This window comes from Acomys minous (genome assembly GCF_964271855.1).
Source record: "Acomys minous genome assembly, chromosome: 1".
Lineage (NCBI taxonomy): Eukaryota > Metazoa > Chordata > Mammalia > Rodentia > Muridae > Acomys > Acomys minous.
The window spans coordinates 74324015-74396103 of record NC_140483.1 but is presented as its reverse complement, the minus strand read 5'-3'; the positions used below and the strand labels follow the sequence as shown (position 1 = coordinate 74396103).

At 35.8% G+C, this 72089-nt stretch overlaps 1 pseudogene across 1 annotated transcript; it reads right to left on the bottom strand.

Moving 5' to 3' along the window:
• Nucleotides 1-64449: 64449 nt before the first annotated feature.
• On the bottom strand, nt 64450-67433 carry LOC311596905 (importin-5-like; annotated as a pseudogene). The gene is made up of 2 exons: nt 66761-67433; nt 64450-66669 (listed from the first exon to the last, which is right to left on the bottom strand). The product of its transcript is annotated as an importin-5-like (transcript).
• Nucleotides 67434-72089: the final 4656 nt, after the last annotated feature.

Below are 72089 nucleotides of genomic sequence, written 5' to 3'. Positions count from 1 at the left end.
CTCTCCACTCAAATGTGGAGAATTTTCTATCCCTTGGAAAGATTGGGGAGGGGTTTGAAGTTTACAGCCTGTATTGTCCTCGGCTGGTGCCATAGTTTAAGCAGGACCCCTGGGCTCAAATTAAGTCACATTTACAAGGACCAGTGCATTTATAGGTAACAATTTTTAAGAAATTATTCCATTATCTATTCTATGCTAATTTTGAAATTATCCTAATTTCAAAAGTTTTTTGTTTCTTTGTTTTTTTAGATAAACTTATATTAATATTGTGGCTATTTAGTCTTCAACTCCATCAGAGACTCCAGAAGGAAAAACTATCTAGTATGAAGGAAGTATATGCAAGCAATTTCCAAAAGTATTGACAGGACAGAGAGCTAACTGTCTGGCATTCACAGGTTCCTCTCCATTGTTCGAGCATCCAGTCTTTAGCTAACTGGCCCAAAACATCTGACAAGCTGCTTCTGGACTGTCATAACTTTCTGTCCCTCATAGGTGCAGCCCACCTCCAGACAGACAGCTTAAATCATCTCATAGACTTCTCTGAAGCAGAAATTCTTAAGGACAGGCCAACCTAATCTCTACAAGGCTAGACAGCCTATTTCTCAGTATGAAGCATGATCATAGTGGATGGTCATTCTATCATCAGCTGTAGAGATAGACACAGTTCCTCAGTTCAGTAATTATCTGCCTCTATTGTTTCTTGATGCCCACATAAATAAGTTGGAGCTTCTACCAGGAATAGATGTGCCTCTCTGTCATAAAAGCACTTTTTTTATTAAATGCCATTTTCTATGTATCTCTCAAGTGTTTCAAGACCGACTATCAATCTACTCCATTCATCTTCTATCTATTCCTTTGAAAACATATACAAAAAAAACTAAATAAAGCTTCTCCTATAATTAAGCTATTATCTAGTAAGATTTATAAGTGACCAACTATCAATTTCTATCTGTGATCATCCTGAACAAGTTATAACAATCATAATCTACTGTGATAGGGTCTTCTTTTGACCACCATTTGTATTGAAAGACAGGCTGAGCCCACAGTATGCCATCCATCAAATTCATATCATTTTCTGGGGTAATTAGAAATCATCAACTTTGTCTTCAACAAAGATCCCTAAGGTGCCCTTCAAATTTTGAAGATGGCTCAATCAATGTGTTCTTTTATGTAAGGAGTGTGTCAATTCCCTCTGTGTGTGCATGTAGTGGCTGTTTTCATTTTGTTAAGAATTGTTATGAAGCAGCCATGTTGGATAGTTGACATCTCAAGATAGATGTGTTTTCACAACAGCCTTAATCTTGTGCCTTCAATAACATTCAGAGTATTTTTTAAAGCCTGTACTGCGATGTTAATTTTTTACTTTCTGTGCTTAGTAATATGTAATATCACCGAATCACATTTGTTCTTAACTTCAGATCTGCTGGCGAATGATGTAGAATAAGAAGTAATTAGACCATCCTGGCTTGCTTTACCTTTTCTGTTATGCAATTGTGATAGATAAGAGTGAGTGATGATATTCCTTTTAGATAAAGCAATCTACAAAATTAAACAATTTAATTTTTCACATAGCAAGCTGGTGAAAACCATGGAATGTATGTGTAAATGATATTATGGAGTACTTTTAAAAACGTGTTTATATGTGTGTGTGAATGTGTGTGTGTGTGTGTGTGTGTGTGTGTGTGTATGTGTGTGTGTGTGTGTGTGTTTAGACACCAAAGGTTGACATCACCTTTCTTCCTCAATATTTGAGAAATAATGTCATTCTCAACATAGAGCTAACTGATCTTACAAGTGATCCCCAGGGATTCTGCCAGCACTGCTTTCCCAGTTCTGGGATTATAGGTACATGTCACAATGTGTTTCTTTCTGTGTGGGTGCTGGGAAGCTGGGGCTATTAACATATTACTTGCATTCTTTTACCTCTGAAATAATTGGTTTTAATTCTAGAAAAATCTAGGATGCCTTCATAACTTGTCCCCAAGCATTCTCCATGTATAAAATCTTATAGACAGACAGGAATAAAGGATGTGTGAGATTATTTGCTTTACATAATGCATATTAACACAAAAGTTTTTGGAGACAGAATTCCCTAATAGCTATTATTTCTCTGTTCAATGTGATTTTTCCCACTTAATGTTGATGAATGAACAAAAACAACAGAGGATATATCCAAATCCTGCTTAATCATCTAAGAAAGGGATAGAGCAGATGGCTCATATCCTCGAGAGTAGAACAGTGGATAGACTAAGGAACTTATTGAAGTTAAAATAGAATATTTGAAGCTAGCACATCATCACAGGGTCCTTACTCTCCTCTTAGTCTAAAAATGAAAATTATACTGATAATAGCCTAAAATTAATTTCATTAATATTTTTTAAAAGAGCACAGTATAAATAGAGATACCAGTTCCATTGAATTTCAGATATAAATGAATTAACTTCCTAAAATAAAGTCTATTCAGAAAAAAGTATTGATTGTCTAACACAGATTGACTGACATGGGCTTTGTGGAATTTTTTTCACAAACTTGTTCCTAGGCCAAGACATAAATGTACACATGACTCTTCCTTTCATTTATTTTCGTTTCCCTCCTTTCTCCACCCTTCTGTTCTATCCCTTGTTCTTTTCCTTCCATCCTTTGTTTTACTTTTTTATTTTTTGCATGTGCTGGATGCATATATGTGGATTTATTCAAAAGTAAGTTGACCTCTGTACATGCATATTGAGGTCAAAAATCAGCACCACATGTCCTTACAATTTGTTCGTTACCTTACTTTTTAGACATTTTCTAACTGAAGCTTTAGCTCTCTGAAATAAATGTGTGAGCCCCTAGGGCATGACTCTCTATTCCCATCCATTTCTCAGGTTAGAGGTGGGAATGTAGTACACGTACAGATCTATCTATGCCTGGCTATTCTTATGTAGGTTCTGTTGTTTTGAAACAAGATGCCCATGCAGGCAGAGCAAGCATTTTAAATCAGAGCTGTCTCCTAAGCTACTACCATAGTCTTCTAAGTCAGGAAATATAGCTGGTCAACTTGGTCATCAAGATAAGAAAAAATAAAATAAAAATAAGAACTGAATGCTTGTTTCTAAATTCAGCAAGGAGGATTATGTATGTAACCAGTCTGTGCTGTGAGGAATAAGGAAATAATGGAAAGAGAGTTAAATGCACACTCAGGTGACATTCTTGGGACATAAATTCTAAGGCTTTGAATCATAAAACTTCCATTTCACATTTTAAAAATATCTTTACATTTGGTTCAAGATGTATTTCCATGCAAGAAAGACACTGTATATATATCATCATTATATATTCATGGGTACTTGAAATATTTCTGTATTCACTTCTATATATATTCTCAGAGTTCCCAGCACTGTATAACATATATTATTTTCCTTTAAACATGAATAGCACTTTCATTATATTGCCTATTAATAAGATAGTAAATAAAATACTGTCCTAATGTGGTGCTGCATTGAACATAGTGGACTAAATAAATGATTTGAGTTCATATATATTGTTTAAATATAGAATAAGAGGAATTATTTATTCATTTATTCATTGGAAACAGCTTGATAGAATGCAGAGTGTATATCAGATTGTTTCTGTTTGTTCAGCAGAGGTTTTACCTGTTTATGGTGGAAGACTAGAGGAATCCTGTGTCTCTAAAATAGAACTGAAGGGCTATCCTGACCCAAAGACCTGACAAAGGACTAGCAAAGTAAGAGTTTTCTCCATACTGTAAAAGACAGCACCACAAAATGCTAGTAGCCTTGTGTGGATTACATCTGATTTTTATTCAATTTATTTTCTTCCCTGGCGGATAGACCAGGAACAACAAAATATGTTTTTAGTCTTGATAAAAAGCAGGTTGATATTATTTGTAAGTTTCTCTGTGTGTTTTGTGTATATGCACATATGAGAAGGTGTCTGTCTAAGGGGGTTGAAGAGGGTGTCAGATTCTTCAGAGATGAAATACTAGCAGTTGGGAGCTGCCTTCTGGGCACTGAATTAAGGTCCTTAAGGAGAGGCATTTCTCCAACTTCTTACCACATGATTTGATATATTTTACAGTAGTGTCTCTTCCTACAGAAACCAACTGTGGTGGTTGTTCTTGTTTGTCAGCTTGACTATGTCAGTAATTACCTAAAAAGTGGAGCTCTTGATAGACCTTTGAGATATTTTCAAGTTAATGTGATCCTTAGAAGTGGGAAGACTCCCCTTTAATCCAAATCACTTGAGGTTGTCAAAAGACTTACCATAAATTTAAGCTAAAACTTTCTGTCAAAGCCCATAAAAAATACATGAAAAAAATGCTTGCTCTTTAATTACATGCCCTTACTTTCTCTAGCAAGTTCATGTGTTCACTAGCATCATAGCCTACTTCTTCAGAACTATGGTATCTACTGAAATATAGGTGAAATATACGTCCTCATAGACTGAAGAACTTCTGGATCTTTTTTTAGCAGGAGATGGCTTTGCTGGCATAGCTGGAACATAGTAACCCACTCCTTTGATATTTATAATTCCTTTGATATTAGTATAGCTTCCTTCTATCAGTTCTATTCCTCTTAAGAATGTTAAATAATAAACCTTTATATCTTGAATAATAAAAAGAGATAGACTCAGTGGTATTCTATCACGTAGATATCAATAAAATAGAGTAAAGAAATCCCCAGACAACATGGGTCTTCTGTGGAGAATACTGCACACAAGAAATACATTCAAAAATTTGCATGAAAATTTATGCAAAACTGTATTCAATAAAGTAACCTAGCAAACAACTTTCAAAGAAAAAATACACCAAGTTCATATTGAATGATACCTAAGAATTCTAAAATAATAAAGAAAAAATGTAATCAGCTTTGATATTCCTTGAAAAGAAAACAAAAAGAAAAAATATTCAATAAAAATGAAATCTGAATGAAATTACTAAAAAAAGGATATGCAAATAAATAACAGGCATATATATAGCTTAAAATTTTCCCTTTCCTCCATTCTAGTTTGTCTTAATTTGTTTATATATATTTAATGGAGTTTTAAGAAATCATGCATATGGAATTTTACATGCATTTATATCTATGAAACACATATATACAGTAACTGTGGAGGAGAAAACATGGTCATCGAGGTCCTGAAACTGAGGTTATAGATGGTTGTGAGCTGCCATGTGTATGCCAGAAATCTGCCCCAGGTCCTTTGTAAGAAAGGTCAGTGCTCTTAATCCTCAGCCATTAAGGATTAGCTCCTCTATCCTCTAACACTTCTCTTAGTGTCTTCCTTCCTTCCTTCCTTCCTTTGTGGCTGCCTTTTTTTTCTTCTTTCATCCATCTCTCCTTCTCTCTTCCTTTCTTTACCTTGTTTTCTTTCTTTCTTACTTCAGTTAGTGTTGGGAGAAATTAGCACTAATTCAAAAACATGCCACATTTTTATAATCTGGTGAATAAGAATTAGAAAGAAACTTGGTGAAGGTGAAGTCACTGAAGAGATTTTTGTATTGCTGGTTGAAGAAAAATTGATTATAACCATTATACAACATATTTGGTTAAGTATGCTCATAAACTGAGACCAAAATTTTTATTTCTGAAATTCAATTTCAATTATGTGTGAGAAGTCTATAAAACACCTGAATGAATGCATTTATTAAATTATTGTCAGTGGCTATAGATGGTTAAAGAAACAACCTCCAGGCATCATAATTTGTGTGTAGCTGAAACAACAATCACTTCAGATTGTTGCGTATTGAAAGAAAGAATGATTCTAATTTATTAATATTTCCTAGATGCCTGGATGGGCAAAAATAAGAAAGAAAAGTTGCCTTTTGATCAACCTATTTCAGGTCGATTAAAGATGAGGCCAGGATATGTATCATTGATCAATGGGAAAGTGATGAATATGAACTTATAAGGATTTGACTTTGGATAAATAGCAGCGCTATACAAAATCCAAACATTTCAGTGTAGTCCTTCCATCACAGTGCTGCAAGATGTAAGGATAGCAGAATCCCTGGGACATCCTATCCATCCAGTCTCTCTTAAACAGTGTGGCCCAGGCTCAATGAATGATCATATCTTAAAAGCTAAGTTGGAGAGTTGCTTTAGAAACATCTGATATAATGCTATTAACTTCACATATACACACATATAAATAGACACACATACACACACACACACACATATACACACCACACACACACACACACACACACACACACACACACACAGAGAGAGAGAGAGAGAGAGAGAGAGAGAGAGAGAGAGAGAGAGAGAGAAATATAAACATGTAAATTCCTAAAACAAATCTCATTTTGTTTTTACAAATTATGCATGTGGCCACAGATTAAACATGCCCTCTGTTGATGAGGTAGAGAGGACTAGGAAGAGATAAAAGTAGAGGAGTGACAAATCAGGAAAAGTATAGATACAACATATAATATTATGAACCAGGACTTGGGGTATAGAAGGAATGTAAGTTCAGCATCTGAGAGAATGAAGAGGAAACATAGGTATTAAACTCACAGATACTCCAAGGTACATAAGCACACCACAATGACCATTAGGGCTTTATTATGCTTATTGTAAGCTACACAGGGGAATGAAGAATTTTATCTTTATTGCAAATACTTTATGTTAACACTCAGGCAGAGATAATTAAGCAGCACTCACAACACCCGCAATCTGTTCTCCACTTCACTGCTCTATCTACAAAGATTTCTCTTTGTTCCTGCTAAGACTCTGGATCATTGTTTTAACTTAGACACCACTGCTTTCCATATATTAGACCTGCTTCTAGGTCCTGCATTGTATGATTTTGATTCTGTCTCCCTGGGAGAGGGAATTTGTCATGTCTTATCTGACACCTTGAATTTTCTGTTGCCTGTACCACTGGTTTTTGACAAATTGTCCTTAGATCATGAAACACTCTTCAACATGTTTTCATTTTGGTATTTGATGCTTCTTGGATATATCATAACATTAATATTTCTTGTTGTTCTCAATAATGTATTCACTCCTGTGGTGGCTTTAACAGCAATGGCCCTCATATGTTCATAGATTTGATTGCTGAGGGGTTGGTAATATTTGTTGGAGTAAGTATGCCCTTGTGGGAGGAAATATGTCACTTGAGGTGGACTTTGGAGTTTAAGCTTCTCAACCTAGAGGCTTAAACTCTCCCTTTAATATACTTGTGGATCATGTGACAGACTCTCAAGACAATTTTCCAGCACTATGTCTAACTGTATGCTGCCAAGAGTCACCATGTTAAAGGAGCTCACTAGGCATGTGGGCTGTCTAGGAGGTGATCTGTTGTTTGCAAGGTCTTATACCAGGGTGCACCCAAAAACTGCTTCTATCCTCTAACAGGCTGTCAGGAGCCATTGATTTGGGAAAATCCAGGACACATGAGAAATCTCTGGAGATGATCCAGTATTTGCAAGTTCTGTATTGTGATAAATCCCAAACTTGTGTCCAACCTCTGACTACCCTGTCAATTGTTCTTTGCTTCATCTCTCTAAAATATGGCATTTGAGCTGGCCACGGTGCTGCATGTTTTTAATCACAGCACCAAGGGAGGCAGAGGCATGTGGATCACTGTGAGTCTAAGGCCAACTTGGTCTACAGTGGGAGTCTAGGACAGCCAGGACTACTTCCACGACCAGCCCACTCTACAAATCGAGTCCAGGATAGCCAAGATTGCACAGAGAAACCTTGTCTCAAAAAACCAAAAGTAAATACATATGGCATTGGGGTGAACTGTTATTTTCTGGGTACTGACCAGCTCTGATTGAGCAAACTTCCTACAGGATCTTATTAAAGATGTACTTTTTGTTATTCAGATGAATTAATGCCTGGTTATGGAATTCCTGATTTGATTCAAATAGTTTTAAACATTAAAGTTAGTTTATGACTGAAATAAAACCTTTGTGGATCTCCAGATAACCCACTAAGGATAGCCTACTAGCAGATTTGTGGTTTCAAATAAGCCTCCACTGTAGATGACACCAGAAATCCTAGTATTTTCACAATAAATATGGGCAAGTTTGTTTAAACTTCTCATGACCTAAGTGGAATGAAGCTACCTAGATATGTCTGAATTTACTCTGTTTCTTAGAATGAAAGACAGATAAAAGTTATTGTCTTGGGCTCATAATGAACTAAGACATAGCTGGATAATGTATAGTTAGGTCTGTTCTTAATTGGTAAGTTGTATACTATTGTAAGTTTCAAACATTATTAACCTTAGACTCTGTCAACCTTTGTCATTCTGAACTCACTATGAACTTATGTAGTGGATAAATAGATAAGAAATATTTAGATTTAAAACATGTAATCTGTTATATTTTAGAATTCATCTGTTTTGGGGATTAATTGTACTTTTTTGACTATGATGTAATTCCCTTTTCTCAGAAGTATAAGTACAGTCTTCTAAAATGAAGGGGGCTGAAATATTGTTAAGCTTAACTTCAGTTGAAGTTAAGATGTCTGACTTCATCTACCTATTCTCTTGATCCTTTCCTCTCTAATGTATGTGCTGAAAATTGGGAAACCTTACTTCAGTTGAAGTCAAGATGGTTAATTCCATCTACCTTTTCTATCGAATGTATGGTTGTGAGTGGTTTATTTTCTATCTCTCTCTTACTTCTAATTTCTCTGTAAATTCACAAATTAGCAAACTCAGGGCCATCAGCCTTCTATGGCTAATCAGCTTAAGTTTACACCATTTTATTAGAGATCTCCAAAAAAAGGCAAATCTACATATCAAAGAGCCTCCTTTTATGACCCCCATGCAGTTTCCAGGCAGAAGCTGCTTTTACATCTTCAGCCATAGGAAAATCGTGGTCAGTTTAAATTCTCCTCCTCAGCCGCAGCATATCCAGTCCCTAGAGATGAAACCTTGGGCTCTTTTACCCTTTCCCTCCTTTCTCTTTCAATCTTGATCAGTTGCCTGAGCCATCAGGTCTGGCCACCCAAGAGATGAAGCGAACTGGAAGGACATTCACATCCAGCACCAGAGACCCTACCCTGGACCATCCTCCAGAGCACCAGCCGGGCATTAACAGTACGCTGCTGTTCTTCCTGACATGATGAGAAGAAATTCTTCTGAAACTATAAACAATCACTAACTTATAAGAGTTGTCATCACTGACTAAGATAACTTGATCTATACAAAGATCTAGCATCATTTTACAGTTGTTGTGTAGCTGTCATTTGTGATATTTTTCACCAGACCTTAACCTTTAGGCAGTTCTATAAGATTGTGTGTGTCAATGTGGAAATTACACTTATAATTTGCATTTTTGTATGGGTGGCATCATTTTTGCTCTTGTTTAAAATAGAATTGTGTAACCAAACCAAGAAAAGTTATTAAGGTGGTAATTCATAAGGAAAGTTTCAAGGAATAAATAATTTTAGAAACCCATGTTTGTTTATGTTTCACTATGGAGTGGTACAGTCTACTTTGGAGTAGGAAAATTTTCCTCTGTCACCCTCTAGCTCATCACAACTCTTTCTCACTATCAACTTTTCTCACCACCACATTCACATTCTCTCCTAATCATTCTGTCACTATCATTCTTTCACTATCTATAACCCTCTCCCAACTTCTGTTACTATTACCCTCTCTCAACATTAACCACTATCTCCATCATATTATTCCAACATGTTGCTCTCTCCACCACCCTACTTCAATATCATGCTTTCTCAGCATCATGCTATGTCACCATTACCTTTCCTTCCATTGTCATCTCTCCATCTCTGACAGCATAACCCTCTCTCACCAACAACTTCCTTTACCATAGTTCTATCTTCTTCTTGATCTTTTCTAATCATGATCTTCTGTATCAGTCATTTTTGTAATAAACCACTATGAGCATAAACCACTCTCACCACCATCCACTCTCTGTATTATATTCTAATACCATTTTCTGTTCTCAGAATCATACTCTCTCTCCATAAAAAAATTTTTACCACCAATTTCTTATTCCATTGCACTCTCCTATCATCATTATTGGCTAAATAATCATTCTCTGATTCCATTGTCATTTTTAAAAAGATCTGTGGAAAATCACAAAACACTGCTCAGTTAGTATATTCCAGCCTGTCAGTGCTTTGCTTTGCCAATAATGCACTTCTTATATCATTGCTATGTGCAGTAGATTATCAGAGTTTGGCCTTTATCATATCTGCTATTTGGTGATTAAGAGTATACTCCAAAACACTAATTTTATTTTGGAAGAGAGCTCCATGCAATGCATATTCTTTTGTGTCATGAATCTGTTCAAAAACAAAACAAAAAACAAAAACAAAAACAAACAGAACAAAACAAAAAATCACTGAAACAAATAAAATCATAACAATGTGTGGAAAACAATGCCTACAGTTATATATTTCATAATAAGATTTGTGGAGTATTTTAATTTTAGCTGAGATGGACTAACAGACATCAAATATTAAGGGAACATTATGGACCAATATTTTTAGGACATTGTTCAACTAAAAGTCATGGTAATCATATATTCAGTTTTATCACAGTCCACGTTCAGAATATTTTAAAAGTTTGTATGATGATTTAGGGAAGTGTGATCCAGAATTTATTAAACTGGGCTTAGTGCACTCTAGTGACACTGAGTTAAGGAAACAGTGACCAGAACCCAAAGGTACCTATTGCTTGACTTCATAGAGTGGAGTTTCAATTAATATAGAAAAGATGAGAACAATATCATTCGAAATTTTCAGAGTACTTTTCAAGTAGCAGTAGAGGACTAATTAGTGCATGTGTGAGGAGACTCCCTTGGCCTCTATAAGAAAATTTTGATAGAAATAGATGTGCTGAAAAGGGGTCAGATAGAGTGCCCAATGCGTCAGATTGGAAAGGTAGGATTGAGATGTGAGGTGTTTAGAAGCAGCATTGGAAAAAATATACAGATATGTAGTTAGTTGCTTTTAGGAGGTTTCATATATAACTGTACTCTCTCCCCCCCCCTCTTCCTGCCTTCTTACTCACTTCTTGAGTTCATAAAAGTGAAGAGTCATTTAGGAGAGCTAGGAAAACTTGAGTTCTTACCTAAAAGCCCCAGTGACAGGAATGGGATCCCTGTATAGCAGCCAAGCACATTCTGTAACTATCAAATTATTGTTTGATTGGGTAAGAGCCATAGATGAACTTAGCATATGTCTGACCACAAGTCTGCCATGCCTTGTATATAACATAACACATATATAACAATTAAGAACCTCTTCAGTGTTTTAGTAAGGAGAGTCAAAAGAGTTACTACCATATGTAGACAATAATATTTTACCTAAGTCTTTGAGTGTATGGATAGGAAAATTCCAAAATTTTTTATGCAATTGGTGTCAGTTATTTTTCTCACAGCTATAACAAAATGTCTGACAAAAATAAAGACCAATTCAGTTGGTCTTCTTGTAGTGCTATTGTCCCCTCTTGGTCTACCTATTCTTCTCTCCTAAACTTCCATAGGACAATCCAATCTCTACTTGCTACTAGGCTGATAGTCTGAATAACTGATTCAATCAGCTTCTAAGGGTGCCTCTCAAGGAAAGGTTGCATTGGGCTCCTAAACCATGAAGGGGATATGATTCAGATGAAAAGAGAATATATAAATTACAAATAATTTTTTAAAAATTTAAGGAAAGAAAACTTTATTTTGACACAGTTTTAATTTTTGTTTTGTTTTGTTTGTTGTTTTTAGGTATAAAATACATCAGGGCAATAAGTCATGGCAACAGTTACTTTAGGAATTTATTGTCAGGAAGCAGTGATGAATTCTGCTGCTCAGTTAAGTTTTCTTATTTTATTTTATGAAAAAATCTATTACAAGTTATTGCTTATGAATATGAAGGCATGTATTTAAATCCCCAAGGACTCAATATTGTGGTCAGTACTTATACTCCCATCACTGAGGACATGGAAATATTAGGAACCCTGGAGCTTACAGGCCAGCTAGTAATTGCAGAATGTTTAAGCTCCAAGTTCAGTGAGAGATACATTCTCAGAATTCACAGTGGGAGATAAAGAGATGGTTTAATTATAAAGGATACGTTCTGATTTTACACAGGTTCTAAGATCAGTTCCCAATAACTACATGTCAATATAGAGATGTCTAACTATTTGATGACTTCTTTTGTCCTCCATGGATATTGGCTGTTAATGTGAAGTACAAACATACATTAAGGTCAAACAGTCAGACACATAGACTAAAATAAAAAATAAAGTTAAAAACAGCAACACTAAACAAAATCACCAATATTTAAGGTGCAGAATGGTAAAGACACTTGCCACAGACCTCTGCACTCCAAATGCAAGTACACACATATAAAAATGAACACATACTTTATACACATATGCAAATACAACAAGCATCTACATGTGTGTACACACACCCAAGAAAGCCAGTTAGAACCCCAAGTCCACTTAACTATGGAAGTTGTAGACACAAAGCTCAAAAATATCATATACTTTCTGCTTTCTTCTTTCTGAGAAACTCATCCATTAGCAAAGACTCTCATTCACAGAGGTCATATCTCATCACAGAGTCAGACTCTTAATTAAGGCCAAAATAAAACATGATTAATTTCTTTTTAAGATTTATTTATTTATTATGTTTACAGTGTTCTTCCTGCTCCTTTCCAGGATAGGACACCAGATCTCATTATAGATGGCTGTGAGCCACCATGTGGTTGCTGGTATTTGAACTTAGGACCTATGGAAGAGCAGACAGTGCTCTTGAACTCTGAGCCATCCCTAGACCATGAATGGTTAATTTTATATCCAATGTATTTGGTGTTCTGTAAGCTTGTTGTATGTTTATAGGCATTTATTTCTTTAGGTTGGAGAAGTTATCTTCTACGATTTTTTTGAAAAATTTTTCTGATCCTTGGATATGGGAGTCTTCTCCTTTTATTCCCATTATTCTTAGGTTTGGTCTTCTCACAGTGTCCCATATTTATTTGATTTTTTTGTCATTAACTTTTTAGATTTAACATTTTCTTTGGCTGATGTATAAATTTCTTCAATTGTATTTTCTACACCTGAGATACTCTTGTCAGTCTCTTATATTCTGTTGATGATGCTTGTGTCTATATTCCTGTTTCCTTTGCTGGTTTTCCATCTCCAGAATTGCTCCAGATTGTGCTTTCTTTATTGCTTCTACTTCCATTTAAAGGTTCTGATAAGTTTTGTTCATTTGCTTCTCCTGTTTGATTGTATTTTCCCATATATCTTAATGGGATTTGCTTTTCTCCTTTAAGGCCTTGTGGCTGTTATACATTCTGATACAGGCAGATTTCTGGAGAGCTGTTGGTTACTGGCCAGAATGTAAAAATGCATAAGCTGGGTTCTGATGTCAAATAAGGATAGAGGTGACAGCACCATCAGTAGTGCAGGTGAACTCACAAGTCTGAAAGAAAGGAAGTCAGGAAAAAAAAGAAAAGGTTTTTCTGCAAATCATATCTCTAGGCCACTGTCAAGTGGTATCACACACATTTAGGATGAGTGGTCCCATTTTAGTTAGGCAAGTCAAGAACATCTACAGGTGGTCAAGAGTCTTGCTGTTAATTGTTTCCAGATCCTATCAAGGTGACATATAAGATTAAATATCATAACAATGGATGGGAAATGTGTGCGTCAATAAAATCTTAGCATCTTTCTTGATGGTTCAAAAGGTCTTAATATTTCTTAATATTTGTCAGCACAGAATGAGGGATGGATATAGAACCTTCATAAAAATTGAAACACGTACATATCAGTAACAGCTCTAGGTAAAAAAGGAGAGCTTCAGGAAAAGAGCTCTATAGGAGTCTGCATATGTAAGCACTGGGCCATCTTTATCATTATCTGTATTCTCAGATACTCACTCAAATCCATAACTTGATCTTCATGGAATACTACATATCAACCTCTCTAGTCTTTTCCAATTAGTAAATATGTGTTTAATTTAGACCAAAAGAAAAAATAAAAGAAGAAATACCACCACCAGGCAATAATTTCAGAGTAGAGGAGTAGAAAGTCCTGTTTGCCATTTGAGCTTTAAATTCTTTCTCTTTTACTGTGACACAATCAGGAATTGCTTATTAGGACCACAATTATCTGAATATCCATTACTTAGCTTGCACAGATACTCAATCAGGACTACCAACACTTGGTGCCTTTACTTCCCAGCTTTGATTAGCATGAAACTCTGTTCTATTTTCCTCTACTGTGTAATGTAAGTATGAAATTATGATCTCTTAAGTGACATATAATTTTGCATATTTGGATATCTGGCTGTGCCTATGGGGGGATTTCATGTTTTTATTCATTTAGGTTGGAAAACCTACCCAGTCTGTATAGTCTGGGTTCCCTTGAGATGGAACTCTAGACTGTATAAAACTGCAAATGTGGCCTAACCTCATGCATTCATCTCTCTCTGCTTTCTAATTGTGGATGCACTGTCACTAAGTGATTCAGTTGTCCCTGCCCTGATTCATCTGCTTTAATATACTGTACCTCTAAATTGTGAACCAGAATAAACACTTTGTTACAGAACATGCTTCTTCTCGGAGTATTTTATCACAACAACAGAAGAGAAACTAAAACCTGTAGGTAAGGATGAAGCCATTGCCATATTGTAATTATGCTAAACCTGTATATTTCCTTCATAGTAATAAATATGTAGTAAGTAAAATTAACATTTAGCAATGATAATAAATATGGTCAATAAAGTGAAGTGTAAAATAATAATCTGTGAAATCTTTTAATTGCCTTATTTTCTGTGTACTTCCATTACGCATGTAAAGTTATTTTAAGTAATACATATCTTTATATAATAATTTTTATGGAATCAAGTTTATTCATTATTGTTTTTGTTATGTGTAAATTAGAACAGGATGATTCAGTTCAGCTCAATGTTTAATACAGACTAAGTTGTACTACATGACAGTCTGAGAGGAATTTGTTTGATAAATGTCTATGTTACTGACAAGAATGGAGTCAGGATGCCTTCCTATTTGCACCCATCCAAGACACTTCTCCCTTACCTTTTTAGCCTGTGCCATCTTTAATACATAGGGCAATAGCTTATTGTGACTTCCAAGATGGTGAGTTATATACTTGTAAAACATCATAATCAACTCAGGCTATTTAACATAGAATCATAGACATATAAAAACAGAAAATTGTGTTATGTTGTGTACATGAGCAAAACAAAGTCAAGGTCAAGAAAAAACAGGATCAGGATCCCTCTTAGCAGCTACATGTTGCCACTTCCTGTAGATAACAGAGAAAGAGGATGAAGTATAACTCCCTAGCCCTATTTATTTATTCTATCTCTGTGTGCATGTTAGTGTGGGAGACTGTTCTTATCTTTGTAAGTGTGCATACACATATGTGAAAGTGCATGTGGAAATCAGGTGTCAATCCTAGGTGTAATACTTCAGATAATACCTGGAATCTTGAGTATGTGCCATTATGACCATATTTTTAGGTTAGTGGAGGGGTTGAATTCAGGTGCTTATGATTTTTGTGGCCAACATTTTACTAAATTTATCTTCTCACATGCTTCGTTTAATCCTATTTTAAAAAATAGCAATCCAGTTCATAATTATCCCATTCCCATGAATGAGTTGGTTTTTTATAGGCCTTTCCTCCAAACATCACACTATGCAATAGGGATTGACTGTTATTCTGAAGGGGCTATACATTTAATAATTTCATAGAACACACAAGTTTTCTTCTGCTAGTTTGATTATTGTCTGTGTCTTAAATATTGACTATTATGGACCAACTTAAATACTATCATCTATCTCAAAATGAGCATGCGATGACACTTATGTGAGAAAGCTTAGGCAAGCAGGTCATATCTTAGGAATCAGACTGAATGTAGAGGATGCTTCCTTAGGATTCTTGCTGCCTCAATTTCTATAAGTCAGCAACCAGCGTTTTCCAAAATTAAGAGAATGTAAACTTTTATCCTTGCTTCTGGATCTACATATGTGTAAAACACATCACTTTATTTTATGTCCTTCTCTATAGAATCCAGTAAACTGCTAATTATTGTCAGAAGAATGTAGGTGCTTTGTTGTTTTTCCATATATATGCACAAGCTCCTCTGCATTGTCAGCATAGCCATCTGCTCACTATAAACGTTAGTAGACAGAGCATATTGTCTAATATACATGCATATTCACAAACCTGAACGTACCTTTGATGTTTTCATGATTAGTTTTAATTCTTTCTCTATGTCCTGATCTGTGGTTATTTTCATGTTTGTGCAGATACGTGTGTCTTTCTGTGCAAGTGTGTATGTGTGTACACATGGAGGACAAAAGTCAGCCTTGGGAGTCATTTACTATCCTGCTCCTTTTGTTTAAGGTTGATTCTTTCATTGGCTGAAAACCTGTCAAAAGAGCCAATATGTATAGTCAGGGACATCAGAGATAAGTCTCAATCCTTCCAGGATTAATATTGTATGTACTCACCTCTGAGCCTAACTTCTTTATATGTGTTCTGTTGAAAGAACTAATGTCATCATATATGCAAGGAAAATTGCATTACTAACTGAGATTTGTTCCAAGACAATTTCATGAACACTTCAATCAACCATCAATACATGGAATGCAAGCAATTGAGGTCAGACCAGACAAGTTGTCACAGAATTTCTCCATGCTCATTCCTGCTATACAGCAATAAACCCTAGTACTATCAGAAACAAATGCTAAATTGTGGAAGAATTAAAGTGTATAAGCTGGGATTCAGGAGCAGAGATAAATCACCAGCTGTATTTCACACTCTTATTGACTCCACACAAAGCATTTACTGTGCCTGACCTAGTAAATATGGTTGTGTAGGTAGGCTCCTTTCTCCTCCAACACCCTCAGATCCCTACCACTTTCAGACCTACTCTCACAGTTGCTTTGAAAGTATCAATTGAGCAATGCCAATGAGAATCATAATAGCACTCTCTTTTCTGCTCGAACTGAGATTTCCTGCCCTGCAAGTGATGGGGATCAAGGAAAACATGATACTCAGAGTAAGGCACACATTGCCTCATGTTAATGGCACAAAAGTCCTTGTGCCCTGCCCACAAAGCACCAAGAATGTTAAAAATGTAGGGAAATCTACTCAAAAGAGCAGTGCTTGTTTTCCAACTAGAATCCTAGGAATGGATATTGTTAATTACTTGATGATCTTTTTGTTATCTGTGGAGATAGACATCATCCACATTTTGTTATAGAGACAGACATCTCCCAAATTCTCTTGAATAATTATCCTATATTCTACCCCCCTAGATTATTATATTTGCTTCACAGTTAATAGGACCTATCATTCGAGCATTTGTCACTATTACTTTATGGCCTGAAGACAGCTATGGTCTCTCAGTCATGGATGACACTAGATTCTGTCTATAAGCAATGGAACCCACCCTCGGTGTCATGTGTACTTTGTAAAGGTGTTTTTAAGTAGTTACATCTTAAGGTTTACTGTACAACTGGTATTGGAATGCTTGTTATCTAAAAATTTGGAATAAGAATGATTGTTGCCTGGAAACTTTTCCACAAATTGTACTGTTGTTTAAATATATTGACAATGAACCATCTGGTATTAGGTTCCCTAAAAGTCTGATCCAAAAAAAAAAAAAAAAATCAAGTCTGAACTGATTTTTTCTTTTCATGTCTTCATTTTCCTTTTCATGTCTTCATGGGTTCACATACTAGCCTGGACACCTGAAGGTTTTTCCTTGAACAGCAAACATTCTATTTTGGGAAACATGGGAACATAATAAGGAGTGGGTATAGCTGTTATTCATGATGTTATCACATTTGTATAACACAGCAAAATAGTTGATGAACTGTGGCTGAGTTCCAGGAATACTCTTGCTTCTCCTCATGCAGAACCACAAGAAATGATGAGAGATCACAAGGCATCAAATATCTAAGCACACCACGAATTAGATAAGTGGCTTCTTAAGGGCAGACTCACATGTTGATCAAGACCATGTAACTGGATAAGAAAACAGATATAAATACTTTCCAACAGGTGGATTTGCAGAACTTAATAACACTGAGTCCTCAAAATTATTTTAATTAATTATATAATTATTTCTCCTTTTTAAATACATGCATATATACAAATGTCATGATATATCATATATCATATATCATTATAAATATAAATACAAACAACTCTTATTTGTCAGCTACATTTCAGTAATAAAAACATTAATTTAATACCATACAGGGTTTTGCAGCACAGGAGACAAGATATCCAGAGAAAGGAAAATAATTTTCTCAGTATATGAATATCCAAGAAAGTATAGCTCAGCCATGAAAAGCTAGGCTCACAACCAAAAATATAAGAGAGTCATTATTTTATGGAAAACATATTCAGCTAATTACAGTGAGATAAATAAGATGTTCATATTATTCAACATATATTTTGTAAAGAAAGACAAATGACAATACTGAAGAAAAGCAATTCAAATGGAAGTTTATTTTTCAGTATAAGGAAGGAAAAAAGTTTTTTTCTAATTGATGAAAGTAAAGATATAAACAGTTTTATTAAGTAAAAGGATTCTTCAGAACTGGAAACGAAATACAAGCACTCACCATGAAGGGCAATTTGAAGACAATGTTGAAAATATACCTTCCTTAAAGGTCATTTGTGGAAATATATTTGAAAATGAGTTAGTGTTTTCTCTATCAGTGTTTTGATTATCTAGATTCATCGGGAAAGTGAGAACCTTAGTTGAAAATATGCTAAAAATGATTGTCCTGTGGATAAGTTTGTGGACATTTTCATGATGAATGCTTAATGTGGGAAGCCTCCATCCATTTTGAATGGGGCCACCTCTAGGGAGGAAGTCCTGAGTTAAGATACAGCAATCAAATCAAATAATGAAGAGCGAGTAGGTAAACTGGATTCCTTCATGGCTTCTGTTTTAGTTTCTCCTTCTAGTACCCTACCCTGAGTTCCTACACTGCTTCCTGTCTTTGATGGAATGTTATGAGGGCTTGGGAACATGTATGACAAAGGTAAGTTGATACTGTGTAGTATGACATTTTTGGCAATTTACCCTAGTATGTATGTGTGGCACTGTTCCTAGGGAAATACAAACAAACATCTTATCAACCTATGTAGGGAGTGAATGACAGATCAAAATATGCATAGCACCAGAGTTTACCTTGATGAACCAATGAGTCTTTTTGAGGTTATTATCATATTTCTGCCTCTATCATCACATGGCATTCCCACAAATATGTCATTGGGTCCTTATCAACCTTTCCACAAAAACAACCTATTTATTAGACTTAAAGTACTAAATTTTATTATTCATTCTTGGATTCTGTATTAATTATTTGTTCATTGCTGCAATATAATAAGTGAAAAAAAATCAACTGAAGAAAGGAGTTCCTTGACTCACCATTTGGGAGTCCCCTCCATCATGGTCAGGGAGGTGTGGATGCAGATATATGAAGCAGCAAGCCACAGTGCATATGCTCTTAAGAAGTAAGGGAATGAATGCAGGTGATCAGTTCACTTTTTCCTTTTTATTCAGTCTAGGACCATATATCAAAGAAGGGTTATAAATTCTTCACATTAAGAGAGAAACTTTCCCATTTCAGTTAACCAAATCTATAAATTCCTTTGCATACATCTTAGGGTTTATTCTGATGGTAGCAAAAATTCACCAAATTCACAAACATGAGTAATCACCAATACTCTGGGTTCATAGTCATAGTTGTGGAGATATGGGCTTCAGATAATCTTGGCTGGCACAATTCCACATTCACTGAAAACATGATCAGTAGGGGCTAAGTAACTCTTTGTCAAATTTAAGGTTTTGATGATTGTTTTTAAGGTGTACCTTTGTGAACAGAAAACCAAAAAACTTGTCTATATGCAACTCAATGAATTGAGAAAGGAACATATTTTTTAAAAATATTTCACTGATATACACAGATTCTCTATAAATGAGAATTCAAACAGCTTTTCTTTATTTCAAACTAAGACCAATGCATTGATTCCTGTTAATACATAAAAGACAGCTTCCTCATTATAAAGCATTTAAGATGGAATTACCATATACTGTTCATTCAACACTAGGTATTGGAAATTATGTTAATCAGTTAAATTTATTTGCAAGGAACAGACCACCTAGAAATGATTCTAAAACTTCCTTTTCATGACTTCAGAGAGTGTTACCTAATCTAATTTTATCAGTAAAACTTTTAACCAACCAAACAAACAAATAAAACAAACAAACAAAAAACACTTTTGTGGATTTCTCACCCTGGCGTTAGAGAGTTCCAAATAGGACATCAAGCATAACAGTTCTACCTTGGTACTTCTTGGGCTCCCAGATCAGAAAATAGAAGATGAACTCTTTCTATAGAAATTAATGTTCACAATATCACAGAGAAATGGTAGAATATCACTAGTTACTTTCTTTGAGATGCATGACTGCAAGAGACTGGTAAACTGAGCCTGTACCTTTTCTCTGTCTATGTGTGTGGGGAGGCAGGCACATGAGTCATGGTTCATATGTGGAGGTCAGAGGACATTTTGGTGCTGGTCTTAGCACTCTGCCCTGCTTGAGGTAGATTCTTTATCTCTCTATCAATCTATCTATCTACTTATCTATCTATTTATCTACCTATCTACCTATCTCTCACTTATCTATCTTCTACATTTCTCTCTGCTGTGTATTGATGTAAACCTTTTTACATCTTCTGATTTTTTTCCTGTTTCTGTCTTCCACAGGATAACAAATTTCAGCTAAATTCTCTTGTTTCTTCCTATCATATGAGAACCAATCCCAGCTATTTGTCTTGCTTTCATTGTGTGCTGGGGATTCAAAATCATGTCTTCATACTTTCATAGCAAAGCTCTAATCCCACAAAGATATTTCCCCAGTCATTGTATAACTTCTTATTATATGAAATTACTTAACATATCTTAGAAAGAAACTCTATAGGTATTGGGAAAATTGATCTATCAAAAGAATTAACACCATGATTTTGCTGAGTGAGAAAGGCAATGGCCTGTGTTCTAGCATAGTACCGGTTTGGAAGAAAGTTAGTGCAAGTTCTTTTAGGCAAAAGAAAAGGGAACAGCAATATAGGAACTGCCGTAGATAGAAAAAAGAATATAAAAACCACTGAACCAACTTGTGATCAACCATATCATTAGTTATTTCCCATAAATTGTTTATTTGGCATGCATTTTACAAACATTGTATGTATAAGCAATAATGATGGAGCTGGAGAATATTTTATCTTTTCCAAACTGCACTGTGAGATACACCAGTAATGTGGTGAACTTGTAACCCTTTCCAAAGCCACACCTCTTAAAGTCCACAGATGTTCTCCTTCTGTTACCTCTCTGTGCTTTTGGACTGGTTTGGCAATCCACTAGGTATCAGGATTTCTTCTAATAGCTTTACGGGATATAGAAGTGAGATAACTTCAAATCATAAGTAGACTCTTCATCAGCTCAGTAAAAATTCAGAATTCTAAAAGCCCCATGGTGGTATCCATCTCTCTCCAACGGAAAGGAGATGTAGTCTGTACCCTTAGGAACTGGGCATCCAAGTACATCATGGTGGCACAAATGTTGACTATAGCACAGTTTGTCTTTGCATTATATCCCACCTTGTGCACTTTAATGAGCTTTGTGGAATGGGGATCCCTGTGCAGGAGAGAGATCTGGCAGTATTTCCAGCAACCAACCCTTGGAAGAGAGTGTATCAGCTCAGACTATTTCTCCTACAGTTTCTTGATATATTTGTATGTTCCCATCTTTGCTCAACTGATAGCTCATATGATCAGTTTTGAGTTGGATTTTTTTTTGTAATTTAAATGTGCTCTGTGACTTATGGAGTTAAAGTTATGTCTTTTAAACTTACAAAAAATGAATGTGTATTTATGTGTTTGTATGTCTATGTCTATGTGTGCAGTGGCTAGGAAACAGGACATGCATCCACTTTCTTGGAGACAAGTCTCATTGGTCTGGAGCTCATATATTAGGTTATATTGTCTCTCTAGGGAACCCTGTGGAGATCTTGCCTCTGCCTCCACAATTCTGTAGTACAAGCAAATACCACCACTTTTGGTTCTCCAACTTTCAAAACAAGGACTTTACTGAACTGGCTGAGTGATTTCTCCAGTTTTTACGTGTGTATCTTCCCATGACAAATCCTATGTATAAAAGACCTCCAACTCTGACAGCATAGCTGTGTATGTTAATGCCTTCCCTACTCCCATATCCAAAGACTTGGCCTGTTGTATTTTTTTCAACAAGAAAAAGTTTCAACACACAACATGTTAGACACACTTAATTCCATCCTATCATTTTATGTGGAACCTTGCAGCACCCAATAAAGGAACAACATACACTGGATCTTATTGAAGCAGTGTTTCCTAATTTGCATATATTAACTTGCCTTTTAAAATGACTACCTAGCATTTCCTCTGAAAAATGCATCTCACTGTTCTATCAGTTACCTATTCATAATCATTTATGTGATTATTTGGACATCTACTTGGGACATAGATGTATCAACCTTAAAGACATATAAATATATGCCTAAAATAAACCCAGCCTAGAAAGTCAAATATTGTTTTTTTACTCATTAGTTGTTCTTATAACGTGTGCACACTTAATGTCATGTTTGTATATATAATTACAAAGTAGACAGGTATGAAGCTGTCTAGGGACCAAGGGGGTGATGGAAAGTGGGGAATGATGAGACAGGAAGGGGAGAGAGCTATGGGATGTGTACAATGTATTAAATCTACTATGTAAAATGTCCTTATGTAGCACAGTAATATATACAATAAACAGGCACATTAAAACTTGGAAAACTATATCTGTATTTATCATTAAATACAAATGAAGGGCTATGGTATAGCTCAATAGTAGAACAACTTCCTAGCATATTCAAGCTATAAAGTTCAATAGCTACTATTATAAAAATAAATGCAAAACATCATACACATGTGTATATATGTATGCATATATTTTACAGTGTTATATTAATTTCATAAAGAGTAATCCCATAAAAAGAATATATTCAGAGTAAAAATTAATTTTAATATGGATCATTCAATCAAACTTTTTGTTGTTACTGTTTTTGTTTTTTTATCAATTTATTCTTGTTACATCTCAATGGTTATCCCATCACTTGTATCCTCTCATTCTTCCCTCCCTCCTATTTTCCCCTTATTCCCCTCCTCTATGACTGTTCCTGAGAATGATTTCCTCCCCCTGTATATACTCATAGGGTATCAAGTATCTTCTTGGTAACCTGCTATCATTCCTCTGAGTGCCACCAGGTCTCCCCCTCCAGGGGAAATAGTCAAATATGAGGTACCAGAGTACGTGAGAAAGTCATATCCCACTCTCCACTTAACTGTGGAGAATATTTTGCCCATTGGCTAGATCTATGATCATAATGAGTGAGTTAACCCAGAAGCAAAAAGACTCAAATGGTATATACTCACTTATGTCTGCATACAAGCCCAAGGGACATGCCCCATGAAAGCCTTCACTTACCAGGAAACTGGGACACAGGGGAGGACATCCTATTGGGGCTCTAGATGAGAGAAACATGGGCAAACAGCAAAGTAGAAGGATCCAGAGGGTCCTAGAAACATATAAGTAGATCATTATGATAGGCAGATTTGGGCCCTGGGGTCCCACTCAAACTAAGGCACCAGCCAAGGACAATACAGTCAATCAAACTTTTAAAGAATCATCAAGCTTAATTTTGAGTAAGAGTGCTTTAAAATTACTAATTTTTACAATTATATTTATCAATCAAATATTTCATAGATTAATAAATCATCCAATTTAATGAAACTATTAAGATTAAGATATAAAGAGATGATTTATAGTTTAATTTACAAGTATGACTGACATTGGTTATGATCACACACACACACTCACACACACACACACACACACACACACACACACACACACACAATAAAACAAAGATATGTTTCTTTTTGAGGTACCACTTATTAAATAAGCCTGGCTGGCAATGCTGTCACATTACTTTTGTCTCAGACTTCTATGTCTTCAGGTTACATGCCATAATTCAGGGATTTTTGTTTGTTTGTTTTGGAAAGTATTTCTAGAAGAATTGTGTTGTATACAAAGGTTAGATTTGAGATTGGGGAGTGAAAAAACAATAGAACAAATTGAGCAGCTTCAAACTAATGCAGTTTAAATACAAATGATTGCACAGCTGGAATATAGATAGTGTTTATACACCAAAAATTAATGGAGGAATGAGAACCAGTTAATAATTTTTAGATTTTTATTTATTTATTTATTTATTTATTTATTTATTTATTTATTTTGCTTCCCTTTTGCCTTTTGCTTATTTGTCTGTTTTTTGACTGGGACTCATGTAGCACAGGTTTCACTCAAATTCCCTCTAAACCTTGAATTACTGGTCTTCTTGCCTCCACTTTCCAATTGTTGTAATTACAGATGTAATTACAAAGACTAGGGCATGGAACTCAAGGTTTTATGCATGTTAGGCAGGCAGCTTACCGAGTCATAATTCCAGTCCTTTGATTTCTTCTAACTAATGATATATTGGTTTAAGTAACTTGACTTTAATATTTTACTTTTAAACAAGAATGGCTTCAGTTGACAATACATTGGAACCTGGCCCTAAGCAGAATACTCAAGAATCTGTCTGCCCAATGCAGAAACTCAATTTTCCTTTTGAAGAATTTATAATGATGAGGGCAATATCATGAAACTATCCATTGTAGTTGAGTGTTAGTGCAGTGACTTATATGTAATATTATATTAAGAGGCCTTTCTCATAGCAATGTGGGAATAGATCCATGGTTTAGAAGGAAGAAAAGCCAAACATCCATATACCATAAAAAATGGGAGCTTAGAAGAAAAAAAAAAACATAGGCATTGACTTCTTTAAAATAACCCCACTAATACCTGTATCTAGAGTGATGCTGCTTTTAAGGAAAATGGGTTTACAGAAGATGTTGTAGTTTTCTCTTTTTGACAGAGGCCATAGAAATCTCCTAAAGTATTTTGTGTCTTCAAAACATCTGGTTGTGCCACTATAAATATTAGTGCCTAAAATATTAGGAATTCATCTGCATCTGAATTGATTGCTGTTATTTTACAGTAGAAAAGACAATAATACCACCAATGAAATCATGAAAATATATATTTTCAAAACAAAAGACCCAAACAATGAAGCTGGATCAGACCTGAAAGGATTCATTCCACTCAGCATGCTGGATACCAACATCCTGCATCCTTCATGTTCCACCACAAAGGGCTTCAGTTACTGTTTTTTCATCAGAACTGGACAGCTCCCAGCTTTAAAGAATGTTTCCAATCACAATTGGTCCATCAATTCATACTGTCCCATCCAGAACTTTAATTAAGCCTGGAATTACTCAACATTTGGAGACTGGACCACAAATGCTATTCCTAGCTTATTTAACCATTTCTATAATTTTGTTTGGGCCCCTAAAAAGGTGTTATGTGTCCCAAATCAGCAGGAAGACACCTTAATAGAATTATACCCCATTTTCCTTAAGGGGGTTAGGAAGGTTTTTTGTTGTTTTATTCGGCTATAGATGTCTATTTTCACTGGTAGTTTGATTTAAATTATTATTGTTCTTATTCAGAGAGAAAATAAAGTTGGATTCAGAATTTTCTCTTTTTTATCTTTCTTTATTAGGTTTGGGGATAGGGGTTGAAAAGAAAGAAGGGGAAATATAAAATATATAGAAATAATAGGACCAAAAGTAGATTATAGGATCTACGCCTCAACTTAAAGCCTTAATTGTTACTCACAAGGTTATTTTTAATACATTGATATAGACTTTTTCATACTGATTCAAAATAAATTTAACTTTGATATAGTGGTATAGAATTCTAATTCAAGATTATTCTTCACACATTGTATATATTTCTATTATAATATGAAGTATTATACCCATACAACTCAACTGTAATAAAAAATTTACTTCTAATCCTTTGATAGTGTTATTTCAGGCTGTTTAGGATAATTAAGTAAAACAAGTTAATTGTTAGTTGAACAAATCATGATCATATCAAAATACTGGTCTATTTTTATCACGAGACTATACATCCTGGTTTAATAGATGGATATGATTCTATAGACAGATAAGGTAGAATAGTTTGATAAGGTCTTCAAAAACCTCAGAGACCTACAGAATGTGGTATTCAAAGATGTTTCTAATTTAAAGATTCTTTGACAATGAGATGGGATAACTTGTAGCAATACCCAGACTAACTCAAAAAAGATGATGAGCATCTATGGACCATATGGAGATAGCTTCAAATTTGGCTAACAAGCCACTGGGCAAAATGCCCTCATTTCTACCAGAGGCAAAATTCTGTCTAAAAAGGGGCAAGCTTGGATGCAGGCAGAGTCACCTGACAAACTCTGCTGAGACAGAGTAAGAAAGTCCTCAATAGTTCATGTCTAAGAACTATGTCTTTTAGATATATTGGAAAAAAGACTGAAGTTGATGTTCCAACATTATACAGAGTTTTGGGTGACTGTTCAGGCACCTCTCTCTGTCATTTTCTCATTTTGGAAGCTGCTTGCTTGTATTTCCTGTATATTCAAATAATTAATTTTATTTCTTCATAAGTTTCTGCTGGAGTTGAAGACCAGACAGTTTAGTTTTACAACTGAGCTTAGTTGTTTACAGGTTAAGAAGTTTTTATATCCAGATAGATGTTTAAAAGTGATAAAAATAAGATGTGATAAATATTGATTTACTTTCAGGACTCAGATGCACCAAGATAGGAAAGATGTTTTCTCCAAAGTTGTCAAGTAAGAATAACCAAAATACTATGAATGAAACATTTATATAATTCCTGATTGTTTCCTGGTACTTCTTGCTGTAGGTAGTTTATTTTATATATGTGTAACTATATAAATATATTTGTAAAAATGAAAAAAATAAAAAAAAGAAAATATGACTCAGTAGATTTCAGTAAGAACTGCAAAGAACAGGTATCTTCTTTCAGCTGTGGGGGATTCAGGAAAGGTGTGGACACAAATAGTCAAGATAAGCTGACTTACTCAGTATATCTTCATGTTAAATTTTGAAGCAAGATCTTACTGAACCTGGAACTCACAGATTCTGCATTCTAGTAGGTTGCCTGTCCATCTAACTCCAAAATTCCTAGTGTTTCTGCCTTCTCAGAGATAGAATGATCATGCTCCTGCACCCACATATTCCCTGAGAACCAAACTGTGATCCCTGTTTCCATCACAAACCCTTTACCAATTGCACCATCTCTCTAGTGACCATGGATGGTACTTCAATGCTATATTACTAAAAGTTACATTGTATGCTCTCATAGATGACTACATAACATCTTGTAATAAAAAACCATTCACTGGGAATAAACTAAATATTTATTAGGGGAAATTCTAGTTACAACTTTTCAGGGATGAAGACAACATAAATTTTGCTTGCAAAATGTCATATAATACACCTATGAGCATTAAATAATTTATTTAATCTCTGAATTATTTTTCTGTTACATTATAAATATGTAATTTCAAGTAGTAGTAATAATTTTTCCTCTCTATTCTTTATTTTAATTTTGTCTTCATAGTATGATACAGTGTGTCCTAAGAAACACAGACAAGTAATAAATGCAGAAAAGTGAGTGGCAAATCTTCTTCCACATGCCTACATTTGCTACCATGACGAAAGGAAGCATGATCATTACTTTGACTCTCCAGTGCTAACCATTGATGCTTTGACCTTACCATTTAATTCTTTATTAAGACAGCAATCACTATGCACACTTTCATGGCTGGAATTTTTCTAAAATATCAATGCCTATTTCCAACTTGGATACATTCACTTGCTTTACCCCCACCATCCCAAATCTGGGGATGACAGATGTGTCATATCCTATCATACCTGGCAATAATGTTTGAATTTTTAACTCATTAAGAAACCATTGGTCATTTTTTTTCATCTAACAACATAACTAAATACCTGAAAGAGTGCTGGTCATTAAAACTATGATGGTATTTATGAGAATGACAGCGGGTCTGGCAAAGCACCTTATGAATGGAATAAATGTTTTGAGTGAGACAATTTATTTTCATTAAAAATTACTGAGGCAATGAATGCAAAAATAGGATCCATAATTCTGTTGCACACAAGAAACACACCTCAACAATAATGATAGACATTACCTCAGAGTAAAGCTTTGGAAAACTGTATTCCAATCAAATGGACCCAAGAAGCAAGCTGGAGTAGCCATTCTAGTGTGTGGTTAAAGAGACTTTCAAACAAAACTAATCAAAAGATGTGGGAAAGGTCACTACTTCCTCCTCAAAGGAAATAAACCCGAAGACAATTTTTCAATTCTGAACATATATGCCCCAAATACAACAGCACAAATATTTATAAAAGAAATGTTACCAAAGTTTAAACCACACAGATTAATAGTGGGAGACGTCAACACCACTCTCTCCCCAATAGACAGATCATCAAGAAAGAAAGTAAATGGAGAAACAAGGAAACTAATAGACATCATGAAACAAATAGACCTAACTGATATATACAAAACATTTCACTCAAACACAAATAAAGGTTCAGCATACATGGAAACTTCTACAAAATTGACCACATACTTGGCCATGAAACAAACCTAAACATTTACAAGAAAATCAAAATAATCCCTTGCATTTTATCAGACCTCCTTGAATTAAAGATGGAACTCAACAACAAAAGAAACAACCAAAATCCTCCAAACTCATGGAAATTTAATAAATTCCTACACAATGATATCTGGGTAAGGAATGAAATAAAAAAGGAAATTAAAACCTTCATGTGTTACCTCAAGTAAGTGGGATGGGGACTGTCTCTGTCATGCACTCTGTTGCCTGATTTTTTATCACTCCCCCTAGTGAGACTGCCTTGCCAGGCCCCAGGGGAAGAGGAGTAGCTGAGATTTTATGCAATTTGAGGAGCTGGGATGGGTGGGTAGGGGGTTCCCCTTTTTTGAGAAATAAGGGAGAGTGGATGAGGGAAGATGGATGGAGAGTGGGACTAAGAAAAGAGGAAGGAGTAAAAATGTGAAGCGAAAAAATAAACTAATAAATACAAAAGTTTAAATAATTATTTGATTTGCTAATTCAAAGCTCTAATTTTATTACTATTATCAATCACAATGTAAATATCTGTATTTTTTAATGGTTTTAAAGGATCCCTGTAAAAGCTTCATGTGACAGTCAAGAGATCATGACACAGAGATTAAGAATGGCTACCCTAGAAGAAAACAGTATACACATAGCCTGTGCAATCCAAAATGTATATCAACATAATTTTGAAAATACACATATGCATACATGCACACAATGAAAGTTATATTTTGATTTGTGTTACTCTTAAAGTACTATCAAATGTAAGAAGAACAGAGAGGGTGTGAACTTCTATATTTATGTCCATGCTGTGGTTATCATCAATTTCTTATCTGGAAGGTGTGTATTGCTTCTTTGTACTTGTGAACATGTGCACAAAGGTGTAGGTGTATATGTGTACAGGCATTGATTCCAGAGAACAACCTTGAGTATTGTTCCTCATATGTGCTCTGTCTTCTATTTGGAGACAGGGTGTTTCATTTTCCTGTAGCTTTTCCATGAGACTCACCTAGCTCTGAACTTCCTAGGTGGGCTTCTTTCTGTCTAGATCTGGGATTCCTGGTACACAAAAACACTGCTAAAGGTTTACATTGAATGTTATGGATTAAAATCAGATCCCCAATGTTTCAAGACAAAAACTTATCTCCTTAGTCCTTGCAAGTTACTGTCAATGAATGATTTCCTTTAAGTTCAACGGGACTTAAAGGTGTTTTATTATTTCTCATTGAAGGACATGCTGAAGTAAATAGCCAGAGTGGTAATGTTGTAACAGTAAGAGATTGTCTAGTGGGCAGCCATACATAGCACATCTGTATTATACCACCTTTCCCAACACTCAGCAATAATTGTGGAAGAGGGACAGATAGGGTAGAAGAACCAGAGGTGAGAGATGACCATGGGAACACGTTGTTATCTGGAGACAACAGAATTGTTGCACATTGGAATTATTAGTAATAATGACAGCATGCATGAGATATCCACAAGCTCAGTCAAGACAAAATTCCCAAGATGGACAGAGAAAGTTAGACAAACAGAACAGACACACATACACGCAAGAAGAAAAATAGAGAAACAGAGAGAGAGAGAGAGTGAGTGAGAGAGAGAGAGAGAAAGAGAGAGAGAGAGAGAGAGAGAGAGAGAGAGAGAAGAGAAAAAGACAGAATCAGAGAGAGACAGAGACATAAAGACACAGAGAGCGACACATAGATAAATAGAGAGACAGACAGAAAGAGACAGAGAAAGAGAAAGAGGACAAAGAATGAGACAGAGAGAATCAGAGAAAGAATAAAAACATTTCTGTGTAGAAAAGGGTGTAGATGGGGGGAATTGGAGTTCAGGAGGAGTAAATAGCACCAAAATTCAATATATAAAATTCCAAGAAGTTTTAATTTAAAAACTAAAATCCCCACAGATACTAAAAGTACAAATATTATGACATTCTGCTGTTGCCTCTATTCTGTAAGGGAAGTTTTCCAGGGATGCACAATAGAACTAGTTGGCAAGAGCTGTATCTTTTTTTTCTTCTGAGTGCTTGTTAATGCAAGTGTAGACAAGGAGTTACATGTCCAAAGTGTGTTAATGGATCACGTCTAGACTATACATTTTCCAATAATTGTCAACGTATGAAGAGTTAGTGCAATTTTCAGCAGGTGCTAATAGTGGCTGGAGAAAGTATCCATCTGGTACTAATTATTCTCATCTTCATGAATTGCATGGAGACCTCCATTTTAGGGAGCCACATAGATCCTGTGTGCTGTGCTTGCACTTTCACAGGAACTGTAGTATTTTTCATTGAGGGAGTGACATAGGAAAAAAAAACAGAAAAACAACATTTGGAGTGTGACTCAGTAAGTTATTTATTGCTGTGAGAGCCTAAGTGTCTGAGTTTATTCCTCAGAATGAATTTATAATACAAGTGTGGTAATATGTGTGCCTACAATCCCGTGACTAAGAGACAGAGACATAAGCATTTTGGGGAACAATGTCCATTCAGCCTAGTCAAGCTAGTGAGAGACACAGTATCAACAAAATAACATAGAAGTGAATAAAGAAAGAATTGCACATTGACTTCTAGGCTTCCACATACCCATGAACATGTATACACTTACACAAACATATGCATGAGCACTGACAGAGATAAGGGAGGTAGTCAGTTGTGCCTTCACCATACCTATTTTTATTAAAACATAAACTTCTTTGAAGTGAAGGCAGAAGTTTTTTTTCCCATCAATTGGTTCTCTTGTAAACTTGGAAGAAAATAATGTGCAATATTTGTTCCCTGAAGAATGCAAATGGAACATTACCAGATGATGAATATGAAAACCAAGGACTTATTAACATTTTTGAATTCCAACTGCTCATTAAGGCCCCATTGGACTTTCAATACCCATGGACAAATCAGGCAGCAACATTTCACTTTGCCTGAGGGTAACTGACAATTAGCATGGCATCTGTAAGCTTCTTTCTTAAGGTATGATTATTTTTTGCCACTGAGAACAAACTCTTCATGCTCCTTACTTAAGGTGAGATGATCTTTGCAGACTTATCTTGTCTTTGCTCAGGGACAGAATTAATGTCAGCTTGACATAGGAGAAGAGTCAGAATAACCCATTGACAGTAGTTGGTTGTACATAGTTCACTCATTAGAGAACTACACAAAAATTGTCCAGAAAAATATCTTGGTCAATGAATGCTATAGCTGAGTCTTCTCACAACAGTTCTGGTATCTTTCTCTGTAACTAACAAAACACTATGGTGAATGTTATATGTAACCTATATGCTGTACATTCCTCTGTTTTACAATATGTTAATATATACTGTGTGTGTGTGTGTGTGTGTGTGTGTGTGTGTGTCTGTCTGTCTGTCTGTCTGTCTGTGTGTGTGTGTTTAGAGGCCAGAAGTAATCTTATATATTTGAGTGTTCCTCAAGAATTGTACAATTGGTTTTAGAGACAGGGTCCCTTAATAGGTTTTACTAATTTTGCATAGTTGATTACCAAATTCCAGTGATCTTCCTATCTGTATTTATCTAAAGAGAGATAATAAGTGAACAGCAGAAAGAGTTTTACAAGGGTGCTGCGGGTAGAACTGAGGAACTTGTGCTTGAAATTCAGAAATTGGAAAGATGAGTTAGCTCCCTTTTCCCTGAAAACATAGTTTGTAAAGCAAGCCATGATTGCTATGTGTCATGGTCCCTACAAGCCATGGTCCTTGAATGCTTCTTGTAACTTCATAAAGGTTATTCTATTCTGCCCTTGACTTTTTTTTCACCTTTGTTCACTTGTCCTTATAGTTATATTGTCATCATAGGTCAATTGTTGTTTTACTGCTAATATCAGAAGTACAATTAGAGAATACTTTTGATCTGTACATGTATTTTAGAATGTTAATGTACTCATTGTAAAACACCCACCTTCCCTGACACTAAATTGAAATTTTCCATGTGTATGCTTTCAAAAAAAGAGGAAACCAAACCAAATACAAAACAATACACCACTTCTCCTCTAAAGGTATACCCAATCTCCTTTCCTTTGACTTAGCTATTGATATCCCAGATTCAAAAATCAGGGCTTTTAATTATGGTCCATTGTATTTTCTTTTTTAATTAATACTATTATTATTTTTACATATACATTTATATTATTATACATATATAAAATAACCTACATACAGCAAGAAGAACTAAAAACAATCACAAATTATATTAATATTACATTCATAGTTCATTGGCTATTTGTATTTGCCAACTTTGAAGAATATACTTTCACATCTTGATGAGTCTCAAATTCTGAATGTGAATAGATATCTATCATATCTCATTATTATCAACTTAAAACTTCTATCTGTACCTAAAAGCATCTTAACCATTAAACAACAAAGTTTAACTGTGAAACTAAACTTTTTGATCTTCAACCCCATCAGACACTTGAGAAGGTATAAAATTAATTACTTGAGTAAACAGGAAGACCTGGTTAGCATTTTCTAAATTGAAACAAAAATGACAGAGACTAGTTCTGCTGCTGCTGGACTCACGCATCCAGTCCCTTTATATTCATGAAACTTGAGGTCTCTATGGAACATCTAATCTGCTATCTGTTCTCAGAAAATATTAACAAGGCTCATGCACACAGGTACACACACACCATACCTACACATGCACAAATGCACATAAATATATACATACATACATACACATGTAATCACATATTCAAACACATACTCACATGTGTATACACATTCACACATAGTCAATAACTCAAACATCATACATAAAACCACTTCCATAGCTCACTCTCTTACCTCCAAACTAGGTCTTCATGAGCCAGCTTTGAAGGATGCTATCGCCATTCATATATAATCTCATGTTCTGTTCTTAAATATCTTCTTCGTTCTCCAACTCCTGCTTCTTCCCCTAAAATATATCTGAATTTCTCACCTGCTTTCTGTAGTGCTTGAATAAAAATGATATCCATAATCTCATATATGTGAATTTTTAAGAGAGAAACTGAGAGAACAGAAAGACGATCCTTGCACACACATATCTCCAGGGAGAACAAAAGTGTTAAGAGCACAGAATAGTCATTCAGACAAGACTCATGTAAAACCTGCTCTTCTATAAAGCTACTGGAAATTGGAATTGAGTAATAGCCCTGTGATTTGCATTATCTGTTGGGGTAGGTCATACCAATCTCCTACAAACAAAACTGGAGGTGGTTACTAAGCTAAATGGTCTTCAAACAAAGGGATCCCCATGAATCCACAATCAGAACTGGAGATATCTAAAATATTAAAGGACCCTTACATTATCTGTATAGCCTGAGGCTCCTCAAAGCTCCCAAAGAGAACCAGAATTGGCTAATAGTCAAAGTGACCTCTAAACTATCTGTATGACATAAGCCAGGTAAAACACTTCATTATGCTTTAATGTTATTCAGGTTGCCTATCTATAAATTCTATCTTCTTAGAAAAAATGACATGTTAAATTTTGAAGTAAGTATTCTTACTTGTGTATTGGGAATTATATTATACTAGAAAATTTTTTCCAAATTATGCTGTGTTTATATATGCTGAGAATAAGCAACCTTGTACCAGACACCTGGAAGTCTTGATCTAGGTTGACAAAGCCAATCTGAAATGATTTTTCATTCTCATCTCTTTCCAGTTCACTTTCAGCCTTGCCTTTGGTTATAAGCAGCAGGATCCTCTTCACAAGAAGTAGTGCTACTAGAGAAGGATCGAAGTGTGTAGACTTGTTAGAGTAGGTATTGCCTTGATTAAGAAAGTGTGTCATGGCAGGTGGGCAGTTTGGTTACAGAAGCCCAAGCCAGGTACTGTGGTTCTTTCTTTTCCTGATATATGTGGATATGAGTATAGAACTCTCAACAACTATGTCTTTCTGCATGCTACCATGCTGTGCACCATAATGAAAATGAATTACATTTTAAAATGTATAAGCAAGACTAAAATGAATGTTTTATCATCATAAGAGTTGTCAAGGTCATGGTCTAGTGTTTCTTCATAGCAATAGAGGCCTAACTAAGACATAAGCTGGTACAATGGATTGGGTATTGCTGTGACAGGCCTGACCATGCTGCTTGTTGGCAGAATGTAGACTTTGGGACACTGGACTAGAAAAATAGTTGAACTCATTAAGTGGGGAATAAATGGGCCATACTTGGAGAAAGATAACAGACAGTAGTACAGAGAGAGATTTGAACTCTGAGTCCTGGCAAGAGAATTTTCAATGAAGAAGAATATAATTTGTGGCCTAGAGGGTATTTGTGAGATATTTTGGTGGAAAATGTGGCTGCTTTTTTCTTCTATCCAAAAAATTATGCTTGAGGCTAAATTTAAGAGTTTTGCATTAATGGCATTGGCAGAGGAGATTTTTCAGATACCTTCGTATTGACTGAGTCTTATAATTGCATCTATTAGTGGTCATTCTTATTGACAGATGTAATGAAAAGGATGAAGTAACTCAAGGAAAAACAGAAAATTCACAGATTGTGGAAAAACAAAAGAAAGGAAGGTTTCTGGGGCCTAATTAAGTACACAAGGAGATAAAATGTTTGAAGAAAATCCTGATTCTAAATGGAATAAAGGAATTTTGACCTCTGGGCAAGACATCACACTTATTTGTGTGAAAATGAATCAAAGGAATTAAAGGAAGTCTTAAGCAGTGAAGAAAACCATTAAAAACATAAAGCTGAAGAAAATGTCTTTTAATGAGTGGCCCAATTTCCAGGCCAGCAAACAGAAGAACATGGCAAATTCAGTCAAATCATTCTGACTTTAAAGTCAGAGATTGAAGAAAAGGAGTATAGAATCTTTCTCTGTTACTAAGGAAATCTTCTAATATCTGGGTTGTGTCAGAGATGTCACTGAAGAGAGGCCCAGAGATGCTATTTTATGAAACTGTGAAGATGAATCCTTTTCTGTGTTGAAGAAATGAATAGGTTCAAGATGCCAGAGCTGGATAAATCTGTGAAGAAAAGCTATGGACTGAGTGTGTAACTTGCCCAGGAAAAAGCAGTATGTCACAGGTTACAATGCTGAAAAGAATTGTAGATCTGAAGAACACTTTGATATCAAACATGGAAATCCATAATTTGCAGTTTGTCTTTCTGGTTTTCATTCTCATTTCAATCCAATATTTCCTTTTATTCTCCCTTTTGGAATAATGATATTCAATGCCATTTTATGTTGGATAAATAAAATCTGATTATTTTAATTTTATAAGTATTACCATTAAAAGAGCACCTTGAGTCTCAACAGATTTTTTGAACACTAAAATTTTAAACAGTATTAAGACTGATAGAATATGCAGAATTTTGAATATGAACTAAATACATTTTTACATTATGATATTATTATATGCTTGTGTGGGGCAGTGAGTTCAATGTGATGGTAAAATAAAAATGGTGCTCACAGGCTCATGCAGTGGCACTACTTGAGGAGGATTAGAAAATGTGGCCTTGTTGAAAGAAGTGTGTCTCTTAGGTAGTCTTTAAGTTTTCAGAAACCCCAAACCTGGCCCAATGGATCACTCTCTATCTGCTGCCTGTGGACATGGATGTAGAATTCTCAGCTATTTCTCAAGTACTATGCCTGCTTTTATGCCAACATGCTCCTCACCATGAAGATAATGGACAAAATAACTGAAACTGTAATCAATCCCTAATTGAATGTTTTCCTTTAAAAGAGTTGCCATGGTCATGCTTTTTCTTCACAGCAATATAACACTGAATAAGACACTACCCCGCCCTTCTTTATGGTGTAGGTCATAATATAACTATCTAAATGAAATGACATTTTTGTCACTCTGCTTGACTTTGAGACTATAGAGTATAGAATAAAAAAAAATTGAATTTCCTGCAGGATGCTATGATAGAAGAAGAAAAATACTAAATATTTTGTCAGTAAAAGGGGTGCCTGTCTCCCAGAACTCCCAGAGTTCTGACAATTATTAGATCCTTTGATGGACAGAATGTAACCCAGACCATGATGAATGAATTATTGATGAGACTACATTTTATCCAGTACTGCTAAGGTATGCATTCTTTCTGGTCTCATTTGAAACTAAAAACTCAGAGTAGGAACCCAATGCAGCCATATTAAATATATCTAATTTTGTCTTCCTTATGTATTATTACTTCTCTCTTTAGTAGAAGCACTGAGGATAGGTGGGCTAGCATGGCTTGACACAGCTGTGAGAGCACAGGCTCTGACTCTGAAATTCTTGCCTAAAGTATTGTCATTTCCACATGGTGCCACTGACACCACTTCAGTGATAGCAAATAGTCTTCATTCAATGGAAAGAAACCAAAATTATAACATTTACTTATTTAAAACCACCAAGTCTAGATTCTTGTGTACTTTTTATACATCAGAAACATTGTCATGGCCTCAGGTTAAATGTTCATCAAGTCTTCCTTATCTGAAATAATCAAATTTTATGCTGAGCTGATTGGCCACACATATATCTGAGGATAATGGTTAAAATATTCAGATAATTTAGACAGAAATTTTTGGGGCCACGACATCCCTTTGATTGTTAGGGCTGTGTGTGTGTGTGTGTGTGTGTGTGTGTGTGTGTGTGTGTGTGTGTGTAGAGCACAAATATTACCCATATATAGTTTTAAGAAATTCTAACCAATTAGATGGATGAATCCATAGATCTATAAGTATGTGCACATATACACAGCATTGTGTTCCTCCTGCACACCAGGTCAACTCATTCATTTCTTGCTTATCTCTGCTGCTAGCCATAGTTATACAAGCTTCTTCTACACAGGCTCGGATTTGTTTCAAAATACAACAACCCAGTCTTTAGAGCAGGATCCTCCTATGAACTTCTTGGCACATACTACAGAAATTATCTCTATTCTTAAACATGTACTATCTCTGAATCATAGAGAATGAGAAATTCTCATGATTTACTGGTACTATTGTTAATTAGTGAGAATGGGAATTCTTGGCTAAGTGGGTCACCTTTCTTGGTATGGAATGTAATCACCAAGTACCTACTAATCAGAGCAAATAGTGGTAGCCATATGTTTAGCTCTTCAGAGCATTAGCCTCCTACCCATGCATGCTGGCTGTCTAATATTCATTTATGCTCCAGATCTTTTTTTTAATGTTAAACTTTTTTCATTATGTTTCTTTTTTAACACATACATTTATTTTTTTCTCCTTTATTAATTTATTCTTGTTACATCTCAATGGTTATCCCATCCCTTGTATCCTCCCATTCTTCCCTCCCTCCCATTTTCCCCTTATTCCCCTCCCCTATGACTGTTCCTGAGGGGGATTACCTCCCCCTGTATATGTTCAAAGGGTATCATGTCTCTTCTTGGTAACCTGCTGTCCTTCCTCTGAGTGCCACCAGGTCTCCCCCTCCAGGGGACATGGTCAAAGGTGAGGCACCAGAGTATGTGAGAAAGTAATATACCACTCTCCACTCTACTGTGGAGAATGTTCTGCCCATTGGCTAGATCTGGGTAGGGGTTTAAGGTTTACCGCCTGTATTGTCCTTGGCTGGTGCCTTAGTTTGAGCGGGACCCCTGGGCCCAAATCTGCCTATCATAATGTTCTACTTGTAGGCTTCTAGGACCCTCTGGATCCTTCTACTTTGCCATTCTCCCATGATTCTCTCATCTAGAGTCCCACTAGAATGTCCTTCCCTCATGGGTAGAATAAACTACATAGAGCAGGAGGAACCATAAAACAATCAGGAATTATATAAACGTTACATTCATGGTGATTTGGCTATTTGTATTTGTCAAACTATGGCATCAGACAAGGACAATACAGGCTGTAACTTTAAACCCCTACCGAGATCTAGTCAATGGACAGGACATTCTCCACTGTTGAGTGGAGAGTGAGGTCTGACTTTCACACATACTCTGGTGCCTCATATTTGAACACATCCCCTGAATGCAGAGACCTGGTGGCACTCAGAGGAAGGATAGCAGGCTACCAAAAAGAGACTTGATACCATATTTGCTCCAGATCTTAGCTAAAATTACATACTCTGATTTCTAAGGAACATAGGTTTCCACAGACACCAATGGTCTCTCTCTCTCTCTTTCTGAAACACACATACACACACGCACACACACACACACACACACACATACACACACACACAAACAAATAAGAACAGATTTTTATTAGATAATTCTATTTGTGCTATATATTATTTTAGCATTTGAAATAGTGGTTATCTTGATCACATTTCTGCTTATCCTTCATTCTTATCAGTCCACTTCCCCCAGTACTCTCCCCTGTCACATCTTCCTTTCTGTTGTTTAACCAACAAAAGTCCCTTACTGCTTTAATGTTATATATATGCTGTAACTTTGTCCCTTTTCTTCCATTCCTTCCTTTAAAATATCTTCTTCTTCATATCTAATTATCACATTTTTAATTTTAATAATGTATAAATCATTATCTAGGCTCTATATATGAGACAAATTGTGTGATAGTTTTCTGATCCTACTTATTTTAGTCAAACATTATGAATTCCAGTTTCATCCATTTCATGGATGTTATAATTTTTGTACTTTATAACAACCTAAAATCAAGTTATGTACATACACCACAATTTTCCCTTTCATCCCTCACTCCCTGCTTCCTTTCTACCTTCTTTCCTTTTTACTTTTCTTTCTCTCTCTCTCTCTCTCTCTCTCTCTCTCTCTCTCTCTCTCTCTCTTTCTTGCTCTCTATGTATTTCTTGATGTATTTGTAAAATAGGGCAATTTCTTAGCTATCATGTAATATTCAACAATAAACATATATGTGTAGTAACTCTACAGTGAGGGACTGAGCCTTCTGATTATATGTCTAGGAATAAGAGAAATGTGTCATATGGTAGCTTGCTTTTATTTCTTAAGAGAGCTTTACTCTGATTTCTGTGATGTGTCCACCAGATTCCCTCCACACATTTGTGAAATAGTAATTCACTTTCCATACGTCCTTCTTTTCTTTCTTTCTTTTTTCTTCCTTACTTCCTTTCTTTCTTTCTTTTTATTTATTTTTTTATGGTAGACATTCTGATTGGGACAAGATTGAATGTCAAAGAAAATTTCATTTGTATTACTCTGATGATTTTTAAAAAAATATTTGTTGTTTTGTGCATTTTCTCCTGAGATCTGTTTGTATGATTCATTAGCTTATTGATTTCTTTGAAAAACATATTTTTGGGAGTTTTTAAGGTTCTCTATTCACTCTAAATATAAATCTCTCTGATGTGTAATTGGTTTGGATATTTTCCAATTCTGTGCTACTGTTTACCACTCTTTCTGCATGTCTTTGTGTATGCATGTCTGTGTGTGTGAGTATCTTCTAGTGTATGTGTATAAGTACAACTGCATTTTTATTTCATCTAAAACCTTTTCTTAGTTGTTTCTCAAACAATCTCAATTATTTCTTGTGCTACTTGAACCCAACTCAGAAAGTTTTTGTTTATACCTATATCTAGCTGTGTTTTGGTTTCCTCAAGGAGGTTCAGCATTTCTGGTTTTCATTTAAGTCTTTGATTCTTTCCTATTCATGCTATATTTAGTTTTCTCTCTTTTTATTAATGTAAAACTTGGAATATTGTTTGAATAATAATGGAGAGAGTGGGAACCTCTTTTCCCATAATGTTGTATATCTTTCTCATTACATTAGAAAAACTTTTACTCTTAATTTATTCATGAATTTGAAAATTCCTAAAGTTTTGTTGATTACCACTGTTGTTTGGATAATTGGTGGGAAAATATCTAGCTAGTACTAGCTAGCTACCTACTCTATTGAACACAATGTATTCTTCACTCTGCTCTGCTTGCCTATCCCTTCTCATGGAATGTGTTTTTCCTTGTGCCCTCATGAATTAGATAGTCTTTATTCTTCTGATTGTGCTATCTCCCCTCAAGTAATTTCTGCAGTACTGCTTTAGATGTCATTAAGTGCCTTAATTTGATTTTGGCGTAGAAAATTCTTCTTTCTATACCAATACATAATGGCAACATTTCTTTGCATAATAATATGGTTGGAAATTATGCATTCTGAAATTAATGTTTATTATTCCATGATTTCCTTGCTGTTAGCACTTTGGATGTCATTCTGTTTTTGCTTCATTAGTAACTGACATATGTTCTTTACATTTTTATTATTCTTTATGCCCTTTATTGCATGACTAAGACACGACACTATAAGTTCTTGGCTCTGTACTAATATATAGGGATTTAACTGGCTCTTATGTTTCCACTTATTTCTGCAAGTTTGGAGAATTTTCTGCTAAAAATTTATCTATATATTTTGTGTTCATCCCTTCTCTTATTACTCTGTAGACTTTTAGGTTGTCCACTTGATGTAACTGCAGTACTTGACTTTAATTTTTATTTTTGGTTAGTGGATGTCTTAATTGATACATGTGGTTTAATTCATGTGACATTGCAATGACTTTGTTCTCCATCTCTGATGTTCTTTCTTCTTCTCTGTCTTTTCTTTTCATGATATTTCCACTGTATTTTGCTTGCTTGCTTGATTAATTGCTGACATTTACAGTAGATTATTTTCAGTCTCATTATGCTTGCTGGATTTCTCCTCCCTGCTTTTAATTCTCCCTTTCATTTTATTGAACATTTCAGCAACTTTACCAACTTTCAAATTTAGGCCCTGACTTCATGGTCTTTTTTTAATTAATTTATTCTTGTTACATCTCAATGGTTATCCCATCCCTTGTATCCTCCCATTCTCCCCTCCCTTCCATTTTCCCCTTATTCGCCTCCCCTATGACTGTTCCCGAGGAGGATTTCCTCCCACTGTATATGCTCATAGGGTATCAAGTGTCTTCTTGGTAACCTGCTGTCCTTCCTCTGAGTGCCACCAGGTCTCCCCCTCCAGGGGACATGGTCAAAGGTGAGGCACCAGAGTATGTGAGAAAGTCATATCCCAGTCTCCACTCAACTGTGGAGAATGTTCTGTCCATTGGTTAGATTGGGTAGGGGGTTAAGGTTTACTGCCTGTATTGTCCTTGGCTGCTGCCTTAGTTTGAGTGGGACCCCTGGGCCCAAATCTGCCTATCATAATGTTCTACTTGTAGGTTTCTAGGACCTTCTGGATCCATCTACTTTGCCATTCTCCCATGCTTCTCTCATCTAGAGTCCCAATAGAATGTCCTCCCCTCTGTCTCAGTTTCCTGGTAAGTGAAGGCTTTCGTGGGACATGCCCCTTGGGCTAATATGCAGATATAAGTGAGTATATACCATTTGACTCTTTCTGCTTCTGGGTTAATCACTCACTATGATCATTTCTAGCTCAGTCCATTTATCCACAAGTTTTGGGAATTCCTTGTTTTTAATAGCTGAGTAGTATTCCATAGTGTAAATGTACCACAGTTTCTTTATCCATTCTTCTACTGAGGGACACTTAGGCGGTTTCCATGATCTGGCTATTATGAATAAGGCTGCTATGATCATAGTTGAGCACATTTTCTTTTTGTGTGCTGGTGCATATTCTGGGTATATTCCAAGGAGTGGAGTAGCTGTGTCTTGAGGAAGCCCTATTCCCAGTTTTCTGAGATAGCGCCAGATAGATTTCCAAAGTGGCTGTACTAGTTTGTATTCCACCAGCAATGAAGGAGTGTTCCTCTCTCTCTATATCCTCACCAGCATGTGGTGTCGCTTGAATTTTTTATCTTAGCCATTCTTATAGGTAATAAATGGAATCTCAGAATTGTATTGATTTGCATTTCCCTGATGAATAAGGAGGTTGAGCATTTCTTTCAGTGTTTTAAGACATATTTCAGTGAACTTGAATGTTACCTATTTAGCTAGATTGACTGGTCTCAGGATCTTCCTATCTCAGCATCCTCAAAAATGTACACTCTTGCATTTACAATTTTCAATATGTGTACTGGGAGATCAAATTCAGCTCCTTATTTAGGAAGCAAACACTTTAATGACTAAACTTACTCACAAGTCCTATGGATCTGTGTACTTGAAAACTTACATTATTCTTTAAAACCCACAAATTAGTGATAAATACAAAGAGGTGTAGTTAAGACGAGGGAAGATATAGCTAGAAAACAACCTTGATCATTCTGTTTACCTCCCCATTTTAAAAGAACTGTTTAATGAAATACATATATTTTTTTCTGGCAAATCAAACTACTGGCTGGGCATAAACTGAGGAAAACCAGGCCACATCCTAAGTCCATTCTTTGCAATTGAAAGAAACATGAGCATTTAGCCGTCTGAGAGATATTTTTTTTGCCACTGTTACACTTCATTTCAGCATAAAAAAAATGCATTACATGTACTATGTCTTCAAATGCTTTTCTCTGGCTGATATGGTGTTGGATATCTGTAAACACAGCTATTTCGAGGCTGAGATAGAAAGGTCAAAACTTTGGCTCAGTATTGCATCTCTAACTAACCACATAACAAGACTGTCAAGGAGCAAAAGGACCTGAATTCAACCCATGCAGCCAACACTATAATATATGACTGTGTTATAGTGCTGTTCTTATTTGTATTTTAAATTATGTTGAACAGAAACAGGAAGGTTCTTGATTCTCACTAGACCTCTATGTTAGTCTATTAATTCCATATAGTGAAAGGCTATCTAAACAACATTAGCAAAAAAAAAAAAATCCCAACAACAATAAAATGTCTGGTGAGCAGTATCAGAGAGAGAAAGAGAAAGAGAGAGTAAGAGAGAGAGAGAGAGAGAGAGAGAGAGTAAGAGAGAGAGAGAGAGAGAGAGAGAGAGAGAGAGAGAGAGCACTTCAGTTATTAAATCTAAAATGCTGTTGACATGAGAATTAGAGTAAAAATTAAAAAAAATGTACATTCATTTGTTAGCATTAAAACCACATTTTTGTGTACAAAAAATTAGGGTTTGTATATTGTTATATTATAAAACTATGGACTGTTATTCAGGAAAAAATTATACTGCTTGTATGAATTATCAATTTTATTTATGGTATTTAAAAACTTAATCAATGATTAAACTTGCTTGTTAGTGAGTATTTTTCCTTCTGTTCCTAACTTCCCATAGTAATAATTCATGAGAATCAAAACATTATAGAGAGACATAGGCAGTAAGTTCTTTCTTAGTTCTGGGATGTAGCCATTGGGAGTTTATATTACTTTACTCCCCTGCCTGACAGTTCAAAGGTAGGCATCCCATATTTGGCATTGGAGTTTTGTTAGCTACTCTATGGCTTCCAGGACCCTTTACTAACCCAAGTATTATAATTTCATTCAAATTATATATTTACATATATAATATATATATATATATATATATATATATATATATATATATATATATAATGTTTTCCTGTGGCTTTTCAAAAACTCCTCATGCTGTTTTTCCTTCCTCCATCCTATCTTCTTTCTCTTTCTTAGTTAAATCCAACATTTCTTTTTTCCCCCTGTAAAGCACTTGTGTCTCAGAATTCCCGTCCCTAGGGCTCTTGTATTTTATTTTTCTTTTTTAAACATTCAAGCATCAGTTTATTTATTTATTTATTTATTTATTATTTTATCACATGTGAAAACAGCAATAATAACTTCTATTTCATTTCTGACATTGAATATTTACATATAAAATCTTATTTTTGGTGAGCTTGGCTATAGTGTGTTTTTTTTATTAATTTATTTGTATTATATCTTAATTGTTATCCCATCCCTTGTATTGTCCCTTTCTTCTTTCCCTCCCGCTTTCACCCTAAAACCCTCCCCTATGACTGACTGAGGGAGACCTCCATTCTTTTTATATGATCATAGGGTATCAAATCTCTTCTTGATAGCCTGTTATCCTTCCTCTGAGATCCTGTAATTTGTAGACTTGCTTTTTACAAGTCTTTTCAAGGTACTGAATCTCAAGAATTTGAATAGAATGATTGTTAAGTAACTCAGTAATCCTCCTTTCTCTACTTCCACATGCTGGGATACCTATTGTGAGTCACCATGCTTGGTCTTACATATTACTAGGAACTGAATTATGGGCTTGGCATATGTAACTTTTGCCTTTAGCATTAGGAATTTAAGCTCAGATTCTCATGCTTACATGTGGTGTGTTTTAATGACAGAGCTATGTTTCAGTTCTTGAACTAAAATCTCAATGTTGTCTTTATGTGTTCATAGATGGTTTTAATAACTTTTAGTACTCTTCATCCCTTATTTAATCTGCCATTTGCTTCTCACCAAATATCACAATAAATAAGAGATAAACTTCAAGTTTCTTTCTTAATAATTTTCCACATGATTTTTGAGACAACGTCATTCACTGAATGTGGAACTCAGCAATTCAAGTAAAGTACCTAGCCAGTGGCCTCCTATGACTCCTATGTCTACCTCCCCAGCATGGAGATTACAAATAGACACTGCTATTCTTGTCTATTTTGTATTTTTAATACTAACCCTGAGGAATCTGAACTGAAGTTCTTCAACTTGTGGAATAAACATTCTACCAATCAACCCATACCAGAGTCCCATATTCTTTTCTTTTTTAAGCATAAAGAACAGGGTCTACACACTTGTAGAACAATTCATTGACTACAGGTTGACTTGGTACTACAAATACAAGATATATGGAGGGATTGCATGGCCAAGATATTCACAAGATGCATTTCACAAACTCAAGGGATCTATGGTGGCCATTTTCTCTGTCTCCAAAGGGCAGTTTCAGGTTGTCTTCTTTATCAACTTCTCTAAGCTTGAAAATAAATTTCTTACACAAGCCGAGTTATCTTGCTGAAAAAAAAATGATCACTTATGACTGGTCATTGCTGTAATTTTCTTCTTTAATAATGAAAATGTTATCTATTACTTCTTCAAGTTGTGAGCAATGCTTGGGTGTGATAATGAATACTTACGCCTGATGCTTTTGTGTCTAGAGGTTTTTGTTTTTGTTTTGTTTTTAATTTTTATTAATTTATTCTTGTTACAACTCAATGGTCATCCCATCCCTTGTTTCCCCCCATTGTTTCCTCACTCCCATTTTCCCCTTATTCCCCTCCCCTATGACTGTTCCTGAGGGGGATTTTCTCATAGGGTATCAAGTCTCTTCTTGGTAACCTGCTGTCCTTCCTCTGAGTGCCACCAGGTCTCCCCCTCCAGGGGACATGGTCAAATATGAGGCACCAGAGTACGTGTGAAAGTCATACCCTACTCTCCACTCAACTGTGGATAATGTTCTGTCCATTGGCTAGATCTGGGTAGGGGTTTAAAGTTTACCACCTGTATTGTTCTTGGCTAGTGCTTTAGTTTGAGTGAGAACCCTGGTTCTGGAGGTTTTTGAGGAATGTTTTTGGGTATGTATCTTCTCTGAGCTCTGCTTTCCATTGCATTCCTCACCTTGTTATTTATGTTATATTATATGTAAGTCTCACATAATTTCTTCCCAAGGCCTTAAATATATTTTATTCTTCACCAAACCACTTCTTGCCATAATCCTCTGCAAGTCCATTATTATTTTGGCTTTTGTGAGCCATGTAATTGTTGCTCCCCATATTTCTTTGTAGCTTGGAATCCATGAAGCACTGTTTTTGTTTAGCTAGATGTTATATATCATCTCCTCAAAAGGCCCCAAGTTAATGAGAATATTACAAAGTATATCTGATCTACTGTGTCTCATTAAAAAGAGACCTGAGGAATTGGGGTCACTTCTTTTAAACCCTGTCTCTCCAAAAGAAAAATCATATGAGAATATGTGACTAAGAATAAGATAAATTTTATGTTTTCAGTGTTACTTATGCTTAGTTGGCTGCTCAGTTTACTGTAGATTCTGGCTGATTCAGGCCCCATGAAGATGCTCTACAGAATCTGTGTATGTAGTGTTTGTAGTTTAGACCCTTGTTCTAAAACCAGAATTTAGTTCACGCTGTCACTCTAGAAACCAATAAGCAAAAACTCAATCTTAAATTTAAGCATCATTCTGAGTCTACAATCTGGCAAAGCAGTGAGTTAATATCCATGACATCTGTATTCTGTTTCTTCTTAACCAGGAGGTTGTACAGGGAAAGGAAACACAGGTGGTCATTCAAAAACTTACTCTATTCATTCAGAACAGGTCAGTTTTACTGCCTATCAGCCCTTCTCCTCATTGAATCTGCTTTGTATTGGGCAAAAGTTTCATATGCTCCAGGATTACCAAATCTTGAATTTCATCTGATTTACCATTTGGATGACATTTAGATCAAATATTAATCCACAATAACCTGTTTGCAGTGTGTACAGTTTGATTGTTTCAGACAACTTACAATGTGTACCTATAAAGTCCTTTCTACAGCATTAAGTATGCATTTGCCCTTATAGAGATAATGTGCATCTATCTATATCCTACCAAGTTCCTCTTTAATTTATTTATTTAACAAAAACAATAATGTATATACTATAAATGCAGTCTTTTTTTTTCAGGTAAGAAAACCATGATACAGAGAGGTTGAGTGACATTGCCAAGGCAGTGCAAGATCAAAGATGCTCCAGAAACCAAGAATTTTGGGAGTGAAGATTCTTTCTCAAGTCGAGGAAAAGGCTGTACATGGTGACATTATTTTGGAATCTTTCTTACAGACGTTTATTTTAGAAATTGAAAAGGAAATAGTATATTGGAATTTTAATTCAATTACTATGTCATACTGAAGCAGGAAAAGATCAAAGTAGAGTTAGCATTCCCAAAGAAAAATATTTGTATTAGGAATATATATATATATATATATATATATATATATATATATATATATATATGTTAAAAATAACACATGTAAGCAAACTGACTTTATCTCAAAGGTGTACAGACCACTACTATGTAATAATATCTTTCTGTTTTAGAGATTAATTCACTGAAGTGTTTCAAAATGTACTGAGGAGCAAGAATAAGTATGAAAATTATTTATTGGAAACCATAAAAGAACAACTTAAGAAGAGTATTTGATTTTCATATCCATCTCATGCAGTCTAGGAATGTCTTCCTCATTAGTATTGGGAACACATATGGTAATCATTGACAAGAAATAACGGTCTGTAGCAAGTGACTCCAGCAATATCATTACTGGAATTTAAACAAGAGACTGGTAGTCACAAAGAAGTTTTATCAAATGCTCTACAGAACATGCATTGTTTAGAGATAGTTTGCTTTGAAAAGCAGGTGATGAGAAATACATACCCATAATTATCTTTACTTCCCTATTCACTGATAAGGCCTAAAACATCAGACGAAACAGGTAACTTATATTGCTAATCCCACAGTATGGGAACAGCTCTAAGCCTGGCAGAGACATGAATGTCTATGTATAGGCAATGCTTCTTGATGGCCAGAGAACTCTACTTATTATTATTAGATCCTATTTTTTGTATGACTTGAATGAAGATATAAAGATTTCTGGGTTTTTTTTTTTTTGTTATTCATTCAAAGAGTAGAAATCCAGCTGCAATTGTACTGTGCATCATGCACACCTTATACACTTATAATTTTAGGTCTGTATAATGCTTGTAAAAATTACATGCTTTCAAAACAAAAAACCAGACTAACATTGAATCAGACATAACAGGACGCATTTCTCTCAGCATGTTAGACACTGACATCCTGTATCCTTCATATTCCAGCACCAAGTACTTCAATTGCTGCTTCTCATCAGAAAAAGACAATTCCCAGGACACTTTCACAAAAGCTTTCAATCCCAATATGTCCGGCATTTCAGACTGGCCCACAAGGAGTCTCATTAACTGAGGAATTTCTCAACATTTAGAAACTGGACCAAAAATGCTATTCCTAGCTTGTTTAACTATTTCTCAATATATATGGACCTCTACTAGGTATTATTCACCCCAAATCAGCTGCAAAAAACCTTGAGAGAACAATGTCCCATTTCCTTTTAAGTGGGTAGGGTAGGCTTTTTGGTTGCTTTCTTAGGCTACAAAGGGTTATTATTAATGGAAGGTGGTTGCAAATTATTATTGGCTTTATTTAGAAATAAAACAAGGTTAGACTCAGCCATATCTCTTTTTTTCCCTTATCTTATGTCTTTGGTTTGGAGACGTTAGAGGTTGAAAACAAAGAAGGGAGGAATATAGAAATATATAGGGAAGATAGAACAAAAAGTAGATTAGTGAATCTACTCCTCAAGTAATGCCTCAATTGTCACTCACAGGGTTATTTTTAATTCACTGGTATAGAACTTTGTATATAGATGCAAAATAAGTTAAATTCTCGATACAGTGGTATATAATTCAAATGTAAGACTGTTGTTCACAAGCACAATATATATGTACATATATATGTGCATGCATATATATATATATATATGTTAAATATGTTATAGATATGTTATACAAGTTAATTGTTAGATGATCAAGTCATGGTCATGTCAATCACTAGTCTACTTTTATCACTAGAATATACATCTTAGGTGCAGCAGATAAATATGATACTATAGAAAGACGAGATAGGATAGTTACATAAAGTTTTCAAAAACCTCAGAGACATGCAGAATATGGCATTTTAAAATGTTTATATTATTTTAAACATTCACTGACAATAGGACAGGTTAATGCCTGGCAACACCCAGCCTACATCAAAGAAGATAATAAGCATCAAAGAACCTCCTTATGGATATGGTTTCAAATGTAGCAAACAAGACACTGGGAAAAATGTCCTCATTTCTACCACATACAGAATTCTGCCTAAAAGATGTCAAGCTTTGGTGCAGGCAGAGTTGACTGCCAAACTCTGCCATGTCAAGGTAATCAAGTTCTCAAAAGTTCCTGCCTCACAAATACATCTGTCGGACATATTGGGCAAGAAAACTAAAGAAGATTTTCCAACATAATAGAGAGTTTTGGGTAGCTATTCAGGTAGCAAACCATCTCTGTCATCTTCTCATTTGGAAAGCTACTAACCTGCACTCCCAGCATACTCAGGTAATCAAGTTTACTCCTTCTCAAGTTTTTGATGGAGTTGAAGACCAGGTAGCTTTGTTTTACAGTGAAGCTTAGGTGTTTAGGGGTTAAGATGCTTTCAGGTCTAGATAGATTTTTTTTTAATTTGTACTTTTTTATTTAAACATCTCCATTACTTTCCAAATGAGTATACATGTATCTTTCAAATATTTTCTATTTTTCCAAGATATATATTATTTTATTAATTTGTTCTTGTTACATCTCAATGGTTATCCCATCCCTTGTCTCCTCCCATTCTTCCCTCCCTCCCATTTTCCCCTTATTTCCCTTCCCTATGACTGTTCCTGAGGGGGATTTCCTCCCCCTGTATATGCTCATAGGGTATCAAGTCTCTTCTTGGTAATCTGCTGTCCTTCCTCTGAGTGCCACCAAGGCACCAGCCAAGGACAATACAGGCTGTAAACTTTAAACCCCCACCCAGATCTAGCCAATGGTCAGGACATTCTCCACAGTAGAGTGGAGAATTGGATATGACTTTTTCATGTATTCTGGTGCCTCATAGATAGATGTTTTAAGTTGATATGACAGTATGTGATATAGATTGATTTACATTCAGAATTTTAGATGTTTCAACATAAGAAAGATGTTTCTTTCAAGGCTGTCAAATAAAAATAGTCAAAACACTAAGAATGTAATTTTTATGTAATTACTGATTGTGTCATGGTTCTTCTTGCTATAGGTAGTTTGTTATATATATGTGTAATGATACAAAAGTATGTGTAAAAATATTTTGGTAATTGATAGCTTACAACTAGAATGTGTTAATGGGCAATGCAGCCAAGTGTCATTATTTTACAGAGAATTCTCACACACAAGGACACCTATAAATTCAACTCACTTTGTCTTTGTTTCAAAGAGTGCTAAATAAGACTGTGGTATAAACACTGGATTTGATTCACAGGTCCTGAAAATGTGCTAAGTGTTTATTTAGTGCCAACAAATGTGAGAGATACTAGGGCTAGGAACAAAATTGATCCATTTGATGTCTCTACAATAAAAAATCCACAGAATGGGTACTAGAAATATGACTTAATGGCTAATATGTGTGGCATATAAACATGAGAAAAAGATTCAAATGTCAATAATGCATATGAAACTCAGATGCAAGAGCTGAAATCTGTATTCTTAGTCCTTCTATCATGAAATGAAAAGGTTATAAGGATTTCTACTGATGAACTATGCTCACATTTTATGAACAGCACAATGGGTATCCCAACTCAAAAGAAAGGGGAAGAGGAATGAAACTCGAGATAATCATATGCCTTATATGCGTTTGCCCTGTTATGTACACATATGCACACACACTCAAACACGCACATGCATGCACACACAATCTACAGAGGATAAAATACAAAACACTGATTTAAAATAGGTTAAGAGTAAAGACCAAAAATGATGCAGAGGACAAATGAGCCGTGGAACTAGATATATTCAAGCAAGCTTCATCCTAATTTATTTTTACATCTCAGCTACAAGCAGATATGAGAAACTAGTGCTGTGGACACCATCATCACAATAGGAATTGTATTCACATTAAAGAGGAATAAAATAAGATTGACGAGGAGAGAACCTTATGCTTTGAAGTTCTTTTAACATGCAGTCTCTAGGAGAAACATGTTTCTTTTCCAGCAATGTGGCTGTTCCTACTTCCAATCAGTTGTATGGTTACATGAGGAAGAGTTTCTAGAAAGACTTCGTCCACAGCATCATGAAATGCTGTGACACCCAGTAACAGGTCTACTGGAGAATCGTTAGTGACTGAGTTCTTTACTTTCTCATCAGGTGCAGTTCTTTTTGTTATCATACATACCTAAGTAGCAAAATGCACAGGCTAGCTCTGTAGGGAAAAGTATTGCTGTAGCAGCTGTGGTCTTTATGTATGGTTCATAATGCCCAGCAGGCTCAGAGTGGCCATTACAAACTCAGAGCTATAAGGATTTGGCCCATTTAGGAAAAGCAACAGAATCAAGCAGAAGCCAGAGGCAATGAACCTTCAGCAATAGTTACAGTGGATATAGCAGAAAATGGAGAACATCAGGCTAATGGGGAGCCACAAAGAATGTTCTCTATGAAAAAGTTGAACATGTGTGATAAACTGAGAGTTACTGTTTAAGATGAGTGCTTTGCAGTGTCCCAAGTCTCCATAATTAAGGTCTAAGGACAAGGAAAACTGTGTCTGTTGAAATTTAAATGGGATCTCAGGTGGTCCAGACCGACATCATACCCATTATGTAAATGAGGATGAGTTTGCTATTTGGCTGTTCCTGCTTGCAGATGCTGGATATTAGGAGTCTCCTGTATGTTAGGTAAGCATTCTACACAGACTGAAAACTGGTATGTTTGAGAGTATTAATAACCTTGCTAAAGTAATCACAGAATACAAAGAAATTTTGGGTTGTATATGGACAAACAAATTATGGGTAATTGGGTTTATGTTTTATTTTTTTCTTTAAAGGCTCATTTGAAATGCATCTCTCTCTCTCTCTCTCTCTCTCTCTCTCTCTCTCTCTCTCTCTCTCTCTCTCTGTGTGTGTGTGTGTGTGTTCATAAGAGTGTGTGTGTGTGTGTGTGTGTGTGTGTATGTGTGCCATGATCATCTGAGGATGATTTGCAGGATTCTTTTCTCTCCTTCCACAATATGGAAACTGTGAATTGAACCTAATTTGATTGCCAGTCTTAGTGATAAACTCCTTTACTCAGTAGAACCAATCATCTTCCCCCAACTTTTAAATATAAAATATTCTCTTTTTTTCACCCACCCCTCCTAAAGGTCGGGAGACGGAAGGGGTGATGGGACAGATGGTTTGGCCAAAGCTGCGTGCTGAGAGGTGGTTGGGGTGGGCAGCAGCCGGGGGGGGGGTGCAGTCGGATGAAACCCCCCTCCATATAAAATATTCTTAAACATCTGCCTTAATTACCTTTCCATTGCTTTGCTAAAATTACATGACAGAGGCAACTTATTTAAGAAAGCATTTAATTTTAGGCTCACGGTTTCAGATGCTTACATGACTATCATGGTGGAAATGATGGAGACAGTCATGTAGGTATTTTGCTGAGAGCTTACATCTTTATCTATAAGCACTAAGAAGAAAGAGAGAAACCTAACTGGAAATGTTATGTATTTTTTGAAACCTCAAGCCCAAACCCAGTAACACACAACTTCCAACAAGGCCATACATCCTTCCCAAACTTCCACAAAAGGAGAAAGCATATTCAACCATAGACCTGTGGAGATATTTCACTCAAACCAATAAAATATTAGTGTCTGGTCATTTTATATATCAAACAATTAAACTACTCACATTATTTGTACCACTTAAAGGTGTGTTCAGGCACACAGATGTGCACTACTATTGTCAAATTTTGGGCTCAATAGTTTCTATGACATCAAAAAGAAAATATTGCTGTTCATAATATTCAGTTCTCGAACACTCCTGTAGTAACTCCTGGCTCCAGTTAACCAGACTTTTCTTTTCCTCTTCTGTAGATCTGTCTAGTTTGCTTCAAGTCAATGGAAGTAACACATCATGTCTTCTTTGTGAGCAATTTCCATCAGAAAATTAAACCCCTACCCAGATCTAGACAATGGACAGAACACTCTCCACAGTAGAGTGGAGAGTGGGATCTGACTTTCTCACATACTCTGGTGCCTCACCTTTGACCATGTCCCCTGGAGGGGGAGACCTGGTGGCACTCAGAGGAAGGACAGCAGGTTACCAAGAAGAGACTTGATACCCTATGAACATATACAGGGGAAGGTAATCCCCATCTGGAACAGTCATAGGGGAGGGGAATAAGGGGAAAATGGGAGGGAGGAAAGAATGGGAGGAGACAAGGGATGGGATAACCATTGAGATGTAACAAGAATAAATTAATAAAGGAGAAAAAAAAGAGAAAATTTCATGTTTTCAAGTCTATTCATGTTAATGGATGTTTGTATTGTGACTTGATTTCTATTAGTTATGGGACAGAGCTTTTCTTCTGTGGATTTTTGTTTCCACTTACTGGATACGTAGAATGGCAAACTTATGAACATCCATGTATGTTGTGGGCCAAATTAAGGTACTGTCTTAGAGTAGCAAGTGTTCTTAATGGCTGAATCATATCTTCAGCACTTGGATAAGACTTTGTATATTGCCATGCATGTTTTAATTTTTATTGAAAATACATGTAGCACTAGAATAATGATGCCACATAGTAAACTTTATTAAAACTTATTTTTTTGTTTGTTTCTTAGTTTTCTTTTTGTTTTCCTTTTTTTATTAATTTACTCTTGTTACATCTCAATGGTTATCCCATCCCTTGTATCCTCCCATTCTTCCCTCCCTCCCATTTTCTCCTTATTTCCCTCCCCTATGACTGTTCCTGAGGGGGATTACCTCCCCCCTGTCTATGCTCATAGGGTATCAAGTCTCTTCTTGGTAACCTGTTGTCCTTCCTCTGAGTGCCACCAGGTCTCCCCCTCCAGGAGACATGGTCAAAGGTCAGGCACCAGCGTATGTGAGAAACTTTTAAGAATTACTGGGATGTGTTCAAAATTGACTCAAACTTTACATTATCAGAAGCTACATATCAGAATTTTGCCTCATCAAAGTGAACTGACATATTTCTGGCCTTCTTTTTCCTTCCTTCCTTTCTTTTTTATGTTTTTCAAGACAGAGTCTCTCTGTGTAGCTGTGAGTGTCCTGAACTCACTTTGTGTAACAGGCTAGCCTGGAACTCACAGAGACCCACCTGCTTCTGCCTCCCTGAGTGCGAGTATTATAGGAGTGTGCCATGACACCCGACTCTGCTGTCTTTATAGTAATTCCAAAGTAGACACAAGGATAAGAAAGTGGTGATCTTCCTTTTCTAACAACAGTAAATATTTATTATTTATACATATGTATATATGGCATTGTAAAACTTCTTTTAAATGTAACTAGTGTCTGCAGGGGATGTGAACAAGAGAAAAAGGTAAGAAGTGTCCTACCCAGTGTCCTGCCAGTATGTGTGAATTTGCTATGTTTTCCTGGTGATTCCCGTTTTCTCACACTGCAATTGCTTCTAATATAACAGTCCTTCAGTTTTAAAGATACAATCAAATTGTCTGTTTCCAGTGATGGTATATAAAACAGTTAAAGTGAGTATGAAAGACACACCCTGCTGTAATTATATGTCTTTTCCTTTTAGTTTAGATAGTAATCCATAGTAAGCCTCTGTGGCAACATAGCTTCCTGGAAGAAAAAGCCTCTGTGTCTTGCTTTTTTGGAAGAAAAACTCCAACAGAAAAAAAATGTATACTCAAATACTTTCCTTGTTGTTAATCCTGTTTAGTTTCTTCATTACTGAGTTATATAATATTTTCTAATATTCTGGATACAAATATCTATGAGGTACTGAGTTAGCAATATTGGTCTCATTCCATAGCTTATCTTCATAAGTTACTGATAGTATAATTTGTAGCACCAAGACTTTTGATTTGGCGGTAGTTCAATTTATCTACTCATTTCTGATGTTTGAAAACACTTTCTCTTATCTTGTAAGTACTTAACACAAGTTATTGGATGTGAACTTCTACTCTAGCTTCAAAATCTTTTGTGATTTGTAGCTATTTCATTTGTTAAAATATTTATTATATTTATGTATCTATGTTTATTTTTGTCTGTGTTCATATGAGAAGGTTTGCACATGAAAGTGGAGGTCAAAAATTTACTTAAAATTGTTCTCTCTGTACACCAGGTAGATCCTGGAAATTGAACTTTAATAATCAGGTTTGCAGTGAGAAACCTTTTCACTGAGGTTTCTCAACAGCACCAGTTTTTAGATTTTCTTCTCTGTAGTTTATTCTTGATTTGCTTTTATATTTTGTGTAAATAAAAGGTTCAAATTAATTTATTTGCATCTGGGTATCCATCTGTAAAACTAACATGTGTTTAAAAATTATTGAAACTATATTACTACAAATTATTATTAGGTGATCTTGGCATTTCATAGAAAATCATTTACCACCTGACCTGCTATGTAATACTGAGCAAGCTTACAGAAGTGATGCTCTCAATAGGAACCCAGAGATTTTGGCATCCCAGGGTAACAACAAAATCACATATGACAAATAAAATAGGGGGTTATATTTGGATTTCAGTTATAATCTATTTATATAGATGTCCACCGTTAAGCTAGTACTGAATTTTTCTTATTATAATATATTTGTTGAATGCCTTGAATTCAAGAATGATAAAATTTCCAACTTTGTTCATCATCTAGATGGCATTAATTACTCCACATTATTTGTATTCTCAAGTGAATTTGAGGTCACCTTATTAATGTCTGCTTTGGACACAGCTTAATTTTTTTATAGGAAATCTGTCAAATTGGACATCTTAAGATGTATTGTCATCTTTTAAATATATAATTTATTTTATTTTGAGAAGAATAATAAACATGCATACAGTGTATTTTAATCATATTATCTTCCCACTTTTTTGATGAGTAATGCTTCTCCCATATTCATGTAAGTAATGAAATAAATTCACTGGCTCATTAAGTTAGATATAATTGACTGAAAATATTCATTTGTTCTGTAGTCAATGCTCTGAATGAGGTAAACAGAACTTTATTTTTGGCTACTCAGGAAAGTCATGAAACAACTTAGAGACTCCCCCATACTGGTTGTTGCATCAGGAAATTTTTTAGAAATAGATAGATGCTTTCTGTTTTGTTATAATTATTTTACATTTGAGAGAGTATAATTAAACACAGGAAAGAATGAACATTAGGTTTCTCCCTTGCTTCCTGTCTCAACACATTCATTCCCTCTTTCATGTTTTCCTTCATGAATAGCCATGACGAGTTTCCACCTTTAACCTACAAAAAAACAGAGGCATCTCTCGTCTTGCAGACCAAGCATGTGTTCCTGTGTCTGCTTTTCTGAAATGAACTATTATTACTGTACTTAGCCACCTGAGTTCATAATCATTTTATTAGATCCTCAAATGTCAAGTTTGTTCTGAATTATCCTTTGTGACTCATTGCTCAGGACAGACCACATGTAAAAGTAGGATTTAATGGATGAATAAATAATACAGTGCATACCTAAGGAAACCAGCCAGTGGAGTCTGCATTATACTTTGGCTTGAGTCTTTGTAGTTGATAATGTGAATAATACAATAATACAGTGCAACCTATTATTTTTCTCAATACTTCAGAGTCACCTCTTTACACAGCACAAGCATAATAAATGCCAAGCCTGAAATGTAACTCCAAAATATAATTCCTTCCCTTAGGGTAAGTTATACTTACCAGATATTGTTGACTAAATGTTCTTTAATGGCGAAGCATTTTATAATACTGGGACCAATGCCAAGTAGGCTTTTCGATAAAGTGGCAATTTTCTGTGAAAGGAAAAATTAGAACCAGTACGTTTTTCGATCTGTCAAGTTAGAAAATACTACGATTATTTTTCTTCCAGTGTACTTGATAATCATCAAATACGTGCTGTAGTGTACATAATAGTCTATTAAATAATCCCTGCACAACGGTGGTCAGTGTTCCTATTGTACTTCTCAAACAGGTCTGTAATTACTACACTTACTTGTGCATTTACTCCCATCATTAACTGGGGTTCCTTGAGAACCATCATGAAATACTGAATACTACAGCTTCATTTCCCATAATCAGTGCTCCATGAATGTGTATGGAATGCATAATCTAGTGGAGATGTTGAAATGATGTAGTTTCATATCAAGTTCCTCAAGGGCTTTATAGAGTAACTTCTGCATTCATATTCTTGGAGAAATTCTTACATGCAATGATTAGCTACACAAATAAATAAATAAATTATGTAATTAATAGCTCTATTTTGTATTGAAAAAATAGTATTGCTTAAAAAAAATCTCTAACCTGCCTATATTGTCTAATTTCTCATGGAGGTTTCCACTCAAGTTTCCTTGTCAATTTTCTTTATGAAATATTTAATTATTTTGTTATTTTATGTTTATACTCCTCCCCTAAAGCCTCTGTGTGCATGCATACGTGTGTGTGTGTGTGTGTGTGTGTGTGTGTGTGTGTGTGTGTGTGTGTGTGTTTGTGTAGGTCAAAAGACAACTTGATTTGGGATGTCTTCTCTTTCAATGTAGGAAACATACAGATCAAACTCTAGAAGGACCCTGCCACCTCACAATTTTATTCTAAGAGGTTCATGAGCAAAGATTACAAATGTAAAAACAGCAGCAGCACATGGTTACCCTGGTGATGTCTCTTATCTCATACAGAGGAGTCTATATAATTGTGAATGTGCTTTGCTCATAAGTCTGCACAGGTACACACATATGTGTTGGTAAGTATTCACATGAGGGTCACAGATAAAGCTAGGTGTCATCTGTCATGTGTGATGAGGCAGGATTTCTCATTGAATTTGAAACATGCTCCTCTATATAAACTCTCTAGCTAGCAAGCCCCAGAAATTAATTCATCTCCCTTTTTACAGTGATTAGATTTAAGCATGGACCTTTACATACACAGATACAGCTACATTACTATTATTATCATCATCATCATTATCACCACCACCACCACCACCATCAGTATTATTATTATTATTATTATTATTATTATTATTATTATTATTATTAATGGGTTCTGGGGACTGAACTCAGGTACTTTCATGTTTATGGCCAGCAATTTACTGACTAAGTTATCTCCCCAGCCCTAGTCTTTCTCATAACTTCATATCATGCAGATGTTATTGCTGGTGTTCACAAATGAAACAAACATACAACACAGGCAATGCACATATACACATCTGCACACACATGCCAATCTCTCTCTCTCTCTCTCTCTCTCTCTCTCTCTCTCTGTGTGTGTGTGTGTGTGTGTGTGTGTGTGTGTGTGTGTATGGTGCTTATAATATAATATGGGGTGTGTGTATGGGAACCAGTTTCCTTTTGATAGGTAGCTTCTTCCACCAACTTGCATTTCTAGAAGAAATAGCTCTTCATTTCACACCTCCTGAGTACTTCATCAGTTTATGCTAGATCTTACACGGGATAAAGAGAAACTAGGATTTATGTGGCTTGAGTTTTCATTGACATCAGTGCCCTACAATAGTAGCATATTACATAGGGAATTTCTAACAATGCTGAATATTGCATTAAATTCTTTTTGACTGCACATCCCTCCATGGCACATACATCCCACCTTGCATGGGGTATACATTTCACCCACTGGACCTTTCTGAACCTATTACCATTTAAATATACCATGTGTTTTGAATTATATGTTTGGTTAGTGATATTATAATCTGTTTCTCTTATTTGGGTTTCAAAATATTGCCCACTGTGATATTTTAATTTTGAAGATAAACAACATTTAATGTTGCCCTTTTTAATATAGTTACTGGGCATGAATATAAATTGGCAGATATAATTACCTCAGTCAAGCATACATTGTATCCATTGAATGGATGATTTTGGCACAAGAAACATGATCACATGCTTTTGTAAATCCCCTGAGTTCAAACACTCTCCTGAATGATATATTCATGGAATACTTGTCTGAGAAAAGACAATATGCTGGGGGTTGAGGGGTAAAAAAAGGAATTAATATCACCATTTTTAATAGTATACTAGGTATAAAACCCTCTTCATTATGGTTCAGTGAACACTTTACCCAGGAACATTAGGTAAATTCAAGTTAAGACAGCCATTTAGAACTGTAAATATGTATGTACTGTGATTGTCTGTTAAGCATGAGGATATGAGTTCACTCCTCTGAATTACACAAAACTCTGGCTGTGTTTGCAGCTTTGGTGAGATGGTAACAGAAAAATCCTCAGCTTATTGACAAGTAAGTCTAGCTTATGTGATGATCTCAGGAAAGATACTCTCTTAAAGGAAGTAGGCAATGTTTCTAAAGGTGATAACAGGTCAGGCAGTGGTGGCACATGCCTTTAATCTTAGCACTTAGGAGGAAAAGGCAGGTGGATCGCTATGAGTTCGAGGCAGCCTGGTCTACAAAGCAATTCCAGGACAGCCAAGGGGCTACACAAAGAAACCCTGTCTCAAAAAACAAAACAAAACAAAGCAAATAAACAAAACAAAAATAAAAAACAACACTAACGAAGATGATAACAAAGATTGTCTTCTTTTAACACAATAACAGACAAAAATGTGAAAAACAGAATCCCATTCACTCTTCCTTTATTTACTGGTTCTTAGTAAAACATAGATCATTTATTTTGAAACTCATAAATTAAAATTGAAGAACAGTATAGAGAAGGAATTTTGATAATGCAAATGAATATTGCAGATGCTCATAATTTACAGTGGAAGGGACAGATGCAAAGTCTGCGCAAATGACTCACAGTGCCTTTGATATTCCTCCAATGCTACTTTTCAAGCACAAGCAAAATTTATTATAATACTGACATTTGTGTCTATGAAATATTGGCTCATTTAAAAGAAGTTGCTATTGGAAAAAGTGTGAAGGACCAAGTACTCAGGAACTAATGGACACTAGAAATCAAAATTATTTCTAAAAGCCTTATATCCTTAACCACAATAGGAATGGAATAACTGAACTTATATTTCAAATATCATATAAAAAGAGTGACATAGCTTAAAAGAATAGATACCAAATCCCTAAGAAACACAGAACAAACAGAAATATATTTCTGTTTTTGTCATGTGTACCTTTGTCGATGTCTGTGTACATACATATCTTTATTTAGAGACTAGAAGACAGAATTATGAAAAGTACTTGAAAATTGGGACACAGTCATTTCAACACATCTTAATATCTCAAAGCTGTCATTGAAAGTGAAAACATTTGAGACTTACTTTGAAAGTAACAGCCATTTATCATGCAGAAAATAGTTACAAAATGAAGAGTTTATTAACGGTTAAGAAATAATGGACACAACAGATGAAAGAGAAAAATATTTTTTCATTTATGAATTAGCCAAAAGCCTTATTGGAGAAAAAGAAGTAAAGTCTGACACATAGATATAATTAATGTGTATTTCCTCAAATCTTAAAAACTGAAATACTGGGGTGGGAGAGATGGCTCAGAGGTTAAAAGCACTGTCTGTTCTTCCAAATGTCCTGAATTCATTTCTCAGCAACAACATGGTAGCTCACAACCATCTATAATGAGATCAGTTACCCTCTTCTGGTGTGCAGGTGTATATACAGGCAAAACATTGTATACATAATAATAAACAAATCTTTAAAAAATAATAGAAAATAAAAATAAAATAAAAAACTGAAATACATTCAAATAAGTGTAGTCCTAAAATGTCTTCAAAGTATGCCCTTTCCAATTACAGAAGTCACTAAAGCTTCACTGTTATTTTTTAACAAAATCAAAATCATTTGATTTTTACCAATAATGAATTTGGAGGCAGATACTTGAGTGAAAGCCTCCTAGCTCAGAGAAGCAGAGAAAGCACACAACTGACTTTCCTCCTCAGCCACCTTCCCTAAAAAAGAAAATCTCCTTCCTCATGCCAACTCAAAAGACAAAGCAACAACAACAACAACAAACATCTTAACCGGAGTGCTCTGCTTTGTACTTCCTGTGTGTTTCTCTATATGTCCTCCTGACTTCCTCTTACTCTCTCTTTTTTTCCTGTGCTTACTTCTTATATTCAATGGTTGTTTAAAGATATGAGCTTCTCCTCGGACACCCCAGCTTCCAAGGAAATCACAGAGGATTAACATTATTTCCAAACACTTAAGCGGTAAGCTAGGTTCATCACTTGACTAGTTCTTAATATATTATACCTTTTATTCTAACCTGAGTTCAGGTACGTGGCTGATGTCCTCTCTTCCATGTCCCTGTCCAAGGATGCCCTGAGTCACAATCCACCAGAAGTCCCTGCCAGGAGTGTGTCCTGCCTTCTAATGCTGCCTAATCTTATTGACAATTAGATTTTTATTGGAAGGTGACACATCTATACAAAACACAGATTATCCTTCTAGCTGTTTCCTCTTCTTCACAACCAATTGTTGAATTTATTTAGTCCTGTTTACAATATTCAAGCAGGAAGCTCTTGGATTAAAGGACTGTGGCCAGACTGAATCACACCACAACAAAAGCCAATTTTTTTTCCTGTAGATAACACAATCTCTGGGTACACAGTGTGACCAAACATCCTGCAATAATTCTTGCCTTTGTCTAAATAAAAAAGAAAATGTCTACTGAGGGAGCCCTCCTCCACCACTATATGGTTATACCTTATCAAGGCTCATCTTAGTAGCCTGCATACTATTTCTCTGAGTGCCACCAGGGCTCCTCACTAAGGGGAAGTGGTTAAATATGGAACACCAGAGTTCATGTCAGAGTCAGTCCTTGCTCTCCAAACAACTGTGGGGGAGGGGAAAAGCTGGAAAGCAGGAGGGAAGGATGAATGGGAGGATGCAAATAATGAGATAACAGTGAAGATTCAATATGAATAAATTAATGAAATAGAACTTAAAAAATAAAAAATTAAAAAAGAAAATATTTTAACTTTAACATAGTAAAACTATTTACACATAGAGGGGATCTTTAACAGCTGTTGTAAAAGAACTTTCAACTGCTCCATTTGACTGGTTGAGCATAATTATTAAGTAGGCACTGTGAAGTTCTACTACCTGAATCTTGTAAAGGTATACTTAAAAAAGATAGCAATCCTTAACTCAATCACTGTAATATACCTTAGGCAATTCAGAAGGCAAGTGAATTTGAGTCTGTAAAGAGCCCAATGTTTAAATCAGATCATTTATGGCTCTTAAATTAGTTAATATTTTCCATTTTATATACGATTTTTAATGACAATTATAGGAGATTTCCAAGTACTGGCAGATTCTTCAATGAATATTTATCTGCTCCTTTACCAGCTTCCTAGACCTGTAATTTTTCTGATGACAACAGTCATTGTTTCATGTGCACAGGTTTGTCAGTTAACCTTAAACATTTTTTTCTCTTTTTGGTTTTTAAGACAGAGTTTCTCTGTGTAGCTTTTGCTATCCTGGACTTACTTTGTAAACTAGGCTGGCCTCAAACTCATAGAGATCCATCTGCCTCTGCCTCTGCCTCCCAAACTGCTGGCATTACAGGTTTATACCACCATGCCTGGCTGTCTATTAACCATCTTAAATGTGGCACAGTTGGTATCTTTGGATGACAAACAAGTTTTGAGTTCTCTTTATGTATAAGCTGAATGGTCTGTGGCTGGTCTCATTAATACCTTTTTTTATATTTTCTCAGAGAATTCTTTATTACATGGTTTCTGTATTTATTTGTCCAATGTCAGCTACAACTTCTGCATACTCCAGAAGCCTGGGCCATTCTTTTTGTATTCTCTTGAAAAGGCATGATTTCTAGGAATGCCTTGCCTAAAATACATTTTCCAAACACTTTGTGTCCCACTACTAAAACATCTGACATTTGGATTTTTGAAAAAAAAATTAAATATTTTACATATGATTTATATCATTACACATATTTACAATAAACTACCTACAGCAAGAAGAACCATGAAACAATCAGGAAATATATATATTATGCATATACATCTGAATGTAAATAAATACCTATCATATCTCACCATTATCAACTTAAAGCATCTACCTAGACTTAAAAACATGTTAACCCCTAAACAACTAAGCTTAATTGCAAAACTTGACTATCTGGTCTTCAATCCTTTAAGAGACTTGGGAAGGAATAAAATTGATTAATTGAGAATACAGAGAGTATAGGTTAGAAGTTTACCAAATGAGAAGATGACAGAGACAATTTGCTACCTGAGGAGTAGCCCAAAATTCTTTATAACATTAAGGCATTGTAAAGGGATGATAGGACAAAAAGTACATTAATAAATCTAATCTGCAACTTGATACTTTTATTCTTATTCACAAAGATATTTTTATTTCGCTGGTATAAAATTTTGTATATAGATGAAAATAATTTTAATTTTAGATACATTGGTATAGAATTCAAATGTAAGCTTATTCTTTACACACACTATATTCATTTATACGTTAATATGTGGTATTGTACCTGTACAATGCAATTATACTAGAAAATTTGCTTCCAATACTTTGTAAGTGATTTTGCAAGCTGCTTAGGATAAGTAAACTATACAAGTTAAATGTGAATTCATCAAATCATGGTTATATTAATTACTATTCTAGTCTGTTATTCATCTACTTTGTCACATTCTAGCTATAACAGATAGTATGATGCTATAGAAAGTTAAAGTAAGATAAGTTCTTTATAAACTACACAGACATACAGAAAATGCCATTTAAATGTTTTTATTACTTCAAAGATAGTTTTAACATGAGACAGATTAACTCCTATCCACATATAGCCTACCTCAAAGAAGACAATGAGCATCAAAGAACCTCCTTATGGGGATGGCTTCAAATGTGGAAGAAAAGCCATTAGGAAAAATGTCCTCATTTCTACCACAGACATAATTCTGCCTTAACGTGGGCAAGCTTTGATGTAGTCAGAGTTGACAGCCAAACACTGCCAAGACAGCATAAGCAAGTCCTCAATAGATCCTGCCTCACAAATATGTCTGTCAGACATATTGGACCACAAGGCTGAAGAACATTTTGATTAAAAAAAAATTTAGAAATTATTCCTCCTAAGAGAGTGCCATCTTAAAGATGCAAAAGCAGCTGTATTTCTATTCCATAATTGGTTCTGATTTTGCCTTTAAAGACCTAATCACCCTTTTGCACTCTGAATGATCTTTTATTTTTTAAACAAAAGGGTAAACATTTATTTGGAGTAAGTTTCCTGGCAGGTGATTACAAGGCTTCAGGCAGAAATCAAGAGTTCTTGTATGGCCGCCTGCTGCTCCAGGATGAGCTGAGCTATGTACTCAGCCCACAAGCCTTCAGAAGCCTGTACTTGGCAAACTACATTGGCCAAGCATTTGGCACAGGGGTCTTCCTGTTTAATTTCTTCATGCATTTCTCCTTCCACAAATATACTGAATATTTTGGGTAGATTGGCATTATTTTGGCCAAGAACAATTGGGTGATTAATTTGAATCAGGTAGTACAGATAACTGAAGGTCTGGACAGTTTTCTCTTTATCTTCATGGAGTGGGAGCCAAGACAACCAGTGTGGTAAGACTTCTTCAACATTTACACACAGTCAGGCTTGAACTTCATGCTCTTTCACACTACCAAGATGCAGTTCTCAGTGACACATTTTCTTTGGTCTTAGAATCTGGAGACTGAATAACTCTTACACTAATTGGGAGTGATTCTGCACAGACAGGTCTGTAGTTATCTCCACCATACTGTGCCAAGACACACAGCCAATATGCCACAGCTTGCCTGACTTCCAAGCTGTTGTCACACACATACTGGAGCATTTGCCTTAAGAAATATTCTATACGCTTAAATGAAAATGGACTACAGTGTTCTATGACATATTCGAAGATACATAATCCCCATTGTCTGTCTGGACATGGGCTATGTGGACAAATCCGGTTGACAGTTAGTGGAAGCAGCTGTTCAAACCATGGCAACACCTTTTCTTTGTAACTACTGAATATTGAGGGTAAAATATCTGACACTTTAGTCAGTATATAAATATATCATTATCAATCTCATTGTGTAGTGACTCCTCTAGATGTTTATCATAGACTTCATCTTCTCTTTCACTTTTTGCAGCTCTTGGTTTTTGAAATGCTCCTCAAGCTTACCGTTCAGCATATCACCCAGCTCCTTGAAGTGCTCATGGTTAAGGCACTCATCTCCCATTACCTCAGTGCACTTTGCAAAGGAATGCATCATCTCCGAGAGGATATCTAAACCAGTCTACATGCCAATAGCCTTGATGAGAGCATCACACATGAAATGCCACATCTGTGTAAGTTACTTGTGATCCCGGACTCTCACACACTCCAGCAGAAGAGGCACAGACTCTGCAGCCACCACTCAGACTCTGTCATGGAAATAAATTTTCAGCAGAGGCACCATCAGTTTGACAACCTATTCAGTGTATTACACAAAACCTTCCTTTAATTCTTTAGCAAAGCAAACCAACATCTGCCAAGAAGTTGGCTTCTCTTCCATTCTTGCAGTTTTAATACCAAAATGTTGCTGATCTCTTAGGCTCCTAATTTCACAACCATCATCATTATTCATATTCTCAATGTCCTAGGTGTCTAGAAAGACTATTCAGGCTTCATAGAAGCAGTTTTCATCAGTGGCCCAATAACCACTGCGAGGTACTGCTGGAATTGCTTCCCAAAGATCTTATACATTCAGGCCCATGCTGAGATCATGTAAGAAACAGGAGTGTCATCATCTTCCATATCATTGAAGTCTGTCTGGCTCTTCAACAGTAGCTGCATCATGGGTGATGCATCCTGCATGAATTTTTTTTTTTTGCCAACTGCCAGACTAGGGAGGTTGATGCACTGGACAGTCTCCACCCTCAGCAGTCTTACATCCTTCTGGATTGCCTTCTCAACAATGTGCTTCAGCAATGGCATGAACAAGTCATAGTGGGGACAAATTTTTCTTCTGCAATATCTTCGTCTGATGCAAAAGATGTCACATCTTGTTCCAAAACTAACTTGGTGCCTTTCTGAATCAGCTCCTGGAGCTTGAGTACCATATGTGAATGCAGATGCTTTACCAGGTTGTCCAAGTATGGCATAAGCAATGACTTGGGGCAGTCTTAAGTAAAGTTAATGAGAGGGGTTGCTGTGTGGTCCTGCATCCTTAGGCTGCCTTGGTTTTCCTGGGTTTGAAGCAAAGATGCAATCACATTCCCATGAAATTTCTTTTGAAAACCAGGTGCAAAATCTGTAGCCATCTGACCCACAGTGTTTCAGGTTGCATACCGGACTCTTGGATGAAGATCCTGGAGGAAAAGGAAGACAAGATTGACCATTTCATTTAAAATTCCTTCCATCTGCTGGTGGCATCCTTCACCATGGCAGATAAAGTCATCAATCCTGCATGCTGGAACTTCCACTCAGGGTTCTGAAGCACTGGCATAATGTGTTCACAATCACTTTGAGAGCAAGCTGTTGCAAATTATGGAGGTTAGTGTCTCCACAGAACTTTAGACATAAGAGTCTAAATACCTCTAAAGACATGAATACCTTGCTTCTAAGTGGGGGCTCAAATACTGAGGAACAGTATCAGCAATCACAACAAGGGATTTTTAGGACAGAATCATTATTCTGGTAGCATGAGTCATTGACAGCCTAGAAGAAACCAGGTAGCAAATCTGCAAAGTGTTTAAACAGAGCAGTGTTGTGATCATTAGCAATTATAAAGGCGGCTGTAGGTTTGGCGGACAGTGTCCTGATGGAAGGATGTTCTTGGACTTGCATACACTGAACTAACAACCATTTGATGAAGTCCAAGTGGTGCTCTTTTGGTTCCCAAAAATTCCAAGAGAGTTCCAGAATTTTTGAAGAGGAGCTTCCTGGAGTCTTATGTTCTGTGACCTTACTGAATCAAAGAGGAACTTCAAAGCTTCAGGTTGTTGCCATCCTCATTTATTAAATTTCCTGGCCAATTCTGCAGTAATGTCACAAAGTTTTTTCTTCATTCTAGATCGTGTTCCTATCTGAATAACCATTAGCAGTTTGTTCTTCATGGCATTCTGGACATCTGATGGAAGAGCTGGGAAGACTTCCTCAAATGCAGAAGACAAAAGACGTCTTAAGATAACAGCGGCCATTTGTCTAGCCTCCTCAGCAGCCGTCATGTTTCTGATGATGTGTTAGAGGAATGTGATCTTGGACTGGCATGAGATATTCTCACAGTTTTCCTCCAACTGCTTACAGACAATATTGTCAGTGCTGAACACGTTTCCCAGGAGCTGGTAGTAGTGTTGCTGCTCCTCGGTGGCCACCACCATTTTTCTAGGCGTGAGAGAGAGGAGGGAGCTCTGAGGCATGCTGGCATGCCAACAGGAGGGTTGGGGGCCAAATGATGATTTTTTTTAAAGCCAAAGATTTATTAATATTTGTCTAACTTCTGAATCTGATACTACCTTATCTAAAGCTGAATTCAATCTTTTAAAAAATCAGAGAAAACTTCCCTTAGTCCTTGTATAATTTTGGTTAATGACACAAGCCTCTTTCATGATTCTTCAACCTTGTCCCAAGATTTTAAAGCTCCTCAACTACATGTGTCAAAGTGCAATCAACAAGTGCAATTTGCCTTTGTAACTCAGTATATTGAATTTAATCTAGCAACTGGTCCTGGGAAATATCAATAACCCTAGCCATATTTCATTGTTCTATAGCCTTCACTTCTCCTTTCCACCATGTTCACTATTGTAAGTGGTGACCAGTTTCCAATATTGCTGTTACCAAATCTTTCCAGTCTTGGAGAATATTTCTGTTATTAATTGCCCATGAATTTATTATCTACTTTACATAGAATGAAAGCATACTGTATGTAATAATCACATGCTTAAATCTCCTAATTTAACTTCTTCAAAACTTTAGGAGGGACTATCACCTCTTGGTAGGCCTTAAATAATAACTGACTTAACCAAGGCTTGTTTTCTAACAACTTTGGAGCAACCCTCTTAAGTTTCATCATGTAGTGGCATGGTAGGTTCTTATCTAAATTGCTCTGTCTCTTTCTGAGTATTTTTGGTTATTTTCATTTATAAATTTTAAAGGTATCTATCTTATTAATCAACATTTCATATTTCATACAATTATCAAATCGCTTTTCATATTTTGCAAAAAATCAACTATGACCATTAAGGGTAACATATGAATTACCAGACTGAGAGTAATTATAATAAGTATCACTTTAAACTCAGTTACCTAATTTATTTTTTTTCTACTTCTATTTTCAAGCCATCTAATATAGTATATTATACCATGTCCTTACACCCTGTATTATGATATTTCTCATCCTTTATTTGAAAAAGATTTTACTTTTTATAATTACTTAACTCTTTCCTTGAGTATGTCTCAGATGTCACAACAAATCTGGTGGATTCTCAATTTGCCTTAAATTGGTTTGATTTTCTTTCCATGATTTTCTACCATGGATTGGAGTGACAAATGTTCTTTTTTAACTCAATCCTTCAGTTTTAACAATAGACTCAGGATTCAGATGCTAGGGTGAAAGCCTTCCAGCTCACTGAGGAAGAGAAAGGGCCTAGATCACCTTCCTCCTCAGTCATTATGCCAGAGGAATCCCACTCTCTCGCATTGCCTTAAACAAACCTTTTGACTGAATGTTGCTCAGTTCTACTTGAAACAATCTTGGCGGGCTTTACCCTTGGGCACCCCATGAATACCTTGTGACAAACTGAGTGGAACCATCCTGGGCCTGGAATTCAGGAAGCAGACCTGGGGACCCCACCTGGACTATTGTCTTTCTCCCTCAACCCTCAAGGGAGAAGGAGATCAACCACCCTTAGCAAGTGACTCAGGGAGGCAGGGAGGAGAGAACAGCAGGTGGAGACCAGGCTTGAGCTCATGTGGATCAGCGAACAGACTGGACCAGCACACAGGCCAGAGAGATACCTAAGGACACATCCCATGGAATGAATACCGGAAGGCTCACTCTTTTTTCCCTTTAAACTTTTTCCCCTCTTGTGTAAGCTAGTTGGGTTGTATAATAAAGTTTAATTGTTAAGAAACAGAGCCTATGGCCTGTATTGTCCTTGGCTGGTGCCTTAGTTTGAGCGGGACCCCTGGGCCCAAATCTGCCTATCATAATGTTCTATTTGTAGGCTTCTAGGACCCTCTGGATCCTTCTACTTTGCCTTTCTCCCATGATTCTCTCATCTAGAATCCCACTAGAATGTCCTCCCCTCTGTCTCAGTTTCCTGGTAAGTGAGGGCTTTCGTGGGACATGCCCCTTGGGTATGCAGATATAAGTGAGTATATACCATTTGAGTCTTTCTGCTTCTGGGTTAACTCACTCATTATGATCATTTCTAGCTCAATCCATTTATCCACAAATGTCGGGAATTCCTTGTTTTTAAAAGCTGAATAGTATTCCATAGTGTATATGTACCACAGTTTCTTTATCCATTCTTCTATTGAGGGACACTTAGGCTGTTTCCATGTTCTGGCTATTATGAATAAGGCTGCTATGAACATGGTTGAGCAAATTTTCTTGCTGTGTGCTGGAGCATCTTCTGGGTATATTCCAAGGAGTGGAATAGCTGGGTCTTGAGGAACCCTATTCCCCTTTTTCTGAGATCTAGACAATGGACAGAACACTCTCCACAGTAGAGTGGAGAGTGGGATCTGACTTTCTCACATACTCTGGTGCCTCACCTTTGACCATGTCCCCTGGAGGGGGAGACCTGGTGGCACTCAGAGGAAGGAGAGCAGGTTACCAAGAAGAGACTTGATACCCTATGAGCATAGACAGGGGGATGTAATCCCCCTCAGGAACAATCATAGGGGAGGGGAATAAGGGGAAAATAGGAGGGAGGGAAGAATGGGAGGATACAAGGGATGGGATAACCATTGAGATGTAAAAAGAATAAATTAATAAAGGAGAAAAAAATGAAAAAAAGAAACAGAGCCTACATCTGTGTGTCTCTGTCCTGATCCACCAGACTTTCTCTTCAACTCTATGTCTTTTTTTAACAATCATATGCTCACTTCTTGGCAAAGAGGTCCCACCTCTTTACCTATGGTTGATTTTATTTAATATTGTTTCCAATAATCAAGCAGAAAGCTTTGGTTAATGGTATGTACTAAAGCTAAACCACACTACAACTAAAAATAGGGTTTTCCAGGAAATAACATAATCTTGGGTTCATAGTATGGTCAAATATTCTGCAACAATTTGAAATATCTAAAAGTATAGGAAAATTACAATTTTGGGACAAATACTAACAACTGTAATTTGATTTTAAGAGCTGTGTCAGTCAAATCACAAACATTTTTTAAAGAAAAGGATGTTAGACAATGAAGAAAACTCTTGCAAATATGGATGAAAAATGCAGCTCAGAAAAATATTTCTTAGGGTTAGAGTATATAACAATTGACCATCTTCTTTATATTATTTTATTTTTAATTTTTTCATGTTAGGTCCGATTATAGTCCCCACCCTTGTGTCTCCTAATCCTACATTCATGCCTTCACAACCTCTCCCTTCCTCACCTAGTCCTCAAAATGTGAAGCTCTCTTCACATAACATCTGACCTCAGCCTATAAAATCTCATCTGTACCACCTGTATCTTCTTCTGTGGACTGGCGAGGCCACCTACAAGGGGGAAGTGATCAGTTTGGGTAGGGGACAGATTCCATGTAAAAAGTTGTCCCTATTTCCCTTATTGTGGGACCCACAAGGAGACTGTTCTGCCTATCTACCACATCTGACCAGAGGGTCTAGGTCCACATCATATATGGTCCTTAGTTGGAACATCAGTCTCTGTAGTGTCATGTGGCTATTCTGTATTATGTGACTAATATCTGCTTATGGATAGTTATATACCATGCATGTTTTACTGCATCTGTGTTATCTCATTCAGGATGATCTTTTCTAGTTCTATCCATTTGTATGCAATTTTCATTTTTTTTCTTGTTTTTAATACCTAAGTAGTATTCCATGTGTAAATGTACCACAGTTTCTTTAGCCTTTCTTCTGTTGAGGGACATCTAGGTTGTTTCCAGATTCTTACTATTATGAATAAGGACATCATTCAGGGGTAAATCCATGAGTGCTTTAGCTGAGTTTGATGTAGAACTATTTACAACTTTCTGAGAAAGGACCAGATTAATTTCCAAAGTAGTTGTAAAAATTTGTATTCCCATCAGCAATGGAGGAGTGCTCCCCCTTTTCCACATCCTTACCAGCATGTGCTGTCCCTAGAGTTTTTTTATCTTAACCATTCTGACATTTGTAACATGGAATCTCACAGTCATTTTAATTTTCATTTCCCTTGTGACTAGGGATGTTGGGCATTTCCCTAGGTGTTTCTCAGGCATTCAGTATTGCTCTGTTGAAAATTCTCTTTAGTCCTGTACCCAATCTTTAATTGGATTATTTGGTTTGGTAGTGTTTAGTGTCTTGACTTCCTTATTTATTTTTTATATTAACCTTGGTCAGATGGAAGGTGTGTGGAAGATGTTATTTTGTTTGGCTGCCATTGTCCTCTGCTTTACAGAAACTTTTAGTTTTCATGAGGTCTCATTTTTTGATTATTGATCTTGGAGTCTGAGCTACTGGTGTTCTATTCATGAAGCTTTCACCTATGCAAATGAGCTCAGGATTCTTTTGCACTTTTTCTTCTGACAGATTAAGTTTTATTTTGAGATATTTAATTCTCTTGAACTTTAATTTTGTGCAGGGTATTAAATATGAATATATTTACACTTTTATAGACATGGACATACAGCTGGACTAGCACCATTTGGTGAAGAAGTTATCTTTCTTTAATTATACGATTTTGCCTTCTTTGTCAAAAAGCAAGTGTCCAGACGCGTG